Source organism: Alosa pseudoharengus, unplaced genomic scaffold (genome assembly GCF_046254945.1).
Source record: "Alosa pseudoharengus isolate Yale_2024_CS ecotype anadromous, Long Island Sound unplaced genomic scaffold, YU_APseudo_1.1 YU_APseudo_1.1_scf_3, whole genome shotgun sequence".
NCBI lineage: Eukaryota > Metazoa > Chordata > Actinopteri > Clupeiformes > Clupeidae > Alosa > Alosa pseudoharengus.
Genome location: NW_027468718.1, coordinates 2781201 through 2853289, shown reverse-complemented (window position 1 = coordinate 2853289; position 72089 = coordinate 2781201). Strand labels below are relative to the sequence as shown.

The 72089-nt window shown below is 41.6% G+C and overlaps 3 long non-coding RNA genes across 4 annotated transcripts; all 3 read left to right on the top strand.

The window, feature by feature from the left end:
• Positions 1 to 37874: 37874 nt before the first annotated feature.
• Positions 37875 to 39069, top strand: LOC143100036 (uncharacterized). The gene is made up of 5 exons (XR_012981804.1): positions 37875 to 37960; positions 38075 to 38140; positions 38503 to 38582; positions 38701 to 38771; positions 38898 to 39069. It is a non-coding gene; the product is annotated as an uncharacterized LOC143100036 (long non-coding RNA).
• A 2283-nt stretch (positions 39070 to 41352) lies between these two features.
• On the top strand, positions 41353 to 43419 carry LOC143100037 (uncharacterized). Of its 2 annotated transcripts, none has more exons than XR_012981805.1 (5): positions 41353 to 41623; positions 42440 to 42531; positions 42643 to 42727; positions 42887 to 42952; positions 43360 to 43419. It is a non-coding gene; the product is annotated as an uncharacterized LOC143100037 (long non-coding RNA). The 2 variants fall into 2 exon arrangements; XR_012981806.1 differs by lacking the exon at positions 41353 to 41623 and adding an exon at positions 41630 to 41883.
• On the top strand, positions 43410 to 43800 carry LOC143100038 (uncharacterized). The gene is made up of 3 exons (XR_012981807.1): positions 43410 to 43449; positions 43571 to 43641; positions 43768 to 43800. It is a non-coding gene; the product is annotated as an uncharacterized LOC143100038 (long non-coding RNA).
• The last annotated feature ends 28289 nt before the right edge of the window (positions 43801 to 72089 follow it).

Here is a 72089-nt window from a genome sequence, read left to right as displayed (position 1 = left end):
AATCCATGCTGGATCGACCCTCAGCCTCTCCCTCCCCTCTGAGCGAGAGAGAGGCACACACACTAGAGATGCGCTGATGGGCTATTATTTCAACCATAACTGCATAGCAAAACTTATCATCCATCAGCACCAAAGTGTTTTGACCAATTTTCAAAAACGCACCCGCCCACCATCCGCTGGTTGTTTTAATGTAGGCTATATGGGTGATGCAGCGCTGCTGACGTGAGGCTAGAAAGCCCTTGCCTGTTCTAGAAAGACTGATCTAATGCAGCAAATATATTAAAAGGCTAAAGGGTAACACTCCATAATAAGGTGCCATAATAAATAGCAAACTAGTAATTACCTAACCCTTTGTTAATTGTTACTAACATATCTATTTGGTACAAGTTAATAGTTTTTTCATCATTAATTAAATATTAGTTGTTTGCATAAAAACTGTATGTTAATGCTTTAGCAAATCTATTAACTAATATTGCATTAATATGTGTTAATAGTTAACTAAATGTATTTTTGGCACTAATTAACAGTTATATTTTACATCATTTAAATGTTTAATGTTTATTTGCAAACTATATGTTAATAGAAAAGTTAATGACATATTATTATTTAACTAATTGTTATTAAACTGTGCTTCTGCCTATCCCAATATGAACCACTCTCCATAAGACCCTTACAATAGATAGATAGATAGATACTTTATTGATCCCCAAGGGGAAATTCAAGAAAAAAACATGGAGCTACCTTGACATGTTGCCACTGTTGTCAGCGCCGGAACCGCTTGCAATAAAGTTGGCTAAGCTTAATTAATATATTAGTGGTATATAGCTATAAGCGTGGGGTCCCTTATAATAAAGTTGGTTAAGCTTAATTAATATATTAGTAATATATTACTATCAGTATGGGGGACCCTTATAATAAAGTTGGTTAAGCTTTATTAATATATTAGTAGTATATAGCTATCAGTGTGGAGCCCCTTATAATAAAGTTGGTTAAGCTTAATTCATATATTAGTAATATATAACTATAGTCAGATGGTGAAGGGACTGAGACCAAAACTGGCTTATCACATTTATTCTTTTAGGAAAAGTTAAAACAAAACAACAAGTAGTTGAATGGGCTATATTACATGCATCATTCCTATACCATCACTGTCAGCCCTACTAGCAAGGGAGACATGGAATGTTCAGGTGCACAGAACGACAGTTTATTAATATTCTGAGACTCCCTAAACACTCACAGACGTAGACCATACGGAGGTAATGCATAAACATAATGCTAAATTAAATGTACATTCATTTCCTGCTAGACTGAATTGCACTTTCCATGCACACTAAGCTGAACTGCTTAACTACACTGAATGCATGGAAAGTTGCTAGCAGAGTTTACAGCTAGTCACGTTAGACTCAGAGCCTGTCTCAAATCGCGTACTTCTGCACTTACAATACCTAATTTGAGTGCATGAGGGTGTTCACACTGACAATTCCAACGACACGAAGGGCGCTGCAAGTTCCCGGATGGTGCACTCATAATGGTCAAAAAGCTGAGTGTGCAACGCTGGACACTTTTCGCCCTTAACGGACGCCATCTTGGCCAGATAGCGGAAGGGGAGGGAGCGTTTTCAAACTCGTGGAAATCGCGGTTGAGAAAGCTGAAGCAGCAGCAGTGGAAAGCAGACTTTACGGAGGTACAAGCAAGTTATAACATAAACGGTTCATGTTTTGACACAGTGACCATGTCACTGTCGAGTTGAGGACGCCAATAAAGTTATGTTAAAATGTTTGCGATCGTCATTTCCGTGAAGTGCACGGAGTTAGTGTTTGATATGAGACAATACTATTTTGTTTTCTAATTTGCGCACTCCGCCAGTAAGCACACAGTGCACATAGTGTACTACACGAAAGTGTACTCACATAAGTACACCATTTGAGACAGACTCTCAGTGTGTATGAACTCGTGGTCATAATGAAAACATTAATAAACGTTCTCTAAGTCGCTAGAATTGCACCCAAATCTTAAAAATACATGTAAAGTAACATAATACACGTGGTATATCAAAGTTTTCAACTTAAACAACATTTCACAGTTACAAAAGTGGGGAGTGCTTTATACAGTCAACCTACCCAATGCAAAGCATACCGCTTCTGATCGGCTATGGCAACAATACAAGGACAAAACGCAGCAGAACTGCAGTATAGCGTTTCTCCAAAGGGGGCTCCAAAACACCAATATCAATAAAGCTGCTTAATTACATCACATACAAACACTAAACTACATTTCTAACTCTGTTACACCCCTCCCCTGAATTTCACCAAATCCAAGCAGCAACCAAATAGTACTTCCAAAGGCAAAGAGTACACTACTTTCAAAGACTAGACAGAGAGTCACCAATTACAGGACAGCCAACCACAAAGGTATCCAATAAGGATGAAGTGGAAGAAGAGGAGCGCAAACTCTCACACAACCAACCACTGGAAGTAGGGTGCCGTATGCACCCCACAAGACCATAAAGCCATAAACCATAAATTCCATAAATTCTCAACAAAGCTAATCATAAAAGCTAGATAAATAATGATATGTCATTAACTTTTATATTAGCATATAGTTTGTAAATAATAATAAATAAACATTTAACATTTAAATGATGTAAGAAATAACTGTTAATTAGTGGCAAAAATATATTTAGTTAACTATTAACATATATTAATACAATATTAGTTAATAGATTTGTTAAAACATTAACATACAGATTTTATGCAAACAACTAATATTTAATTAATGATGAAAAAACTATTAACTTGTGCCAAATAGATATTTTAGTAACAATTAACAAAGGGTTAGGTAATTACTAGTTTGCTATTTATTATGGCACCTTATTATGGAGTGTTACCGGCTAAAGTTGTACATTGGCTATGTTGTAGCCTATCCCCAGAATATCAGCAGCAAACTCAGTCTCTGTCTCGCAAAACAGTCTCCAAATAAAACGCACATCGGCCTGTTGCCTATTCTGCCAGCTTGTGACAATATATCGTCCAAAATGCTTGATTGCATTGCATTCTCCACATTTTTAGCTAAATTTTCATGTACCACATCAGCATTTTTTTCAGTGAATCTTTTGTAAATTGCTTTACAATAGCTACTTCCTGGGCCAAAGACTGTGGCGCTCCGCTTACTATTGGCTACTCTACCAAATATTCTGCTGGACGTCTGCTCGTTCTGGGCTGCTCAGTGGAACGTTTCTTTGGCGGGACTTACCAAGCCAGACCCTACAGGGGGGTCTTGTCATCAGAAGGGGGAAGTCTATTTTTATACGAACATTTTCTGTGTGTGTGTGTGTGTGCGTGTGTGTGTGACTGAAGAGCTCTTTTCTACATAATTTTAGTATTAAAGCCTGTGACCGGATAGCCTGATCTGCGGGTATAGCCATTGAAACTAAGCAAGCATTTCCCCACTCCTTAACTATTGGTTTTGACCACTCCAGTAGGAGTCGGTCCTATGTGGTTTGCTGTGTGTGGTGTGTTGCGTGCTGAGTGTGGAGAGATGTTAAGCATGTAGTGTGGAATGCTCCTGTTTTCATTCAGTGTCGTACAGTAATTTATTTGCAGTGCAGTGCTGTGGGTTGGGGGGGGTCAAGGTGTTTGCTGAGTGAGGGTGGTCATATTCATTGGGGAGGTATCAGTCCGGGTAGGCCTATATAGTTTTAATGAATTGTACTGTTTAATAAATATTCTCTTTGATCCTGTACATCCTGGTGCCATCCCTGTGTCTGTCTCTCTTTACATTACACCGGACCATAAGTTAGCCCTGTCTCTGAAGTCCTAGGTTATTTAATGTGATGTTCATATGTGATAATAAACGATGTGAATCAATATTGAGTCACTTTAGGCTTCACAAATAATGATCCCTAAATGCTATATTTGGACAGGTTGTATTACGCAATAGGCTATCCAACGAAAATTACTATTAATTAAGTAGACATGGTATGTAAGAAATGTGTGGATAGCTGGGATTTTTGCTGCACCCAGTGTGAATTTGCAGCTTGTTAAACCAAGGCTACATTTGCAGGCAGACAAAATGAAGCCAACGCAAGTTAAACTTACCGATAGAAGCGCACATACCTCGGGTATTGTGGTTCGAGCAGGATAGAGTCTGCTGTTGTTGGATATTTGGCTTTTGCCTCGACTGGCAGCCTGAACATTGAAATCAAATGCATAGCCTAATCATGTCAATGTTGCAAGAAAGCAAACTAAATAAGTCATTGACATTTGTTTTGTTTTAAATCACTTGGGGAGACATTACATGCTCCAGACATTGTGTTGTCATGGACTACAGAACTACAGCCTGTGCGTTTTAAAATAGTTTTCATACACAACACAATGAGTAGGCTAATAATGGGATATAGGTCATTGCTATGCATCTGCTAAAATGTATGGTCATAGTTAGTTACCTTGTCAACCCACATATATGGCAAAAAATGACATAATGGTATAGTCTTAAATAATGACATAATGGTATAGTCTTTTTTTCATTTAGGATGCGCGGGTGAGGGATAAGGCTTTCATGGTGGACCATGCACTTTTTCTTGTGTCAGGAACTCTGCACGTAGGCTTAGTCCGTCCATAGCCCAGCTCCAGCGAAGACGGCTCTGGTCATCCCATACCCTCCCCCCACTTCCTGTAGCCTACCATTATGAAGACCTGCAGGGAGTAAAACGACTTGTTGCCTTTTGGGACATTAAGCTTCTTTCACAAGCAGTGGGGGAGCGTGGGGCACAAAGTAACACTTTTTGGCTTTGGCTAAATATTTCTAAAATCATTTGAGTTTCACTAGTCATATGTTTTAACAAGCAACACTTGTTATTGAACTAATAACAGACGTGTGTCGAAAATTGACTTTATTTTCCATACGGAAACAAAACATATGCAGAGTCTAACCAAGGTCAATCTTGCCAAAAAAAGCCCTCAAACCTGAAAACACATGAGGCAAAAGTGCAAAACATCACAAAACTAACTAAACTAACACGCGCATATTTTTGTATTGCAATCATTGTAGCCTACAGTTGTAACAGCGCGTTCCAACTAACCCCGCTGGGTCATGTTTCTTTTAAGATAAGATAGCTCCTGCTATGTGTGACTACATGTTTCAAAACGGTGTTCATTTTTTAGCCTACAAGACGATTATTAGTCAGTGAGCTGCACCCACAACTCAATCGAAAGACAAGTAGCCTACCACCTATTTACTTTGATGCCTTCAAAAGACATTTTGCTGTAGATCTATGTGAAAACACGTCCATACTGACTGAAAATGTGTGGAACACCGTCTCATAGTAATGTGGTTAACTGACCAAGCATTACGTACGTGCATAGCCTAATCATGTCAATGTTGCAAGAAAGCAAACTAAATAAGTCATTGACATTTGTTTTGTTTTAAATCACTTGGGGAGACATTACATGCTCCAGACATTGTGTTGTCATGGACTACAGAACTACAGCCTGTGCGTTTTAAAATAGTTTTCATACACAACACAATGAGTAGGCTAATAATGGGATATAGGTCATTGCTATGCATCTGCTAAAATGTATGGTCATAGTTAGTTACCTTGTCAACCCACATATATGGCAAAAAATGACATAATGGTATAGTCTTAAATAATGACATAATGGTATAGTCTTTTTTTCATTTAGGATGCGCGGGTGAGGGATAAGGCTTTCATGGTGGACCATGCACTTTTTCTTGTGTCAGGAACTCTGCACGTAGGCTTAGTCCGTCCATAGCCCAGCTCCAGCGAAGACGGCTCTGGTCATCCCATACCCTCCCCCCACTTCCTGTAGCCTACCATTATGAAGACCTGCAGGGAGTAAAACGACTTGTTGCCTTTTGGGACATTAAGCTTCTTTCACAAGCAGTGGGGGAGCGTGGGGCACAAAGTAACACTTTTTGGCTTTGGCTAAATATTTCTAAAATCATTTGAGTTTCACTAGTCATATGTTTTAACAAGCAACACTTGTTATTGAACTAATAACAGACGTGTGTCGAAAATTGACTTTATTTTCCATACGGAAACAAAACATATGCAGAGTCTAACCAAGGTCAATCTTGCCAAAAAAAGCCCTCAAACCTGAAAACACATGAGGCAAAAGTGCAAAACATCACAAAACTAACTAAACTAACACGCGCATATTTTTGTATTGCAATCATTGTAGCCTACAGTTGTAACAGCGCGTTCCAACTAACCCCGCTGGGTCATGTTTCTTTTAAGATAAGATAGCTCCTGCTATGTGTGACTACATGTTTCAAAACGGTGTTCATTTTTTAGCCTACAAGACGATTATTAGTCAGTGAGCTGCACCCACAACTCAATCGAAAGACAAGTAGCCTACCACCTATTTACTTTGATGCCTTCAAAAGACATTTTGCTGTAGATCTATGTGAAAACACGTCCATACTGACTGAAAATGTGTGGAACACCGTCTCATAGTAATGTGGTTAACTGACCAAGCATGCCCCGATCAACTCTCTGCAACTAGGAAAAAAGTCCATGTTACATTTAACCCCGCGTTACTTTGTGCCCCGCGCTGCTCCCCTGCAGCTTTCTGAAGCGGTGTTTCTGAAGCTAATGTAACAACAAATACAACCTTGACGTGAAAAAGCTTAACGTAGCTTATGGAATGGAAAGATGCAAGTTAGGCCTATGTTTTAAAAACAAATGCTCCCGTTACCCCGCAGAAGTTTCAAAGTAGCCTACATCCAGAAAAACTGTTTGCTACTGGGATAAGTTTAGTTAATTTACTGGGCTATCTTTTAGCTGGGTTAAAACCAGACTCATTGCAGAACACTTCATCGAATGTCTGTAGTAGCCTAGGCTACAACTTCGATTCAATAAAAAAGATTTCTAAAGGAAAACCTTTGCATCATTACTCCTGCCTAGATTCAAACTCAGAACTGCCTGAAAGTTGCAGACCTGTTCTGGAAATACGTGCATTAACCCACTCGACCGTCAGACAACGCTATCTGCTTCGAGTAGGCCTATTGGGTAGGACTGTAGCCTACACTGGTTGCTGTGGCACAGTCTTGAGCGAATTCTTGACCGAATTCGTTTTCCTTTGTCATATCAAGGCCGTAGTCATGATGTCAACATTGGGGGGGACCAAATCTGTGGTGGGGTCTGAGGGACCCCCAAACAGAATTTCAATACATTTCCTACCATGCAAAAATCTTATTAAAAATCACAAACAAGTCGTTAGTTAGGTCAGTCAATTAGGTTATTCCAAACTTTTGACGGACCCCCCCCTGTGAAAAGAGAAGGGTGGAGAAGAAGCAACTTCACTGGTCCGTCCCTGGACCCGTGACTCCATTTGTGTTCAAAATGTATACTTTAAAAGAAATTACAAACTAGAGTATTATGATAACCTCTATATTACACAGAATGTGGTTCTTTGACTTATTACTTACACCTGAAGATTTTTTTAAAACTAAGGCTTAGACTCATAGGTTTGAGATTTTGTCTTTTAATTTAGATTTTATTATGCTGGCGGCTAATCACACAGTTTTAACGTAGTTTGAAAGGGACAGGATTCAGGAATAGACTACTAAGACAGGCGCCTCCTCTGTCTGACTCACCTCATGTTACCTGTATGCATTATAGACTGGCTTCTGACAGAAATGACGTTTTGTGCCAACATGTAGAAACACTAGGCCTACTTCAGCCTTTAATTGGTGAATGGAGGTGCAAATTCCTTTCTTTGGTTATTGTCCGCGATTCACATTAACTGTAGGCTGTCACGTATTGTAAACGTCGCCACGTTTGATCACGTTTTGCCTGCATGGATGCGCGATTGAGTGCGCATCTAAATATAATATGCAAGATGCAACAATCATTTCTAAGAGGCCTATACATGGTAATTTCTGGCATTACTACTAGCATATGAATGCACTATTTATGTTGAAAGACGTGAAAGAAATGACACAGGCTTGCACAAATTCATCATTTAAAATAAAACGTTTCACTTTCGCTATCATTGCGAGAATAGGCTACAATATGGAAAATGTTCCCTTTCAGTCTGATCGGCTCCAAACATGTATGGGATTTCCTTAGCCTGTGCTACACCTTTCCAAGAAGTTTTGTGAAAAGTGTACCGGTAGCTTTTGCGATATTGTTGACAGCCCTACCTCACTCACCGCAGTAGGGTGCAGTAAATGGAAGCTTTAGATAGCGCACGCCACTAACGAAAAACGGAAAATCTCCAGGACAAACCACTCAGGGGTGTAGGCTACTCTGGAACCATAGGTCACTAATTTGTGCGTTACTTACGTTTGATTACATTTCAGATACGCGTTGGTTTCCTGTAGGCCTAGTATAGCGCTTTATTCTTTCTTTATTTTTCTATGTCCGAATATTGGGGGGGACATTTTGGTCATATTTGAATATTGGGGGGGGGGGGGGACACGTCCCCCTCAATGTCTATGGTGACTACGGCCCTGTGTCATATGAACGCTGTCATTTTGTTAACATTACTGTTAAGGAGACCTCGTTAGTGTAGAAAAAAAAATCAGAACTATTCACGAGGTTTCTGGGCAGCATATTTATGTTCTGTTAGCAAGCAAACTTTTCATGACTGCCGACAAAGTAGCCTACTGCCAGCTGACGAAGCTCTCATTTTAAAACATTACTGAGAGACAGGCACTGTACAATCAAGAAATCTTGCCACTGAATCCAAAACTATGTTTAACATTACAGTATGTACAAAGCTTATAGGCTACAGTGGACTAGCATGTTGCAGGGGCTGCTAAAAACACAGAGAAACAATGAAAACTCGGCCAATCACAGCCCTTGCTGTCGAACGCTCCGTCCGGTTCGACCGCTGAACGCCACAGCGGACTATGTTGCCCCCAAGCTATCAAGATATCAGAATAAATGCTCAAGCGGCTGGCCAAATTACATAGAAGTTAACAAGTGGGAATTTGACATTCAGTAGTCAGCTAGTAAACATTTTTGGACCTTACTAGTTGACTAGTAAAATATAGAGGTCTTAAACTAGTTAACTAGTGCACATTTCAACATGCTGAGCATTACTAGTTAACTAGTAAGATAAGAAACATATGAACTAGTTAACTAGAGGGAATTTGGCCAGGTCTGCTCCTGATAGAGGTTTCAGCTCTGCTAGCAATGCTGTTTTCCTGAATTTCAATGTGTTCCTGAATTTCCCCTGGGGATCAAAAGTATCTATCTATCTATCTATCTATCTTTTATCACCGGTTTACAGATTTGTCCCAGGTCCGATTTCCGCAACTCAACTGGAAGTCAGGAGATGCGTTTAAAATACAAAACACTGATTTGGCCCAAACCTGTGATACGGATATGAGCCGAAGGACCATTTTTTCACAGCAGACCCAGGTGGTAATGATATTAATTAAGGTGCTGATTCTGCTAAATTGACTGTCCTTTCCCTACTTCATTGTTTTTTTTTATTAGATCAATTTAAGTATACAAACAGTATACAAAGAGTATACAATAATATAGTACAAAAGCATTGTTCTAACTACGCCAGGGGGATGTACATTACACAAAAATAATAATGAAATAAAATAATAATGATATCATAAAAACACATTGTAAAGCACAAAAAGCCTTTTTTATTATTACTGCTAGAAATTGTTGTTATATATTGTTTAACGTCTATACTAAATTCTGTAAAATTGGGTTTTTTATTCTGAAATTTAGACTTAGATTTAGAATGTAGTATTTTGTCAATATTATTAATAAATTAATCAAGTAGAAATGAGAGGCAAGATTTCTGCTTTCATAAAAACTAAACAAGACATTCTCCCATTTCAAACTAAAGTCTGAATGAATGGAATCAATGATAATCCCTTCTTCATTGTCAACTGGCTGCTAAAGAAAAAAAAAGGTATTTTGGAGTGGCACAAATTTAGAAACCATGGGGGTGCAGTATTTATGCCTCTTTTTATGTACATTCTTTTTTTTGTATGTATGTGGGGTATACCCTATTTTTTTCTTTTTGATTGAGGGCGGCAAGATGTAGGTTCACTTTACTCCAAATATAAACTTGTACGGATAGGTTGAGGATGCATGGGGATTGGGGAGGGTGGGGGGTGGGTAGAGGATATTTGTGTATGTATATTGTGCTGTATATTTATATATTTATGTACATGTCTGCACTGTGGCGCTATGTACAATTGTTCAGAAAACTTGTCAAAAATAAAAGTAAAAAAAATAAAGCCGGATGATATCTGATAAACGGGTCCGTACCACACACAATAAGCGGACCCATATTGCATGTGATAAGCAGATCTGGAAAACATCAGTAACACAGACTATCATACGGAACTGGGCCAGTCTTAGCCCTTATTGGCACCAGATCCGTCAAACGGATCCAGGCCAATTTTGGACCGATGTGCGTTTGGATGCCAGATCAGGTCCATTATGCAAAACCCGTGCCGGACGTTGTGGTAGGTGCGGCCCAGTTCCGTCTCAGTGCATGTTTGCTATCTGGGTAGTTAACTAGTGGGCGTTTTGGGGCACACTAGTAAACTAGTGACACCTTTTGCACCTCCCTAGTTAACTAGTCGAATGGAATTTGCCATCACTAGTTCACTAGTGGGTGTTTTGGTGCACACTAGTAAACTAGTGACACTTTTTAGACCATTTGTGTCTTCACTAGTTAACTAGTGAGCAGTTCTGCCTTCACTAGTTTACATGTAAGTGTCACACTGAAGCCGAAGTTCCTTTGGCCAGCATGTTAACTTGTGTGACACATGCAAATGTTGTGGGTGGGATTTTGTGAAATTCTGTGCTGTGATTGGTTGTTTTATTTGGACAGAGGAAGCCAATAGAAAGCCTCAATTTCCAGAGTTCTCCGCCTCCTAATTTGAATTCTGCGCCACTAGCTGACTAGTGTGAATTTAGGCTTGAACTAGTTTACATTTATCACTAGTTAACTAGTGGGCATTTTTGCTGTCACTAGTTAACTAGTGTGCACAAAAATGGCTCACTAGTTAACTAGTTGACAAAAATGGCTTACTTGTTGGCCTGATATCAAGATATCAGAATAAATGCTCAAGCGGCTGGCCAAATTACATAGAAGTTAACAAGTGGGAATTTGACATTCAGTAGTCAGCTAGTGAACATTTTTGGACCTTACTAGTTGACTAGTAAAATATAGAAGTCTTAAACTAGTTAACTAGTGCACATTTCAATGTCCACTAGTTAACTAGTGAACATGCTGAGCATTACTAGTTAACTAGTAAGATATGAAACATATGAACTAGTTAACTAGAGGGAATTTGGGCCTTACTAGTTAACTAGTGGGCATTTTGGCTGTCACTAGTTAACTGGTTCACACAGAAATGGCTCACTAGTTAACTAGTGGACAGATATGTCTTGCATGTACATGACAATTATGCCTGACATCAAGATATCTGAATAAATGCTCAATCGGCTTGCCATATGTAAGTGCATTTGAAGTGGAAAGACGGTGGAATTCGTGTGCATGTCTTTCTTTATATTAGGCCCTCGACACGGGACAATCTGTAAGTTTGGATGATGGAATTTAGTTAAGCTATGTGTTCAGCCTGACTTTGCATATGTATTTCGCGTTTTGTATTGCTATATGATAGTAAAAATCCTTGACTAGCGTCCTAGGCTAGTTTATAGTGTGGTATAAAATTATCACAAATGTCTGTAAACATCATGATGAGACAAAGAGTGTTTAAACGGTAAAACATGTATTTATATAACAATCAAGTAATACCCAGACATCATTCTTAAATAATAACCTTTTATAACTTTTTGAATAACAAGTTTAACTATTTCTAATAACATAACGAAGCCATCCTACCAGAATGTGCACTCTGTATCCCGATGTCTCTGCTTGCTGCCATGTGTCTCATTTTGTTGCACTGTGTCTCATGCTGCATTAGCCTAGGCCTTTTGAAGAAACCAAAGTCGGCCTTGAAGCTGCAAGATAACGCGTACACAGGGCGAGCTCTACTCATAACAACCAGTAGGAGAGTGCAGGGGGGGCGAACAATAATTAACCCATGCACAATGTATGACCTGTGATCACTCTATACTGTACACCCCTGAAATTTCCGTAAACTTGGCAGCAATATTGCTGACTTGCGAAGATAAGAGCGAACAACAATCCTTTCATAACGCCATCTGTGGGTTCGGGGTAGTGTTGTGTCAGCATTTTGGAGGGGTATAAGTAAGAGAGTTCTACCCTTGTTCGGGAGTGCCTTCTCGAGATACACTCACGGTTTATTGCTGTTGGTATTGCTGCTAGCATCAATAAAAACATTTTTGCATCGAATTCTGCCTGCTTGAAAGCTCCTTTTTGCTTTAGCATAAGTTTTATTGGTGATTTTTTCTTGAAGTCGTGAGCTCAAATTTCTTTAGCTCGCTGTGTAGAGCCACATAGCTGAGGGCAGAAGAGTAAAAAGATTCGTCATGACGTCGAGCGCACTGACAAGGACTTCATCTCCAACGATAGCTGAGATGTTCAACACAGCAGATACTCCCCCCCTTTCCCAGATGGAATTCAGGTCAGAGTGCGGATCTCTTTAATCGTCTGCTTCACGCCGATCAAAAGGCTCAAGTGCAAGTCAGGCTGCAGCACAAGCACGAGCTAACGCTGAGGCTGCCCGTACCAGAGCTGAGTTTGCCAAACGGCAAATCGACATTGAGGTCGAGAGAGCACGCATCGAGGCAAGACTAAACGCTCTAAAGCAGGAGTGTGAAGCTGAAGCAGCTCTCGCTGCCGCAAGGGTCCTAGAGGCAGCAGCTGAAGACTCAACTGAACATATCTAATTGCCTATCCCAGGTATTCCAGTTTCAACACCTGGGCACATCAAACGCATTGAAGAATATATCAAAACCCACTTCAATAGTGAACATGATATAAAAAAGGAGAAAAAAGACATTGGGGAATCTAAATGGGAGTTCAAGGATTCACATGACCTGGATCATCATGTGCCACAACCAACCACTCAGTATGCACCCAGGTATGCTACAGAGACTCCCGCCAGATGGCAGCCTGATCAGGCTCCACCCACCTTTAACGTCAGAACAGACAACACCCACATGCGAAGGAAATCAACAGCCAGATTGACAGAAATGTCTGATCTTGCTACCTACCTTGCACGTCGTGATCTGCTGACATCTGGGTTCAAGGTCTTCGACAATAGGCCAGAGACCTACATATCCTGGAAGTCTATGTTTCGCAATGGCATAGAAGGTCTAAACCTCAAAGCCAGCGAAGAGCTCGATCTACTCACAAAGTGGCTTGATGGGGAGTCTCTTCATCACGCCATGAGGATTAGAGCAGTCCACGTGAACAATCCATAGACAGGCCTTCGACGTTTATGGCAACGGTTGGACAAGAATTACGGCTCATCAGAGGTCATTGAAGCATCTCTATTTAAGCGTCTGGAGAATTTCCCCAGAGTCTCCTACAAGGACAACCACCTTTTGCAAGAACTCGCAGATCTTCTCCTCGAGCTGCAAGCAGCAAAGAATGAAGGTTATCTACCGGGCCTCAGTTATCTTGATACGTCGAGAGGCATAAACCCCATAGTAGAGAAGCTTCCCCATAACCTCCAAGAGGCATGGATCAAACAAGGAACAAGGTACAAGAATGAACATAATGGTCTTTATTCACCTTTTTCTTATTTTGTTAAGTTTGTTAACAGCCATGCTGAAATGAAAACAGACCCCAGCTTTACATTGCAAGGCTCTAGCATGCTCCCCCTCAAAGCAGAAAAGACACTAGTAAAGCAAGCAAAATTCAGAACCCCCATCACAGCAAACAAAACACAGGTTGAGACGACACACACCAGCACTGATACTCCCCCTGCTGGTCCAGATAAACAATGTCCCATTCACAAGAAGCCACATTCACTAGCTAAATGTAGGGGCTTCAGAATGAACACATTGGATGAGAGGAGAAATTTGCTGAAAGAGCACTCAATCTGCTACAAATGTTGCATGTCTACAGAACACAGGGCCAAAGACTGTAAAGCCGTGATTCACTGTGTAGAGTGCAACAGCAATGGTCATGTTTCAGCATTGCATGCTGGACCACCCCCATGGTCAATTAACCCTTAGAACCCTAAGCTGTTTTAGGGCATTTTCACTACCTTTATTCATAAGGATATATTCTGGTCATTGTGCCACACACATATATTATATATTGTTTTTTTCAGCAGAGTCTATGCTATCCAGATCTGCCATCATTTCATGTATTAGTACTAGCATTGTTTTTATTTTGATTTTTAAAGAATTAAAATATAAAAAGCGTATTATAAAAAGTCTTATATTTCGACATGTATCTCACCACAGCAAGATCATAGCTCTACATGCATTTCATGTGTGTGCAGGGCAGACTGTCCTGAATCGGGCAATATCATTGCCATGTTGGAGGGATACTCTGGGGCTGAGCAATTTACAGAAATATGTGGTTTGTGATTTACGGAAATTAATGGCATTTTTTATTTAGTGATGAAAAATGAGCGCTTTCTGCTTTCTGCGCTCCATATCTGTGACACGAACTGATCTGACCTGACTTGACCTGAGGTAGCCTGCGTGCCTATGGTGTATGCCCTCATAATGATTCTCAACTTTTTACTACATTGCCATGAACAAAGTAAAGGCAAAAAAGGTGTTTCTTTGTTGAACAAATTGGGATGCAATGTAAGCCTTGAATTGGATGTCATGCAGGAATTTGCTAGGATCTCAAAACCACATGATAGTGATTATAAACATGCTTTGCCACAAGAACAGACAAAAAAGTGGGGTAAGTCCAGCTATATGAAGTTATTATTTTGCTGTCACTTCGTCTGTTTTATAACCCAGAAGGATGTACTTGGTATCAAATGATAGCCATGTGTCCCCTCTTTCATCTGATATGCTTGCCATATCGATGCGATCACGGGTTCGCGAGTAATTCCAACGAGAGTAATGGGTGTGCAGGTGAACGCAGATAAATATATAGACTGTAAATATGATGCAATTCGATTTACTTTCATGATTTTTTTTTATTTTCATACTTGATCGTACAGACAAGTCTCTTCGGAAAGCCCCACTTCTGCTCTGTCATGCAATAAAGGTTTCATCTCGCTGCGATGAACAGTTCCGGAGCAATGTAACAGAGAAGAAAGGGTGTGTTTTTTGACGCACTTTGCATCAATCGGGTTCTAAGGGTTAAAGAGCCTAACACATCCACAGGGGGTCAAGGCGGGGAGCAAGACAACCCAGACTCCACTGTGACCACATCCAGCTGTACAGAGGTATGTGGGAAAGGGCTCCAAGGAAAGTCGTGTTCTAAAATCTGCCTGGTTAACATCTATCACAAAGCGTTTCCTGATAAGAAGAGAAAAATGTACGCAATGTTAGATGACCAAAGTAATGTATCGCTGGCAAGGACAACCCTTTTTGATATCTTTGGTGTACAGAGTGAAGCTCTACCGTACACAATGAAGCATGCTCTGGCATAACAAACACTAGTGGGAGAAGAGCCAATGGATTCATTGTTGAGGGGATAGATGGAAAGGTGTCCATGCCATTGCCAACACTCACCGAATGCAACCAGATTCATGATAATAGGTGGGAGATCCCGACTCCAGAGGCGGCGCACACCACCCTCATCTTCAGGCCATCGCATCCCAGATACCCCCATTGGATCCTTCAGGCCATCGCATCCCAGATACCCCCATTGGATCCTTCAGGCCATCGCATCCCAGATACCCCCATTGGATCCTTCAGCAGAAATCCTTCTCCTCCTAGGCAGGGACATCATTCGGGCTCACAAGGTGCGCAGTCAGCTTAACGGGCCACATGACGCTCCTTACGCTCAATGTCTTGACCTGGGGTGGGTGATCATAGGGGATGTTTGCCTCACAGGAGCTCATAAACCCACTGTGAGCTCTTTCAAAACAAACATACTTCAAAATGGGCGACCCAGTTATCGCTCCCCCTGTGAAAACAGAATCCATGTTAGGGAAAGGTTTACAGACACTAGCCCCGCCTTAGGAAAAATGCAGCCTAAAGACGATTTAGGCAAACTCATCTTTAAGCAAACAGAGCAGGATGATAAGCTGGCACTATCTGCAGAAGATGAATTGTTTCTGAAAATCATGAGCAAAGAATTCTGCAAAGATGAGGCAAACAGTTGGGTAGCACCACTCCCTTTTCGTTTCCCTCGACAACGCCTGCCCAACAACAGAGACCAAGCTCTCCATCGGCTGATGTCACTCTGTCGCACATTAACTAAGAAGCCTGAGATGAAGGACCATTATGTGGAGTTCATGGAGAAGATGTTAATCAAGGAACACGCTGAAATTGCCTCTCCCATCACAGCTGGTCAAGAAGGCTGGTATCTCCCAAGCTTCGGGATTTACCACCCTCAGAAGCCGGGCAAGATCAGGATAGTCTTTGATTCGAGTGCCCAGTGCAACAACATCTCTCTCAATGAGGTGCTGCTCAAGGGCCCAGATCTCAACAACACTCTGGTTGGTGTGCTCATTCGTTTCAGACTTGAGCCATATGCTGTAATGGCAGACGTGGAGCAAATGTTCCACAACTTCATCGTTAACTCATTGAATGCCAAGCTGTTTTCGGAGGCTTTGTCCTAGAGTGCCAGCAATCTAGACCATTGTTGATGATTTTTGTACAGCCACAGCATATTCTGTATTATAGCTATGAACACATACAATGGCTCTTTAAAAGGTGAGCTTTAAGCTTTCAGTGGGTGCAAACCATGTATTTCTACACGCCTCTGTTCCTGAGAAATCCCAAGCTAAACAGTGGCTAGCTTTCATCAAAATCGCTGTTTTTTTCTAGAAATGGAGATATAACATCTTTCATGAAATATTAAGTGTTGCCTGTAAACTTTCCGGGAAGTGATCAGCGAGACCTGGCGAGACTGCCACCTAGTGATAGACCCATGAAAATGGCCTGGTTTTGAGATGACGTGCATGCGTCACTGATTCGACCCAAAGCGGCAACCGAGTTATGATAAAATGTCCAGATTGTGCGTTTTCATGAGTTTCACGATCGTCATATATTTAATTTCCATTCATCACAGAGTTCCCAAAATCACATATAAGGTGTGTTAGAGTGTCTAGTTTCGTAATTTAAAAAAAAAGCTAAAAACGTAATGTTACGTTTTTGGCACTCAACGCATGGGAAGGAAAAACGTAATATTTTGTTTTTGGCACTCAATGAGTTAAAGAAGAGCATCGTGATTACCTTCGGTTCCTGTGGTTCCAGAACCACAACATGGATGGAGAAATTGCAGAGTTTCGAATGAGGGTCCATGTGTTCGGAAATTTCCATCACCATCAGTTGCTATCTATGGGCTAAAAAGGACTGCCATTGAAGCTGAGGAAGAGTATGGTAGAGACACAAGGCTATTCATCAAACCCCACTTTTATGTGGATGATGGATTGAAATCCTTTTCTTCTGAGACTGAGGCCATTAATGTGCTGCGCAGAACGCAGAAAATGCTCTGTAAGCATTGAAGGTCGCTTTATTTTGAGAGAGATCTCCTCTGATGTGTGCGACTGGGATGTTGAACTGCCAAAAGACAAACAGGCCCAGTGGGAAAGATGGAAAGACTCTCTGAAGCACTTACAGCAGTTGAACATCCCAAGAATGTACACTTCAATCATCAGCAGCACAAAGGAAAGAGATAAACATTTTCTGTGACGCATCCACAAAAGCTGTAGGGGCTGTTGCCTATCTGAAGATTACAAATGCCGATGGCTATAGTGAAGTGGGCTTCTTTCTCGGTAAAGCAAGGCTTGCTCCAAAACCAGACATCACCATTCCGAGACTAGAGCTCTGCGCGGCAGTGCTAGCTGTTGAAGTAGCAGAGTTAGTCCAAGAAGAACTGGACATCGACGTGGACGATGTGAACTTTTTCACAGACTCAAAGGTGGTGCTGGGTTACATCTTCAATGAGAAGAGACGTTTTTACGTCTATGTTCATAACCGTGTGGAACGTATCAGGCGATCTACGAGGGCAAATCAGTGGCATTATGTGCCCACTCATTTAAATCCAGCTGACCATGCCACAAGAGCGCTGCCCCTGAACAGCTGTGTTTCTCCACATGGCTAAGTGGACCTAACCTGACACTAGCCAGATGAATTTCGCTCCGCCTAGCTCCACTCATCCATCTGGAACCGATCCATTGAAGTGTTGCTTCAGAAGGCTGGGCCTAATCAAAAAATGCTTGCATATGATTGAATAAGCCACTTGTCCGTCATCTATTGACGTGCTACTTCAACCACTCACATCGAAGCCAACCCATGACGCTGATAACAGTCTCACAGTCGCTTCTACGCTATGTCACATCTATGAAACTCCCGCCCTGCGTCCTGATTGGCTGAACCATAAAGTCGGTTGCAGAAATCACTCTCAATGGAAGAGGTCCCAGATGGATGTGAGTGAAGCTAGGCGGAGCTAAGCGGAACGACATTCATCTGGCTAGGGTCAGGTTAAAGTGGACCTCCTTTCCTCACTGACTCAAAGCAAAGTGAAATACAAGAGAAGCCTTTCAACCTGGTTGACCCTGTGACTGGTCCAGAACTGCGGCCAGAGGTCGTGACCTGTGCTACCACTCTGTCAAAAAGTGATCTTGGAAGTGCTAGGTTTGAAAGATTCTCCATTGACAAGAAGGGTTGCCACAACAGCGAAATTGATACTTACCTCAAAAACCACGGTTGCCAGTGGCAGTTCAATCCTCCTCATGCTTCACACATGGGCGGATCCTGGGAGCGCATGATAGGGGTTTCCCGACGGATCTTGGACACAATGCTACTGCAACATGGATATGCAAATCTCACTCATGAAGTGTTGGTAACATTCATGGCTGAGATAACTGCAATAGTAAATGCACGGCCTATCACAACAGTTTCCACAGATCCAGAGCATCCTGTGATTCTTACCTCTGCCATGCTGCTCACACAGAAGTGGTACCACCGGGACGGTCTGAAGGACGCGACCTCTTGAGGGCACAGTGGCGACGTGTGTCTTCAGGCAGGGCTGTACGTTAACTTTTTTTGCAAGTAGCACTGGTGCTACAGAGGTTAAAAGTTTTGTAGCACCAGCCACAAATTATGTAGCATCGATATAAAACCTCTAAAATCTCTAAAAACAATCAGTTCATCACAGTTCATCAATTGTGGTTGGGATCTAGGCCTACTGCAACTGGATTGATAAAAGGTCATGTAGTTGTAAACATCTCACCTGGCTACATTGTGTTTGAGATGAACAAAAGCTATCAGCATGATATGTTATTTGGTTGTTGTGTTTTTGTAAAAACAAAAAAACAATCCATGACAGTTCCATGCAGTTAGACTTTTCAATGGGTATCAGGAAGACAGGTCATGCCATTGATTTTTTGTTAATTTTTCTTATTCATGCATTGGAAGTCAGTTCATTTATTTTTGAATAAGTAGAAGATATGCTGAAGATTTTATTCCACTAAGATTTAATTCACGTTTAGTTCATAGTTCATATAAAAGTTTTTAGATTAGTGTAACCCTACATTCAACCTTATTGTCATTGCACGAGTGAAATACAGTAATTACATCTAACCAGTGGTGCAAATGAGTAGGCTAACTGACATGTCAAATGCATCCCTAGACTGTTCCATACACATAGGCTACAATAGGTAGCCTACTAAAGATAGCTGAAGGTCTGTGGCAGTCGTAGCCTAATTAAAGTGTCGTGAAGGTTTTTTCGGAACCGATCTTGTATAGGTTATTAAGCACTACTAAGCGAGACTGTTGCGCATGAAGTGGGCTCATATTTGACAGATAGAAGCGAACGTCCCTGTGGACTTTTTTCTTCTAAGTTTTAGATCTGAATGGTGTTGTTTGGATAAGTTGTTCGTTTTAAACTGAACTAAAAATACAAAGCAACAAGGCGATTGCCACAAACTTCTACCTCTGCTTGCCTAATCTAATCACCTCAGACCGGCCCGGTCGGAAGATTCTTTCGCTTTAGGCTAAACATAGCTATCACTTGTTTGATTCGCGAGGATAATTTGCAAGGTGTTGTTTGATTTGGAGTTGGATTGTTTGGATACTAGGCCTACAAACAAGTAGACATTGTTTTTAATCGCGCAGACTGCAACTAAGTTGAAATCAAAGTAGCCTACATCGATTCCCCTCTCACAGAAGTAGTCTATACATATGCACTGCAAACAAACAAACAAGCGTTTCACCGGGAGCGTAACGAAGAGCTCCGTCCGCGACGCGCAAAAACAGAAGACGGGTCTATTTTTTTTTAACGTAGCCTACGCGCCGCTATCACATCTGATATAGCCAGTCGCACTGATCACAGTAGAAGGTAATTGCTGTAGCCTCCTTGTCAGTCTCACACGCATGCATTGTATTGCCATAAGCAAAACTGTATACTGTAGCACCAGTGCTACGTTGGTAAATCATCCATCGCACAAACTAATTTTTTTGTAGCATGTGCGACATATATGTCACACTGTACAGCCCAGTCCAGCACATTTTTTCCACAAAAATAAGTCACGCTTCTACAAAAATAAGTCACGCTTGTCAAATTGTGTTCCTTTCCTACTGTGTTCCTTTTTTGTGTGTTTGTAATTGAGTGTGTGCAGAGTGTGTGGTTGTTTTTGTGTTTATGTGTTTTGTGTGTGTTTGTGTGTGTGTGTGTTTGTGTGTGTGTGCGTGTGTGTGTGCGTGTGTTTGTGTATGTAGGTGTGTTTGTATGTGTGTGAGGGTGTGTGTGTGTGTGTGTGTGTTTATGTGTGCGTGTTTGTGTGTGTCGTGTGTGTGTGCATGTATGTGTGTGTGTGTTTACGTGTCTTTGTGTGTGTGTGTTTTTATGTGTGTGTGTGTGCATGTCTGTGTGTCTTTTTGCATGTGTACATAAATAAAGCAAATCAGGGAACCACCTACTCTTTGCTATAAGTGCCATGGGATCTTTAACAACCATGATGAGTCAGGACCTCAATTTAACATTCATGCAAAGGAAAACATCTCCTGCAGTACAGTGTCCCTGTCACTGCATTGGGATTGATATTTGTTTGGTGGCTTTTGGCCACAGGGAAGAGTGCCACCTACTGGCCAACAACCTTCAGTAATTCAGCAAAGTCAGGGTATCTGCTGGTCTAGCTGCTGGCTAAAAACAAAAGGTGAAAGGCATATGATTCTAACCGTCTCACTGAATTGCATTATGCACACTCAATTCTCACTGGTATCTGCTAGACAACAAGTACCAAAACATAGATTTCCATGTAAAATACATTTTATACAACCCCACCCCACCTTGCCTAGTCATAATTCTGAGAAATTCTTGAGTGCATGTGTGCGTGTACGTGTTTATGTTTGTTTGTGTGCGTGTGCGCATGTGCTTGTGGGTTTGCCTGTGTGTGTGCCTGTGCATGTGCATGCATGCGTACATATGTCTACTGTGTGTGTACAGTGGGCATCGCTTTCAAATGGCCACTTCAATCGCGCATTACGAGGCGTGAAGCTGCGTGAAGCTTTAGTACCACTTTCAGCCACTGTGCGTCGCTCTGCCACTGTACATCGCTCTGCCTGCCGTCCCTTCTGAAAAAGCTCGATTTACCTCGATTTAGGCTACTTGGGTATGGCTTAAGGCTTGACTACATGGTGGTAACGGAAATCGAAATTTGCTCTCTACATTATTGTCAGTGTTGGGTTAACGCAACTACGCAAATCAAAACAGTGGTGTGATAATTGAGCCAGTAATAACTGTTCAGAATTTATCTGTAGCCTTGGGTAGGCTTCTGCAACGTTTTTAACAGGCTACGCTATAGAGGCTTAGACAACTATGACCCACGTTTTGGTTTCGTAAATTAATTTGCCCTACTTCTTGACTGCAATGTAGTCAATTGACTGATTGACATGTCATTTTTATGTACAATAAACAAATACATCTGCTTTATGCCGCAGAATTACATTCATATTTGGAACTTACATAGTCCAATGCATCGTTACCCAAATGTTTTCCCAAAACCATAGTAGCAACGAACGTTCGCAACCACTATCGTAAAGTTGTTAAGTTACAACTACACCTCTCGACCTGTGGTAGAATGCTAGTAGAAGCATAGTTCCAGGGATCTTCATGTTAACGTTTCGATGTTCGTTAGTCAAAAACATCGACACATCGAAACGTTAGTCAAAGTTTAATAATGTTCTGCACCTTTTACTAAAGAATAAAGAAAATTAAGAAGACATCTGAGCTGCACCGGCGTCTCTCCTTCTCTCTAAAATATCTGTCCTGGCCTGGTTGCACCGGATTGTCGCCAAACGACAGAAGCGCGGAGAACCCTCCTTTGTCTACCAAAAAGTGTTACTTTGTGCCCCACGCTTCCCCACTGCTTGTGAAAGAAGGGGGTGGGGGAGGGGGGCTTAACGTGAAAAAGCTTAATGTCCCAAAACGGCAACAAGTCATAATGGTAGGCTACAGGAAGTGGGGGGAGGGTATGGGATGACCAGAGCCGTCTTCGCTGTGCTATTCAGAAAGCATCTTCTATTGTCTTTCCAGGCGCACACAGCTCGTTACCATATAGCCTATCGAGTGCCTTAACAGATAGGCTCTGCTCTTGGGTTTGGCCTCACAGCAAATTCAACCCTCTTGTTGCTTGCAGTTTGTTAAATAAAGCAATGCAGATTACATTATTTATTTCTGATTAATTGCGTCTTTTGATGTCTTTTGCAACATCTGCTTGTTAGGCTGGGCTACTGCCAATGTCCTCTACAGGTAAATGTTCAACAATTGCTGGTGTAGGCCTACAGGCTATAATCAATTAGGGACTGTTCGTTATTTATTTAAGGGGCTACCGGAGGAGTTTTGGGAGCGTTAGTCAAAAAAGACGTGACCCTCCCTCGCCAGCAATACATTTTTCTATGACTCTCCAAAGTGATTGAGAAAAAACGCATGACCCTCCCCAGTCCCAAAAATGTATTGATGCCTTCTGTAGGCTACTGGGTCAATTTGGGAGCTTGCATACGACACCTTCCTTGAAATGAAAAGGCTGTCGTTTGCACAATTTCACAAATAATCACCGGGACCGAAACAAACCTGTCAACTTTTCCCGGGTTTATCGCGTATTTTAACTTTTTCCTCGCTGTCTTAGGAGGAGCTGCAGGGCCGTCGCAAGGGGGTGCGAGGCCCTGTGCGAACTTGACAGATGCATGAACTTACGTGCATGAAATCATGCGATAGCTTACTTTACACATAGCAAAGGCTACCGTCGGTGCATTTTAGTAGCCTAGTCTAATAAGCTACACCAGCTTGTCTTTAACCCTCTAACCGCCCATGTCGCAATATTGCGACAAGCGTCATTACTGAATAAAACAGACGATAGACGCGAGTACAGTGTAAAATCTCATTTGTACTCTTCACCACTAGTTGGCAGACACCCAGAGCTTCGATTCAAGCTCAACCTTTTTTTTCAAAGTTTTCAGGAAGCATGTGAAAACACGCGAGAAACACACGAAGAAGACGTGCATTTCCTCCATAACGCGGAAGCGATGCGGGCCATAGTTTTGCACAAATTGAAGCAGAAATACACCAAATGTTGAAAAAAAAATTCACGTGTGATGAAGTCTCGGGTCTTTTATTCATCTATTCTGATTCTAAAGGATAAAATCTGCATTTTGGAGGATATGATCGATCGTCTATTGGCAGTGATAGTCACGGAGCGTCTGTGAATGGAGGTGCGTCATTTGCGTCTTTCCGACAGTGTTCACTAAGCATACAATGCTTATTTCGACCCTCTGCCCAACGTAGCTGTAGATGCCAGTGGTAATAGTGATGATAGTGTCCGTAATGGACGTGGTATTACACGCGATTACACACGAGAAACACATAAGAAGACGTGCATTTCCTCCATAACACGGAAGCAATGCAGACCATAGTTTTGCACAAATTGAAGCAGAAATACACCAAATGTTGAAGAAAAAGTTAACATGTGATGAAGTCTTGGGTCTGTTATTTACCTAGTCTGATTCTGAAGGAGAATATCTGCCTTTTGGAGAATATGAGCGATCGTCTAGTCACGCTGCGTCTGTGAATGGAGGTGCCAGTGGTAAAGGTGATGATAGTGTCCGTAATGGACGTAGTAAAGACAGCAGGGGTAGTAAAAATAGGGCTCTGAAGAACTACAAAGTCACCCGCGATAGGAACTGATTTGACCAGGCTACTTTATTGTATAGTAGAATAAGGTTTGTGGTAATAGTAATAGTTTACTATTGTTGGTTTACATGTGACTGTATTCCTGTTCATTTGTTATGTCGGTGAAATGACAAAAAAAGAAAGTAAAACTGCTCAAATATGTTCAACATCTAGTATTTACTGAAATGTGCATAATTCACGGTGGTTACCATCCAGTGACGTCATAATATGCAAATTAGATGAGTAAATTCACCCCCTTCATAAACTTCTGTTCATACTAAATGATTTTCACATTTACAGTAGGACTTTATCTCTGACCACTTGCAAGCCATGGCCTTTTGAAATTTTGATGTACAAATCCAATTTATTCTTTTTAAACCCTGGCGGCTAAAGGGTTAAGAGGGGAAATTGAATAGCATTACATTGGCATAACATTAGCTGAGTCACATATTTGGCCATATGGTGTTAAGGCGAATACTTTAACAGGGGAAATTAATTGGGCATGAATCATTGTGCTGAACGGTATTTGTCAATGAGCAGAAACACACTGTTCAAACTGTTGATAAGATGTGCACTATGGAAACTGGTCTGTAGTCTAACATTGGACAAATAAATGACACTGACTCGCCATATCCTTACTCTGAAAAAACATTGTCTTGCTTTGCCGCAAACTCAGCAATTAAATCTTAGGCCATTTTGCAGGTAGCATAACGTCTTTTTCAATTCATAGAAGGGAGAGCCCAGTCTCTCCTGTGACATTGAGGTGCGCAAATAGTTTTTAATAGCCTGTTCAACTTCGAAAAGCTTCACCCGATGCCAGTCACTGATCGCAATTTCAAATTTCGGGAAGCTTCGTTCAATCTTTTTAAGTTTTAAAGGGGTGGTTCAGGATTTTGGACATAAGACCTCATTTGAGTGGGTAAGACTGTTTTTAGTGGCAGGCTAGCACATACCATTGACTTGCGCTAGCCTAGCACCTGCGAACTCTGCAGTTAGAAGGACTGGATGAAACATGTTGAAAACGGTCTCCACTGATAAATATCACACTTGCTTACTTGGAAATGAGGTCCTATGTCCAAAATCCTGAACCACCCCTTTAAGTGCAGTAGGCCCCCTATCTGCCCCCTTTGGAATTATATCTCGAGCCTATTATAAGGTCCAGTGCGTTATGTCCTGGGATTCGGACGTGCTCAAAAAGAAAAGAAAAAACACTTTTTTTATAGATGGTTATGAGGAGCAGACTCAACCCTCTTGTTGCTTTGATATCTTTTTCGTTGTCGTTTGAACGTCGGCAAGCAGGCATGTTGCAGTTGCAATTTAAATGAAATTTCTACAGTAGGCCTACAACATGCAACATGCTTGTTAGGCTGGGCTACTGTCTTGTACAGGTAAATGTTCAACAATTGCTGGTGTGCAGGCTATATATATATATATAAACTCACGCTACTGTATTATCATATATGTTTAGTAATGGCTCACTGCGTCATGGAAGCAGTTAAGTCAAGTCGCATCAAAAATAGTAGTGGCAGAACTCCCAAGTGACACCTTGTGGTTGTTTGTGTCAACTGCAGTTTGTGCCATTTCTGCTGAGAAAATGGCGTGAATAATGAAGGAACCCGTCCAAACTTAACTGGGACCCACTGTAGGCCTATCGTGAAGATTTGTATTGCCATTTAAGGCACGAGCGCATCTGTGAGGCCAAGCCTCACTAAGTAGCCCGTTTGTTTACAACTAACATTACATTTAATTAAACTGCTTATAGGCTATGCCGAAATAGTTTCAACATTTTGAATATCAGTGTCGGGTGAATTAGGAAATGCCTTATGGCTGAAAGCTGCTTGGGATCCCCCGTCAAGCAATAACAATACAAAAAGTAAAAAAGAGATGACATGATGCGCGTCACTGACATAATGCGCAAATATTCGAACGTCATTTTTGAGCAATTTTGACAGCCCTAGTCCACTGTAGGCTACGCCAATCGTCTATTAACACCTTCCACCTAACCCCGGTGAGTGGGGGTCGCTATAATGCGTGTGAAATAGCACCATTGAGTAGCCTATGCGAAATAGCCTTAAAATCGTTCCGGTGTTGTGTGCCTTCTGGTTTCTCCACCTACTGGTTTCCTTGCGCGTGCATGCGCTGCAGCAGTTGTCAGACATTCACAAACAAGTTGTTTTAGGCGGTTTGAAGTCGCTTTTCATACGCCATTAGCGCTCGGCTACATTACAGCCACTCGGACAAAAGACATGTAAAAAAAATATGTTTTGAAAACTAGCATTAAACTGGATTCGATCCCGCAAAAGCAACACACGCGTGACTCTCTCCATCCTGATTCCCTACTCTTTGAGCCAACTAATATGTTACGCGAATCAATTAACTATTGTAGGTTACCATTAATTTATAACGTAGGCAACACCCAGGTAACATGTTGTCCAGGCTATCTGAAACAAGGGGTTGCCTCTCATCTACAACAACTGGTTACCTTGTGCTGCTACAGTCGTCAGTGCACTGTGCACAGTATGCTACTCTTTGTGGTTGATCAACTAAAAGTAAAAGATGTATTTGGTGATGACGTTATTGTAGGACTAGTAGACCTAAATTCTGAGAAATTAAATGGTACGAGAAACGATCTACATAGCGCACCAGACCGCGATATCTTCAAGGGTTGAATGAAGGGAGTTTGCAAAAATTAGTGTATTTTTCAAGTCAATAAACATTCTTAATTTTCGAATGTCTTTGTCAGGGAACATCTGACTTATAAAAAACATAGGCCTGGTAGTCGCTCAGACAAGGAGTTATAAGATAAAGGCAATACCATTTGTGTCACCTAATGCAGTTCAGTGAATTAGCAAGATACCATCAGAAGGCAACAATCATAAAGCGTGCTCTCTCCCCTGCACATAAAGCTGTCTGCGTGTTGTAGGCTAGATTTGTGTGAGTTCTTTCTATCTGCTTTACTTTTGTGAGTTGCGACCACCTAGGCTATGTTATAGACGTTCTATGAGGTACCAGTGTTTAGCTGTTTCACAAAACAATAAGCTTTGTCAGACTACTTTTAAAATGATATTCAGGGCTATATACATTTTAAACATTCGGGGCTGAAGACCCGACAAAGCCTTGCGTTAATTCTTCAGGTGGGAAGTGTCAGGAATTTTCATACGAGAGACGCTCTCATTGGTGGTTAGTATATGAAGTAGGGAATTGACAGCCACATATCCAATCTAGGGCTGTCAAAATAACTGATTAATTTCGATTAATTAATTTGAGAAAAAATAACTGATTAAAAAAATTAGTGCAGATTAATCGATTCCGTATGACCTTTGACCCCGAGCCGTTCTAGTCAGTAAAAATTAGACTGTAAAATGAAGGAGAGAGAAGAAAACGTGCTGCCTGGATCATTGATTGGAACATTTACTTTTAAAAACGGCCTGATGGTGTTGATAAAAATAAAGTGTTGAGAAAATAAAGTCCTCTGCAATGTCTGCAGCAAGGAATTTGCATATCACCGGAGTTCATCAACTCTATAGTCGCACATCAATGCAAAGAAATAAGTGTTGACATTGAGGGGAGTGTTAATTTATTTTCATTGTGTCCCCTAGGTTATATCTGTGGCCTGAAATGCCTTGTATGTGAAAAAAACCTTCTTCCCGAAGCACTTTTGAATTTATTTCCTCAGCATATTAGGTCATATCATAGATTATTATGGCAATTATTTGAACTGTGAAAATAATAATAAAATAGTTTTTGAACTTTAATGTCACTAATGCTGATTATTCAATGATTCATTTGAATTTAAATATTTAAAATACTTTCACAGCAAAAATTATATATGCGATTAATTTAGATTAATTAATCACAGAGTATGTAATTAATTAGATTAATTTTTTTAATCGATTGACAGCCCTAATCCAATCACATTATGAGAGATGCTGAATTTAACATAAACTGCGATGTTTGATTTTAAATTAATGTAAATTTAGCCGGGACTGTAAGCTGGCACACGTGGGTGCTTGATGTTTTCAGTGGGTGCCTGAGAGACGGAGCACCCACGGTATCGGCGCCTATGACAAGCGTATCTCGCGGTTGCATCCATTACAAACAAACATGCAATGTGAACGTCTGGGATTGGGTAGAGCACTAAATGCTCTACTGAATAAGCACAAAGTCAAGCCTTTAAATGAAAAACACTCTTTAATAATCAAAGAAATAAACGCTAATGAAGTAAACTTGTGACCATCAAAGATAGTTTATCGCCTGTAACTCCGTGATAACAGGACGTAACAGGAAGGCATTTGGCTGAGCAACGGAGGTTAATATGCTCTAAATTTTGTCCAAATGATGTCTGTCTATCATTGTTGCACTCGGAGAAAACCAGAATGTTTAATTTGTCCTGCGTTTCTTCTACGGCTGCAAACGGGATTCACTCGCCGTTAACCAAATATTTCTTTATTAGGGCAGGGCAGGCATATTTCTGGCTGTTAAATTATTTCTAAAGCAGTCTGCTAAAGTCTGTAGTGAAGTCTGTGTAGGGTTTTCCAGCTCCATTTCTTTTTTCGAGACACCCTGCTCACTTGAGACCTCTGCCGGTTGTTGCAGCGTCACTGGAAAAATACAAATTAAAGTCACGTGATGCCGCGTGATCCCGCGCGCGGACCGCGAGGGAAGCTGGCCAAGTCGAAGCACTGCCCACTGTATTAGGCCTACTGTTAAACACCTGGAAAATACTAAGCTGCTGTTTTCTTTTCATGACGAGCATTACGCATGAATAATTTATGACTGAATGGAACGTTGCGTTTTTAAGCGCCAGAACTGCTTATGTCGTAATAAAGTTTACACCAATCATCATCTTCTAATGTATCCTTATGTTGAGATGTCCATTCTCTTTGCCCTAAACATAGGCTATCATTTGTGCAGGAAGCATGTTTCAATTAAGACAGTACACAAGCTATTTTTATTGTTGTAATATTGAATGATTTCATGAATAAAGTGTTGAAAAATTGTACGCACAGTGCGTACAGGATTACGGCTGGCGGCGCCACTGGTGGCCGATGCCCTCTTCAGAGGCCCAATGCAACACTGCTGATGAGACGGCGAATGAAGATATAGCCGCACACATAGACTCAGTTCTGCGTCATGTTCCAGCTTCACCTCAGAAGATGCAGAAGATCAGAAACCACACTGCCACTGACCCCCAGCTCCAGATAGTGAGACAGTCAGGCTGGTCAGGCTATGAAAGTAAAATTCCTGTTACAGGAAGGGACTTCTATCAGGTGCGAGGTGAATTGTCTGATGCGGATGGTTTAGTGGTCAGGGGAAGCTGTATCGTGATTCCTTTGTCCATGAGGAAAAAGATAGATACCAAAATCTAGTGAAATGCAGAGAAAGGACATCATAACAAAGGTAACTTAGTGTAAGTTCTGCAGGGAGAATAGAAACACACACAGAAAAGAGCCATTAAAGCCAACTGAGTTGCCATCCAGGCCATGGCAAAGACTAGGAGTAGAACTTTGTAAGCATAAGAAGCAGTCATACTTGATAGTAGCAGACTATTACTCCAGGTACTTAGAGATCCTACACCTACCTGTGACAACCAGCAGCCAGGTCATAGAGTTGAAAGACACATTTGCACGTTATGGTATTCCAGAAGTGCTTGTGAGCGACAATGGACCTCAGTTTGCTTCAGAAGAGTTTAGACTGTTCATTGTGGACTATGACTTTACCCATACAACTTCAAGTCCTCATTTTGCTCAGAGTAACGGAATGGCAGAGAGGGCTGTACAGGTGGCGAAGACCCTCTATTGGCCTTAATGATCTACAGTATAGGGCCACGCCCGCATCCTCTTCAGGAGTCAGCCCTGCTCAACTCTTGATGGAAAAGAAAGATCCGGGCACTCTACCCACCTTATGTGAGAACTCTGATCCCAGCTGGCTGGATGCAGAGCGGGTCAGACAAGCAGATGCAGCTGGCAAGCAGAAGCAGGCATTTCACTACAACCGCAGGAATGGAGTGAGAGTTCTTCCTGTGCTGAACAAGTGGGAGCGTGTTCTCATGAAACTGGATCATGAGAAGCAGTGTATGACTCAGGTGCTGTTCTCAAGAGCAGGTCCACTCGAGGTGCTGTTCTCAAGAGCAGGTCCACTCCTAGATCTTATGTGGTGGACACTCCTCAAAGGGGACAATACAGGCGGAGTCGTCGTCCTCTGCTGAAGACACCCATAGTACCAGCAGACACTCCTACATCAGCAGAAGGTGCTACCATGGAAAAAGCCAAAGAGCCAGGAATGGAACCAGGCTGTGAAAGACGCACACCCAAGAGACAGCTGATATACCCCCAGTTACACACCGGTCTCCACACTCACCAGTTACACACCCGTCTCCACACTCACCAGTTACACACCCGTCTCCACACTCACCCTCACCAGTTACACACCCGTCTCCACACCTCCACACCAGAGACAACCACTGTCAACCGTTTAGGGAGTGAGCAAACCTGGTAAATAACTATTTGCCACTAGTTTATGGTTTCCCTTTATAACATTATTGGAGTTGGATTGGTCAAGAGATTATTCACATTAAAACAACCTGGTCAGTCCGCTGGGTGAGACATGAATACGCAGATTAGGGGATGCAGGTCCAAGCCTATTGTTTCCCTGTTTACAAGTGGGGACCCCGACACCATCTCACCATATTGCAGCAAGCACACTGGCGAGCTCCATCTTTCCTGCCATGCCACACTATAAGGATTAAACTGATAGAACTTCAACCTTATCACTGGATAAAGTCAGGCTCAAGGTGATTCTTTTTGTCTTCATTTTGGACACACTGTAAAATGTTATAACAGTGGGTATTTTGAATTGGTCAAAATGTTGCCAATAGAACAACATTCTAACAACTCTTTCACAACTGGGGTTGCAAATTAGCCAACTGGCTAGAAACCTTTTATGTAACACATCTACAGACATTGTTATGGCATTGACTGTGATAGCTATGTATGTAATAATGTGCGCTGCATTGTCCCTGACAAATAAACTAATAAATAAAAAAACTCTAAACAAGAAATCTCCGCAATTGGACTACAGTACAGTCCACTAAATGTGTGTGTGCATGTGTTTTAGTGTGTGTGTGTGCGCGTGCGTATTTGTGTGTGTGTGTGTGTGTGTATATAGAGCAGCTTCATTTCAGATCCATTCTGGTGGTGTATACTGTAGAGACAAAACTATACAAATCTTGCCGCTGTCCAAATAGTTATGGACATACAATAACTGCCTGTGATGTAATGATGCAGGATGTGGCTGGGTTAATAGTTTAGACAATAGGTTTAGGTAGGTCAGATGCAAACACACACGCAATCTTTCTTTTATTTTTAGTCGTTGACATTTTTGCTGATATAGGTAGTATGATAGTTGAGAAACAGCAGATCAGGATTTGGACACTTTATTCATGCAGTACCTTCCAACTTATACTCAACTGTGCATCGGCTGTAGGCATCGGCAATTATCCATGTGTGTGATATCGTGCAGATCTCTCAACTTGTTAGCATGTACAGCATTGGTCTCAACTGTAAAAACTCTTTAGTCAAGCTAACTTAAAAATGTAAGGCAATGCCAATGGATTTTGAGTAAACTCAACTTAGAATAGCAAGTTCCCCTTATGAGAATTAATCATGGTTTTACTATGTTTTTGGGGTTTTATGAAAACAAAGTGCATCTCACGTTTTAGAAGCAGCAGTCTGATCGCTACCTTCAGCTTCAGCTTTGAATCATGGCTGTTTGACATGCACTGTCCAGCATTGACCAGTAGATGGCGATGGGTGATGGCAGTGTTTCTCTGTGTAGTAAGGGTGTCACGATTTCGATCGAAATTACATCTCAATCATAGTTCGAATTACAGGGGGTACTATACCCCCCAATGAAGACCCAGTACCCCCCAAAGAGACAGAAATATCAGTTTTGGGGGGGTCAGATAATTTTTCTGATATTGTGAAATATATCATTACAGTTGGCTACAATACAAGTCAACTCCTATTTTTACTGTAGGAACATTTTAATGTAAAGCGATTTCAGACACCCCTATTATGGACCGTACCATTTTTAACCATCGTGGCGCGTGAGGCAACGGAGACAGACAATGACTTCAACTTCTTAAGCAAGTGTCAACGTTGAATGACAAAACACAGTTCTCTTTTGGATATATAATAACAATGAGATATTCTGTAGGCTTACCCTACTGATTATCAGTTTGTCGCATGTTTAGACATTGTGTTGCACTTGGGATATGGTAGTGGACCATGATGATCATAGAAGAAGTGAAGGAGCAGTACCCCCCAATTATGGTGGGGTAATTCGCACTCTGATCTCAATCTCGAACTTCGAACTTAAAAGTAGAATCGACGATGCAGCCACACCCCCAATGTCACGTCCAGCATGTATGCCAAGATGCACAAACACACACGCACATGCTGAACTGCAGCAACACTTTAACTGCAGAAAATATACACATCAACATACCCAAATCAAAGCCCCACTTGCTACTTTGAAATCACCGGTGTGGAAGTATCCATTCATTCACGTCAATTAAAACTAACTTATCCTACTCAACTTAGCAAGTGAAAAGGTGATCTAGTTACAGTCCAAAGTTACTTTAAGGCTTAAAATGCACATTGATAAGTACATATTCCATGAACACTAACCTTGTGTCTCTTCGGAGTGTGCTGAAACAATCAAATTATAATTCTGTGTTGTTTCATTTCACTATGTTCACGTCTCTGTTTTAGCCTAATCAGAGAATGTCTAATAAGGGGAGAACCGCCACTCTCGGGAAACGTCCGGTTTCTGAACTGGTTGCAGTTCCTTTTCTGGTTCCACATGAGGGCGCTCACGAATAAGTGCAGAATTAATGGAGGTCTATGGAGCTGTACCCCTCAAATCCACTTTTCTCAGGATATAATTTTTTTGCCAGAAATTTGAATGTTGCATGCAAAAGAGGGGACAGAGAAAATACACACCGCTGAGTATTATATTTTTTGAGTCACTTATTTGTTCTAAAAAGCCTTTCAAATGTGTCAATGACGTCATTCATTAGCAGAAAGCTAGTGTGTTGTGGGCAACAACGACCCAACCTGTAAGAAATCGAAAGGACGTGACTACTCGTTCATTCAACTTTTGACCTACACAGTATAATCCATATTGAGCTTGCAGAAACTACAATCAAATCTTCGATTTCTCAACTACAACCAGGTGAAAGAGACAAATTTAGCCGTCTAGCTTCATAGACCCCCATTGTTTTTTCACTTATTCGTGATCGCCCCTAGCGGAACTGCAACAGATTGCAGGTACAATGGAGTTAATAGGGAGTGATCCGGCTCTCCGTAAACGGGCTCTGGCTCCTGTTAGTAGCCTAGGTTATGGTCATAACCAAATTGACTGCACACACATTTTAATATCTAACCCAGGTGGTGAGAATGGGGAACTTTTCCGTAATCGTAAAGGCTTTTTCTCCATTAATGTCCAAGTTGTGTGTGATGACCAGGCACAGATTACAAACATTGTTGCAAGATGGCCAGGATCTACACACGACAGTCGGATTTTTGACAACAGCCATCTCTGTGCAGTACTGGAGGGAGGGGAGATAGGTGGATATCTAGTGGGTGACAGCGGCTATGCATGCTGCTCATACCTAATGACTCCACTTTTGAACCCTCAAACTCATGCTGAGAGGAACTCAGTGTTGCCAACTCCTCAGTGAGAAAGGTAGCTAAAGGCTGTCCTAAAAGTCGCCAGAAGTCGCTAAATGACGTAATGACGAATTTAACCCTCCTCCTTTACCCGGGCTTGGGACCGGCAGACGTGAATTAAAAGACACGCTTGCAGAGTTACTTTTTTTTATGGTTTTGTGTTTTTTGTAATGATTTTTTGTATTTTTCTTTTTTATTGGTTTTTAACCCACTTTTATGAACATTTCTAAATGTATTGATTTACAACTAGGCCTCCAATGAACTATTCAGAACTCCTCTGCTCCCAACACACACACACTAAACAAAGAGTAGGTCATCCCCATTTTCACCCTCTATGGCAGGTTCAGCAGCTGAGGGACCTGACTTGAAAGAGTAAGCAGCTGATGTGCCAAAAAGCTGTAAAACATTATCAGGTAGCTGGTGTTCATAGCAAGCCTCACCAGACAGCTTCAGGCCATAACGGATGTACAAGATGGAGTTAAGGGTCTGCAAGGACATCCGATTACGAAGTTTGGTTTTTACCACACTCATCTGACTGAATTGTCTTTCGACCTCAGCATTTGAATGTGGCAAAGACAACACAGACACAGCAGCCATGGCCAGTTCTTTAAATGGGTTGACACCAGCTGCATCCCTAAATGCCCATATCTCGCTCCAGAAGCCCAGGGTGTTTTTGACCGCATTCCATTTATTAAGATGAATGGTAAGCCATTGCTGGACAATCCTGTCTATCTCCACAGATGAGAAGCCAAACACCATAGCTATCTTTTCCATTTCTGCGGGGCTCTTATTGTGCTGTAGAGTTTTCTCTACATTCAAGACTGACATGTACTGCAGTGCTTCAATGTTGTCCGGTAATCTTGCCCTCAGCTCATTAGTGAGGGAGACAGCAAAGGCCACACACCGCTTTCGAATATTGTTGTCATCCTCAAGGTGGAGCTCAGCTGCCTTACTCTCAAAAAGGTAACCAAGGTATGGTTTTGGATTGATGTACTCAAAGGGCCAATTGATGGATACATCAATATTTGCCAGTGGGTTCAGCACCCTGCTGCTCACAGACTTGATCAAGCTGTCAAGTAGCTTAAGCAGATCTACCTGGTCACCCTCAAAAGCTTTGATGGCCAGCTGGACCTCACCTAGGATTGACTGTAAAAAAGTCAGGTAAAGAATGTTTTGGGGGTCACTATACATGTTGTGCAAGACCTCAGCCATGTAACAGTGTTCACTTGACTTTGTCACTGCAAAATGCAGCTTGAGCTCCTCCCACTGGTCCAAAATACGACGAACAGCAGGTTCAATGGACAACCAACGTGTGGCACAGACCTTTGTGATCTGGAGGGGTTTCTCTCCACAGTTCATTGTCTCATATATGGCCTTGTAGGCCTCCTTGCGCTTGGGGGAAACCGAGAACCAGTTATAAGTCTCCCGCACTAAGTACTCCACACTACGAGGGAGGGTGTCATTTGATGCATGAGTCACTGCTAGCTGTAAGGAGTGGCACACGCAGCGGACAAGTATCAGGTCTTTGAGGCCATGTTCTTCCTGCAGCACCTTATGGACACCATTGTGGACACTGGTCATAACCGAGGCATTGTCCGTCCCTATTCCTATTCATTTGTTCTTTTTGAGTCCGCACAAATTTTGTCGAGGAATGCCACAACAGCACGGGCAATTGACCTCGCATCTCCTCTCCAGTTGTGTGGGAAAAGGAGCCACTACTATACCTTCATCCTGTTAGTGTGAGTAAAAAGTAAAAACATAACAACATAACCACCTCTGAAATTTCAGAAATAAGGTTTATCCACCTCTTAATAGTTTATCCATGTCTCAAAAGAGTTTATTCACCAACTGCAACTTTTAACATTTAAAAAATCACACTGTATTATCCACATTCACAATATGTACACTCATCAACACTTTTAGAAACCATTTACCACTGGTATTGTTATGAACATTGGACAATAACTTCCACCATCATCAAATGGTTCTGAATGCCTTTTTTAAAAACCCACTACTGTATGGCACAGTCCACTTCACCGTGATCACAGAATTCATAGTTTACCCACCTCTTATTTTATTCATAGTTTACCCACCTCTTATTCTACTACTACATCCCTGAACATATAACGTAAGCGGCATAACATTTCCCACGGCCCAAAGTCCCACAATGCACATAATATTTTCCACGGCCCAAAGTTCTAACAGAATTCTAGAGCCGTGGGAACATGCCGTGGGAAACAGACCTGTGACACCCTCTTTGGACGTTGTTATGTCTATGTGTTCTATAACAGCAACACACGTCTATAATTGCGGTTAATGCGTAGCCTTCGTTCAATTGCGAATGAGACGCGTTTTGCAGTTATTTTTCAGCCTATCACTAGAACCGGAGCTGCGCAATCGCTATCTGATTTATTTGCTTTTATTTTGCAAGTTTGCAAATGGTCAGATATCACGTTAGTTAAGGCGTTCATAATTTAATACAGAACGGAGAATGACAGATGACGGACAGGATAAGCAGACCGGTCTGTGATGCTCGCTTGCAGTAGCCTACGGCCTGCAGTGTTTCGAGCAGCCTGAATCCAGCCCACTGTCTCGCAGCAGCACACTGCACTGAGCAGAGCTATCAGCTGAGAGAGGGAGGAGGGGCCCCACACAGCAGTAGACTCCTAGGCGGATCCGCCTTCAAGTCGCCAAACCCGCGTGACTGTCGCATTCGTTTTGGTGCCGCACAGAGGATCAGCTCCGCCTCCAGGCGGCTCCGTAAATTCTACTGTCAAACAGCGGGTCCTGAGTGGACCCATGTCGGATCCGCGGGCGCGGACGCGCCTGTACTGTAACGGTTGAATATGACTGTACATCAAGAGCCGAGAAGAGTCATACTAGTGGATATTTTCTTTGCTGGGACACGGTTGCGCTGAACCCTCTCGAGTAAGTGATATTTATTAATATATTGCGACATTCACAATAGCTAAACATTGGCCTTTGTGGTTTTATACTTATCATGTTTATTGATTGTAATGACGTTGTTTGATATTAGTGCAGACGTTTGTAATTTTGAGCAACAGGCTAAGTTAACGTTATTGTTAGCTGTGATGCTCATATGAGTCTGTAGCCTATTTGATTTAAAATGGGTTAGCAATTTCGGCAGAATATGTTATGGTAGTGTGATTTAAAAAACACACATTGTTATGTAACGTTAGTCTGGTCTTGTCTGTTAATGTGTTGCTGTTGTCCATAGTCCATAGTGCTACTATGCTAGCGGCATACAGCTGCTATCGATAGCTAGCATGCTGCTAAGCGCAATTGCATAAGTTATTGCTAATGTCTATTATACATATATATGTTTGAGATCACGTTTGCGATGCAATCCTTGATTAAGCTGATACATTGGCACTGGTATTTCAGTCAATGAAGTCAGTGAAGCACTCGTCTGCTATGAAAGCTACCTACAACTTTAGCATGTTGACTCACTGATAATGGTTTAGCCCTAGCTTCTAGCTAGCTGTGCATTAACGTTTGCATTTTGCCAAGTTTGGTCTCATACGTAACTTTAGTGTCCTTCTGCCATCTTTGTAATGAAAGCCTCGGCATTTTAATCACTGTTTAAGTCGGTTCAGACAACTAATGGGTATTGGCGTCTGTTTGTGATTTATTATGCTAACGTAACTTAACTGTATGGAACTTGGTCCCCATCTTCTATTTTGTTTGTTCTGCAGCATCAACTTTTATCTAACGTTATGATTGCCTCTGTTGGGTTCGCTTGATGAAGATACTTTCTGGGTTGTTAAAATGTAATGTGAACACATTCCCGTAGCATTCCAAAATAGACCAGAGATGCTTGTACTATATGTATATTTGGAAATTTTGGGATTGCAATAACCATAATGATATGGTTATTTAACAGCCATCGTTTCGGGGACTCTGATGAGAGTGAAGAGCCAGTAAATGGTGACTTTGCATCTCTACCTTCCAACTCGCCTGGTATATCAGTTGAAGCCTCAAGCCCAAGCCAATTGCACTGGCAAAGTAAGTAATAATCTCTTAACATTGAAATAACTAAATCATTATATTAATATTAGAGATATGGTTAACATTCTTAGTGCTAAAGACATTCCCCTCTCCTTGTATCTATTCCTCCAGCTCCACCATCTTGCCGAGTGCCAGGCAGCCGAGTCACTACCCCTCAACCTGGAGAAAACTGTTAAGGTAAAGACTGATCTCTGAAATAAAATTGAATACAGTGGCCCCATCTATATTAACACAGCAGTAGTCACTCTATTTCAAATCAACAGATTGCATCTGCATTACCATCTCAGATTTTCTGCATACTTCATACATTACTTTCAAAATCTCAGCCAAATATTTTGTCAGTTAAAACATCTGCATTCATGCAATATTGCCTGAAAAGTTAATTCATTATTATCAGATTGTATTGAAACACATTGATTTCAATGTTAATCCATCCATGGAGTTGATATAGATAGTGCATACCAAAATGTTGAAACATACAAATTCATGTCCAGTATGACCAGAGATTTGTTTTTGTTTGCCATTGTTTGGCCCTGTAGCTCTCAGCCTACCATGGTTAACAGATCACCTCAACTCCCTGCACCTGCACCCGCATTTAACATACGGAGAGTTACTCAAGGTAGGGACTGATCTCTGAAATATTAGTGAATAGAAAGGCCCCATGTCTATTATCAATGATGACTACCATTTAATACATTTTTTCCCCCTCGCACACCGCCCACCTCACTATGGGCCAGGAATGGCAGTCCCTCCTCAACTCCCTCCACCCCCACACCAGCCCTCAACGTGCAGCGAACAGAGGAGCTTTGTAAGTCATGTTTCTTTTTAAATTTAATCTCCTTAATACCTATCTCATATATTGTATTGTGTAAGCATACTTGGCTTTGGATGCTACATACCATAAACATAAACATATCTGTCTGTTTGATTACAGGTGCTGTGAGGAAAAACATGGTGACACGGTCAGCCACGGACGTTGAGGTCACCAAGCACGCAATTAGGTGTTTCAACTGGCGGTGGATCGGGCAACGAGGAGACATGTTCCGCCTCCATCCACACAAATGGATTAATAGGAGAAATAAGCATTAAACAATCTTTTTATTTAACTTCTTGTCATTCACCAGTTATTCATTTTCTGATATTTTAGATGTGCATAGCGCAGCATTTCATTGAAGTTGTAGCCTATTAGATAAAATATTTCATGTCTGCACTGACCTAGGCTGATAAAGCACTAAATTAGGTTTTGACCTCAAAATTAATGTAGAGTAGCCTAGGCAACGTAGGCTACTTAACAAAAACAGAATAGCTTATAACCTGTAACTTTCCATAAATGTCCATTTTATATTTCCATTGAGTAGTGATCACGTTTGTACAGTAAATTGATGTCTTGACTTAAACCTTTTCTGTTAGGTTTATTGACAGTATTGTTAAGTTAAAAATACGAGGCGATGCTAATCGTAGGCCTATCTTGCTGTAGTAGCCTAGGCTAGGCCTAGTGATAGTTTTACTTTTATCCTATAGTTTATCCTATTTAATCCTACAGCAAGAACAGAAGGAATTTTGAAAATGAGATAAACGGGTCCGAAACGGACCCGGGCCAGATGAGCCTTTATGAGTCTGTTGCGGGTCCGCGGCGGATGTATGTATCAATTTACGGGTCCCAAACGGACCCGCCGCGGAGGTAAGGTTTTAATCGCGGATGCGGGGCGGATGCAGCGCGGAGCCACGGCGGGTCCGCGATCCGCCTTCGTAGCGGATCCGTTCCTGAGAGCATCTGGACTCCGATACGGGTCCGTTTCGCGGGTCCGTTCCGGATGCCGTCATACATCCGCGGCGGATCCGCCGCGGGGTCCTTTTGCTGTGTGGGGCGGGCCAATCACACACAGCACAGAACTCACTGCTCACTCAGAAGAGTAAAATGGGACAGTACATGCAATCACGACAGAGTCTCCAAAAGGCTCCAAGAACGCCAGAAAAAGTCGCTAGATTTGTCGCTAGTCGCTTTTAAAAAATAAAGTCGCTGGGGGGACCTGAAATCTCGCTAAATATGGCGACAAAGTCGCTACCCACTAGGGGTGTAACGGTACACAGAAGTCACGGTTCGGTTCATACCTCGGTTCGGACATCACGGTTCGGTACGAGTTCGGTACAATGGAGGGAAAAGCAAAACAAAAATGCAGAAAGCATTTTTTTTTGTACATGTCTCAGGCTGTAACACCTAGTGTCATACAGTCTCTTCCCTGAGCCATCTGCAACAGCCTGAAGTGTGTAAGATGTAGGCTAAACAGTACAATAAGTACCCAGACTCCATCTGTAACTTGTAAACAAAATAAGACAATCGGCTATAAAACTGAAAATAGGCCTACAGCATCTCTTATTTCTGAAAGTGCAAATTACATAGAAAAATGATTTTTAAAAATCCACTTAAGCAAGACCTTCAACATCTGTGTTTAGTTGTATATGGAAGGGTCTACAATTTGCCTCAATATTTTTTTTATTGTGTGTAAAGTAATAATCTAGCCTACTAACTGTGAAAATATCACACTATTTTGCCTTTTTTTAAAAAACGAAATGGCTCCTTTCATTTCATAAACAGACTACAACTAGAAGTCACGTGACTTTGCCCTTTGACGTTAACTCACCGTAGCATGGTTTGTTTATTAGCCTGGTTAGCGTTGTCACTTTATTTTACTGTCTATGCACTTAACACTACCAGAACCTCATGTGAGAAGTTACAAGTTACCCCAACATAAAGGTAATTACCACGCGATTTACATAGCTTTCTGTCATTATGAAATCATTTAATGTAAGCCATAGGTTTTGGCCCTATTTGTATCCAAAGGCTGCTGAAGCGCAGGGGAAGTTTTTTCCCCTCGTTTCAGTGATTGGTAGCCTACATCATCTGGGTGATGGCTTCGAATATGTGTAGCATTTTTTCCACTCACATACCCAACAACTGCTGAACAACGCCGACACACAGTTTCATCTTATCCACCACTCTTTCGCCTGTACTAACGTTACTGTAACTGAAGTTCTCAAACTTGCGATCTTAAAGAGACCAGCGGATCCTCTAACTCTTGTGGGTCTAACCTTAGTGCTGCTAATGACTGACGGACTCGACCGACGACCTGACAAAAAAAACATAGGCGCCAATCAGAGCTTCAGAGCTAAGGCGAGGCTACAGATTAGCGTTAGGTGTCGCTAAAGAACTCCCGTAACTCTCGCTACTTAACAGTAATTGCGCATGACATTAATTAATCCGCACACGAGTTTTATGTATTTTTATACCGTGTATTCTCCGTGTAAATGCATGCACCGAACCGTGACGCCCGTACCGTTTCGGTTCAATACGAATACATGAACCGTTACACCCCTACTACCCACACAGCAGTAGACTCCTAGGCGGATCCGCCTTCAAGTCGCCAAACCCGCGTGACTGTCGCATTCGTTTTGGTGCCGCACAGAGGATCAGCTCCGCCTCCAGGCGGCTCCGTAAATTCTACTGTCAAACAGCGGGTCCTGAGTGGACCCATGTCGGATCCGCGGGCGCGGACGCGCCTGTACTGTAACGGTTGAACATGACTGTACACCAAGAGCCGAGAAGAGTCATACTAGTGGATATTTTCTTTGCTGGGACACGGTTGCGCTGAACCCTCTTGAGTAAGTGATATTTATTAATATATTGCGACATTCACAATAGCTAAACATTGGCCTTTGTGGTTTTATACTTAAAACTTACTTATCATGTTTATTGATTATAATGACGTTGTTTGATATTAGGACTAACGTTAACGTTAGTGCAGACGTTTGTAATTTTGAGCAACAGGCTAAGTTAACGTTATTGTTAGCTGTGATGCTCATATGAGTCTGTAGCCTATTTGATTTAAAATGGGTTAGCAATTTCGGCAGAATATGTTATGGTAGTGTGATTTAAAAAACACACATTGTTAATTAACGTTAGTCTGGTCTTGTCTGTTTTAATGTGTTGCTGTTGTCCATAGTCCATAGTGCTACTATGCTAGCGGCATACAGCTGCTAGCTAGCATGCTGCTAGGCGCAATTGCATAAGTTATTGCTAATGTCTATTATACATATATATGTTTGAGATCACGTTTGCGATGCAATCCTTGATTAAGCTGATACATTGGCACTGGTATTTCAGTCAATGAAGTCAGTGAAGCACTCGTCTGCTATGAAAGCTACCTGCTACAACTTTAGCATGTTGACTCACTGATAATGGTTTAGCCCTAGCTTCTAGCTAGCTGTGCATTAACGTTTGCATTTTGCCAAGTTTGGTCTCATACGTAACTTTAGTGTCCTTCTGCCATCTTTGTAATGAAAGCCTCGGCATTTTAATCACTGTTTAAGTCGGTTCAGACAACTAATGGGTATTGACGTCTGTTTGTGATTTATTATGCTAACGTAATTTAACTGTATGGAACTTGGTCCCCATCTTCTATTTTGTTTGTTCTGCAGCGTCAACTTTTATCGGCTGGATTCTACCATCTAACGTTACGATTGCCTCTGTTGGGTTCGCTTGATGAAGATACTTTCTGGGTTGTTAAAATGTAATGAACACATTCCCGTAGCATTCCAAAATAGACCAGAGATGCTTGTACTATATGTATATTTGGAAATTTTGGGATTGCAATAACCATAATGATATGGTTATTTAACAGCCATCGTTTCGGGGACTCTGATGAGAGTGAAGAAGAGCCAGTAAATGGTGACTTTGCATCTCTGAGGTACCTTCCAACTCGCCTGGTATATCAGTTGAAGCCTCAAACCTAAGCTAATTGCACTGGGAAAGTAAGTAATAATCTCTTAACATTGAAATAACTAAATCATAATATTAATATTAGAGATATGGTTAACATTCTTAGTGCTAAAGACATTCCCCTCTCCTTGTATGTATTCCTCCAGCTCCACCATCTTGCCGAGTGCCAGGCAGCAGAGTCACTACCCCTCAACCTGGAGAAAACTGTTAAGGTAAAGACTGATCTCTGAAATAAAATTGAATACAGTGGCCCCATCTATATTAACACAGCAGTAGTCACTCTATTTCAAATCAACAGATTGCATCTGCATTACCATCTCAGATTTTCTGCATACTTCATACATTACATAAATCTCAGCCAAATATGTTGTCAGTTAAAACATCTGCATTCATGCAATATTGCCTGAAAAGTTCATTCATTATTATCAGATTGTATTGAAACACATTGATTTCAATGTAAATCCATTCATGGAGTTGATATAGATAGTGCATACCAAAATGTTGAAACATACAAATTCATGTCCAGTATGACCAGAGATTTGTTTTTGTTTGCCATTGTTTGGCCCTGTAGCTCTCAGCCTACCATGGTTAACAGATCACAACCATTTCTCTCCCTTAGCACCTCACCATGGGGCAGGACCGCAACACTCTTCACCACCTCAACTCCCTTCACCTGCACCCGCATTTAACATACGGAGAGTTACTCAAGGTAGGGACTGATCTCTGAAATATTAGTGAATAGAAAGGCCCCATGTGTATTATCAATGATGACTACCATTTAATACATTTTTTCCCCCTCTCGCACACCTGCCCACCTCACTATGGGCCAGGAATGGCAGTCCCTCCTCAACTCCCTCCACCCCCACACCAGCCCTCAACGTGCAGCGAACAGAGGAGCTTTGTAAGTCATGTTTCTTTTTAAATTTAATCTCCTTAATACCTATCTCATATATTGTATTGTGTAAGCATACTTGGCTTTGGATGCTACATACCATAAACATAAACATATCTGTCTGTTTGATTACAGGTGCTGTGAGGAAAAACATGGTGACACGGTCAGCCACGGTCAGCCACGGACGCTGAGGTCACCAAGCACGCAATTAGGTGTTTCAACTGGCGGTGGATCGGGCAACGAGGAGACGTGTTCCGCCTCCATCCACACAAATGGAGTAATAGGAGAAATAAGCATTAAACAATCTTTTTATTGAACTTCTTGTCATTCACCAATTATTCATTTTCTGATATTTTAGATGTGCATAGCACAGCATTTCATTGAAGTTGTAGCCTATTAGATAAAGTATTTCATGTCTGCACTGACCTAGGCTGATAAAGCACTAAATTAGGTTTTGACCTCAAAATTCATGTAGAGTAGCCTAGGCAACGTAGGCTACTTAACAAAAACAGAATAGCTTATAACCTGTAACTTTCCATAAATGTCCATTTTATATTTCCATTGAGTAGTGATCACGTTTGTACAGTAAATTGATGTCTTGACTTAAACCTTTTCTGTTAGGTTTATTGACAGTATTGTTAAGTTAAAAATACGAGGTGATGCTAATCGTAGGCCTATCTTGCTGTAGTAGCCTAGGCTAGGCCTAGTGATAGTTTTACTTTTATCCTATAGTTTATCCTATTTAATCCTACAGCAAGAACAGAAGGAATTTTGAAAATGAGATAAACGGGTCCGAAACGGACCCGGGCCAGATGAGCCTTTATGAGTCCGTTGCGGGTCCGCGGCGGATTTGCGGGTCCCAAACGGACCCGCCGCGGAGGTAAGGTTTTAATCGCGGATGCGGGGCGGAATCAGCGCGGAGCCACGGCGGGTCCGCGATCCGCCTTCGTAGCGGATCCGTTCCTGAGAGCATCTGGACTCCGATACGGGTCCGTTTTGCGGGTCCGTTCCGGAGGCCGTCATACATCCGCGGCGGATCCGCCGCGGAGTCCTTTTGCTGTGTGGGTAAGTTGGCAACACTGGAGGTTTCCGTGTTTAAAATTCGGGCTGCGCACTAAACTGGACACTACTCTGACAATAATAGTTGCTGTGGCTGTGCTATACTAGCCTGGGTTTTCCCATGCTGCCTTACGCGCACAATTTTATTCACGCTGCTAGGCAGCTTGGATTCTATGGACTTCGTTTTCACCTCAACGGAGGAACCAATCACTGAACGGAGGGAGGGCAGCAAGACTGAGCTACAAGACAATGAGCTACGTACAAACGCATTTGATAGACATTCGTAGCGCCTAATAAACGGCTCTGGGCATTCGTAAACCACGTTTCAAATACGAGAAAATGAATGTCTAGTTCCCAGACCCCATCTCAATGAGATTAGGTCTGACGTTAGCCAGGCTAGTGCTATACAATCTTGGAAAAAGATGATGAGCTGCCAGAGGAGAATGAGGACCGCCGTGAGGATGAGGAGGTTGAAGATGTGCAAGCAGGCCTACAAAATGCTGCAAAAGTCAATGGAAGTGCTGTGAGGAGAACACTGATTGAAACCCACTTTGTAGCCTAATCAAGGTAAATCAGCTATTCCAGAGCCTTCCTTATATTGTTTACAGTTTAAGTTATGATCCAACTAATATAGGCTAAATATTTTGTCATCCATACAGGGAGGAACTGATGGGACTTCCATCTTGCAATGTAATATTTATTAAACAATATATTAATGAAACAACAATAAACAAACCTTTAACAAATATTTGATATGCCTACATCATTCCATGTAGTAGAGCATCAAGGGTGTCCTGAGTTGGCTGGCTCATCTCTAATTGTTGTTTCTGCAGAGTTAAAACTTTGCATTTTCAATGTCCAGAAGACACTGCTCCTTCTTAAGTTCAATCACTTCATGGTGGGCAGAGATCATCTTGGTGTGCTTCTCAGGAGGTGTAACAGAGGGTATTGTTGCTCCGTTATCCTTCACTGACTGCAGGACAACAACCATACTGACGTTAGTCCTCTACTCTACATGGGTGGATCAAGTGGATTCTAGGGGTGGGCGATATCGTCTGCGATAATATCGTGATTGTTGTTTTAACGATGTGCAAATTGACATTATCTAAATTACTTATGGGGAAAAAACACTCGAAATCACGCACTGAAGACTCATATATTCCCAGGAGCTAGGCTATGCGGGAGAAGTGCAGCAGAGCAAGTGTCACGTGATCACTAGTGGGTCAGAACGTTGTCCCACACACGCCTAATGTTTATTTTGTGCAGCAAGAGTAGCCTACTTGGGATTTTATGCAGCTACTTCTGTTCAAGTAGCATTGATAAGACAGTCACGTTTTGTCCTACACGGTATTATATGGAGAGAAAACATTAGCCTTTGAGTATTTTAATAGTCAGTTGTAACCAAATAACTATTCTCAAGTAACTCTTTTGTAAATGGACTGAAGTTCGCTCTAAATATCTACGTTTACCGATTATGCTAACCGTTAGCATCTCTATGGGATTTCTCATATACATTAGCCATAAGCTAACGCATTAGTTTCTATTCTGTAACTTGGAATGCTAACCTACGTGATTGCTCTAAAACAAAACATATAAGGAAATAACTGAGATGTAGGCTACTCTGTTGGTCTGCTCTTAGTTTTACAGTGAATCCTACGTAAAGGTTTGAAAGGAACTTCAGCTTCAGACTTTCTCTTGGGAAACTGTTAGGCCTATTCATCTTCTCTAATGTAGCCATGTCATTGCCACACACACAAGTGGGGGCAGAATTGGAAATGTGTCATCTAGAGGAGGGGTTTTCAAACTTTTTGTGAGTGTGGACCACTATTTGTAATGAAGAATTTTCGCGGACCACCTCATAATACCCTTAATAAAATGTCTATACACAGCCCTACCTGAATTAATCTGCACCTCTTAATAGGCCTACTAGCACTAAAACTAGGCCTATAACTGGGCATCACATCAGTAGGCTATCGTAAAAGCACCAATATGTCTAAAAAAAAAAAGTTTTTTAATACTTCAAATACTTTAATACAAAATAGCATTTGATAAATTAACCTTACATTTTCAGTAGCCATAATATGAAGTGTGTAGATTTAAACAAAATCTGGGTTGGTTCTTAGCGTGAGCTTTTACTGCCCAAGAAATTGGAACCGTGCTCAAACCGTGTTTGAATTCTTGTCATGAAATAAAATATTCCACTGGAGCTCCAAGCGGTTTTGACTCTTCGAGTCACTGTACATAGCTAATTTAAATACACTTATGGGGTGGGTGTTTGCGTTTCTTTAGGAATCCGCTGTCTTGGTTTGTATAGAAATTAATATTAATTGACGCATAGGCTACTCGTAAAAGGGCGGATACAACAGGCTTGTTAAAAGAAAGTTTACTGCACACAACGGCTGCCACGTATTTAATTTATTTATTTACTCAAGCGCCCGATGGCATAATCAAGTTCATTTCAACAACGTATTTTCTTAACAATATATTATTAAATGTATAACGTTACAGTAATAAGAACATCTGTCTGTCTGAGAGCAAGAGAGAGATAGAGAAGGGGGAGAGAGCGACAGAGAAAGAGAATAAGTTTTCTTTTCACCCTCCTTTTTTTGTACCTTTATGAGGAATCTGGCTCGACTCACTGTCAATCTCCTCATTATTAGTAGAACTAGAGTTAACATCTGCCTCTTTTCTATTCAGAGAACCTGTTGCCATCCACCGATCCATGTTGTGGTTCTAACCAGTTCTTCTAACCGTTAGCGCTTAGCGGCACTGCACTTGAACGTCACAGCCTAGTGCCACTAGCCTTTTAGTCACACAATAATCACACAATAACTTTACTATTTAATTTACATTTAAATTTGATATGAATATACGTATTCTTAGAATATATGTTAGCATTTACTGGTAAAATAAAGGTTTAAAAAATATATTATTTAATATTTTATTTTGCTTTTCCACGGACCACCTGCAGTACCCTCACGGACCACTAGTGGTCCGCGGACCACAGTTTGGGAATGACTGATCTAGAGTGACAATGCATTGGTTGATTTGGTTAAAAAGTCACAGGTTAGGTTATTGGTTATTATTGTAATGATGCTATTCATAATTAATGAGCTGTAAAGTAACTCAGACTTTAACAAAAACATTTTCTTTTAAGGATATCGACTAATTATCGTTATCGTCAAAATCACAAAAAATATCGAGATATTATTTTTTGTCCATATCGCCCACCCCTAGTGGATTCACATGAAGATCTACCTAACTAGTAACTACAATGCTCAAATCAGAGCCTAGCTCATGTCTGTAGAGACATATGCTGCGACAGTAAGCATATCAGCTATGGCCAAGGAAATATGAATGGGCTAGCATGTTCGTATATGGCCTAGCATAATGTTAACGTTAAGTTTAGACATTATAGCCAAACAACAAATTAACAACAACACATACTTTCTTGCTGATAAACTTAACCTGTGGTAACAAATGAACTATTGTCGTATTGAAAGACCGGTGTTTCGTTTTCAGACAATTAATAAGAACAAAATATTTTATGTGTGGTGTAACGTTACGTTACATATAACGTTAGCAACTTACCTAAGTCTGTTGTTTTGTCCAGTGCGCCGTCATCATCGTAAGGGTTGGGGAGGGGAGCTGCTGCGGGATCATTTCAGTTATTTTAGTTGACAGCAGGTCAGTCGTCACTTTTCGTGATCCTCCGCCCGTCTGAAACCTCTCCCGTCTGTCGCATCAGTTTTAGCCTTCATCTTTAGGTTCTTCCAGCAACCTTTCAGTTGTGTCCTGTCCCTTGCCTCCTTAACGCCAGCTGATCCATTAAACTTTTCGGCTAACTCCACCAGGCCTGCTCCTTCTCTGTGGTCGCGCTGTCCGTATTTTTGTTTTCTATCACTGCCCCAAACTCTTCCATGTGTTCAACAAGCAATTTTTTTTCAAAAGTGGAAAAATTTGATTCTCTCTGTCGTCACATAGTGTAGGCTATATCGTGTGGTAGGCTATGGCTACAGTTAACATTACAGTAACCAAAGATTATAGAGCGTTGCTAGTAATAGTAACTTTATTGATACAATGAACACCCGCGAGACGTTGTTTAAAAAGTAGCTAATAGGCTATTAAAAAATCTATGGTTTACAGATAGGCTATCATTTGGTGTCATTTAACATTGTGATTTGTTTACATCTTGTCAGAATCCATCATGGTGGACAATGAATATAAATTAATCTTATGTTAATCTTTGTTTAAACTGGTTTTATTAATCCAGAGTCTCTGGTTAAATAAAACCCTATTTAAACCTAGATTTACTAAACCTAGTTTAGGCCTAAACTAGGATTAATTTAAACCACGTTGGTGCAACCCGCCCTAAATCATTAGGGGAGATTAGTGGCGAACTAGTGAGCTTCTTTTTAAACAGAACCGCGTGTTTCCAGTGTTTACAGTGGCAACCGGGTGATAAGCGGGATAATGGCCTTCGAGGTGTGTCCACTTATACGGAATTAATGGACTCAGGCGGAGGCAACTCCGCTGCGCGTCGGGGAGTTTTTTGCCCCTCGCCCTCGTCCATTAATTCCGTATAACAGGAGACCTCGGCGGCCGTTATCCCTTACTTATCACCCAGAGTGAAGAAATACTCTTTTCTGATTGGCTGGCGGGTGGCCTTTAATTCTGAATAACAGGACACCGTTCCATATCAATGCTTATGAATGGTAACTATAACAACCATAGTAGGACGACGGTTGCAGCGCTCTAGAATCTTTGGTTGCAGGCTTCCCAACAATGGAATCAACTGTAAACAAGCTAACTGTCCCTGCTAAAGTTGCCTCTGCCCGAGTCCATTAATTCCGTATAACTGGACACACCTCGAAGGCCGTTATCCCGCTTATCACCCGGTTGCCACTGTAAACACTGGAAACACGCGGTTCTGTTTAAAAAGAAGCTCACTAGTTCAGCTTGGCGACAAACCACCTCATATTAGCATTTATACAGTTATACATATATACCTGACATTAATTAACTAGCTAGCTAGCAAACGTTGTACAGCTAGTTAGCGCTACGAGCTAACTCAAAGGGATATTCCACCATTTGGGGAATTACACTCATTTTCCACCTCCCCTTGAGTTAAACATTTGATTTTTACCTTCCTCTAGTTCATCCAGCCGTTTTCTAAGTCTGGTGATACCACTTTCAGCTCCAGCCTAGCATAGATCATTGAATCGGATTAGACCATTAGCATCTCGCCTGCTAGCATCACGTTTAAAAGTGACTAAGATTTCCTGTAATTTTCCTATTTAAAACTTGTCTCCTCTCAAGTTAGAAAGTGTAATATGACCAACGGAATATGAACGAGGCAATTTTCTTGGCTGATTTGACATTACATTACATTTGGCTGACGCATTTTTAGCCAAAGCGAACATGGAACTATACTCTCATTCAGGCGTAATAATCCAGTCACTAACCAATTCCTTTGCTGCAGCTCAACCTTGTTGCTGGAAGTTAGCCTACGGGGACTATTTCCCCCCCATAGTGAACCATTAGCTCTGCCCCTGTCCACACTATGAAACGGGAGCGTACCTATGTTCCCCGGGTCCTATGTTCCCCGCTATTTGTATGGGACCGGGGAACATAGGACCCTTTTTGTGGAAAAGGGTCCTATGTTCCCCGCCTTGTATCTGACCACGGAAATTGCATGAGATATGCTTGCGAGTGCACATTTCGTGCACAAACGGTAGCAAAGTGTATTTTTCTATCAATGTGGCTTGCCGTAGCACACCAGGTAGACCACACATACGCGCACGGTGCAATATTGACACAAGCCAGAAGGGCGATTTTCCTAACTTCCACGTTGAGTATAGCGGAGTAAAAGAATAGATGAAGAACATTTTTTATAACATAGGCCTACAATGGTTTTACTTGTGCTTCTTTACTGAATATAACGAGTTCAAAGTTAACATTTTAGGCAACTTTGCATTGTCCGCTTCAGCACTAAATTGAGGACAGCAACGTACACGAGCTGCACCTCTCACAGAAGAAACGCGCTACAACTACATGCCTTTTTAAGTTGATATTTAATTGGTTTGTTTTGTTCATTTTTCCGTTCGCTGGCACGCTGCAGGGGGGACTGCGCGTTGCTCCGAAGCCCCTTTGGTCTGACTCGTCAATAATCCAAAAATGTCCCTTTGGGTCTACAGCCCAGTATAGTTTGATATCTCTTTGTTCCATTAAAATTAATCCCATTCTTCCGACAGCTCAACCAAAGGCTATAGATCACCTCCCTTACCTCTTGTACAGTAAGAATCAACAATGACATGCCAAGTGCAAAGACAATGACTAGATTTAACAGTGTTTCTCAAACTTTTTTTCTGGGGACCCACTTTTTAAAAATGACAGACTATCGCGACCTAACTCGTGACTGTGGTAGTTAACAAACTAGATCAGTGGTTCACATATTTCTGTTTTCCAGCAACATATTAGGAAGCATTGGCCATTATACAGCATTGTACAATATATTCAATGAAATGCCAACATGCTGCATTAAATGGATCCATAATCCAGTCATACTGAGCCCTGCTGGTTGGGAAATATTTTTGAAATAAACTTTGCAGGGATGTGATGTAGGCCTACTGTTTAATACATGGGATCACAAGAGTGCCTCCCAATCAGACGTTTCAGCGATTTCGCTCAGAAATCTCAAAGGCATAATACTGTCGCGATCGAGGCGCCTGTCCTACTCAAGTTTTTTTGGTGAATGCAGTAATCTTATTTGCTAGGTGAGGTGCTTGTCTTTGCCTTGTAACTGGACATTTAACTCAAATGTATCGCTAAGATATATCAAATATATCGCTAAGATAGGCCAGCTTCGTCAAGAAATGTTCATTAGTGAACGTGCTTGCAGATTTAAACATGCGCTCTTCCTCCAAGAAGAGGCGACTCGGAGCTCAAACACGCGCGACAGCACTTTACCAACCCGCGCCTTGCCGTGCTGCTGCAGTCTACTTGGAAGCAGCGGGGAACATAGGACCCTTTTTTCAAAAAAGGGTCCTATGTTCCCCGGTAGCGGGGAACATAGGACCCGGGGAACATAGGGATGACCCCTATGAAACAGTTAGCAGGCTGGCAAGTGATAGCATACACTGTAAAACAGTTAGCAGGCTGGTTAGTTTAGCAACGGTAACTGGGGGGTTATTAGCTGGTTAGTTTAGCAGTGGTAACTGGGGGGTTATTAGCTGGTTAGTTTAGCAACGGTAACTGGGGGGTTATTAGCTGGTTAGTTTAGCAGTGGTAACTGGGGGGTTATTAGCTGCAGGGTGCGATTTGTAGGGGATTTCCCCCCCTCTAGTCTTGATATCCTCCCCTCTGCTTAATTATTTTCATCACCATTTTCAACATTTATCCCCCTCTGCAATAATCATATTGATTAATGCTACTTCATATAAGTAAAGCGCTGCAACATAGATATATACACTAGATGTCGCCTTCTGCTTCTCAGCATGCGTCAACACCGCCGCCATCATGGTACAGGGATCTAAAGCGCTAAACTAGTTCTCCTGTATTGTCAGCGTTACCTATTTAGCGACGTTTGGCCATCCCCAGCGATAGAAAACCTTTTTAGCGATTAGCGACAAATTTGGGAACTTCTCACAATGATGGCAGATCGGCTTCTTTGTTGTTGAAACGTAAGAAAATCACCTTTCTCATGGCTTTGTCATTTATGAATTCAGCTATCTCGTTTGCCCATGGCACGTGACCCATGATTATAAAAGTAACGACTGGCGTAGCCTATGTAGTAGCAGAGGTAAATGTTCTACAGATCTACAGCAACTTCTGGTGAGATTACAACTTACATGAGTAAACGAGACGAGGGGTATGTGGCCTCAACCAGAGCCTGTCTACGAAGAGCCTGTTTACTTTCATTGTATCGAACCTGGTTGCAGTTTACTCATTGTTCCTCTAGGGGCCGCCGCTAGCTAGTGCAGAATGAATGGGAGTCTATGGGGCTAGACGGGTAAAATGTATCTTTATTATCGTCTTAAGCTTAGTTTTCTCTAGACTCAACCATAAATACATGCCTGTCAGTTGGAACAACCCAAAAAACTAGATAATTGCTTGAGATTTTGACGATTTATGGTGATTTTATTTTCGCTAGATCTTTGCCCAGATTGACGCTAATGCATTATAGAGGAGTGGATCACTGAGGCAAGATGGCGTCTCGATTGACGCATTCGTTCCAATGAACAGCAGTAGTCAAGGCGACATCTAGTGTATATATCTATGGCGCTGCAACATGAGAACAGTCTAGTAGGCTACCCAGGTAGCATTCTGACGTTGGCCCAAGGTCAGTGGTTGTGTTGGCCCAACGTTGGCTGCTGACGGTGGCCCAACGTAATTTTGTCCGGTGGCCCAATGTTGGCCCAACCATTTAATTAGACCATCAGCAGACCTTTGGCCAACCCTAACCCAACCATATGCCAACTTAAAAAGCCTACCCAGCCAACCCAAAATACACCTTACCAACGCTATGCCAACCCGAAACCTACCTTTCTAACGTTGGGCCAACCTTTTGCCAACCCCAACTCAACCATATGCCAACTTAAATAGCATACATACCCCAAAAATTACACCTTACCAACACTATGTCAACGTTCTAACCTTAAGATGACTGCTTATTTCAGCAGAACACTCATCTTGATATTTTGGCCACTTTATGGTTAGTACAGATATTACTTACTTGATCACAATGATTTTACCAATCAGCCCTGAACTTGTAATCTTAATAGTGATATAATACCAACACGAGATTAAGGGTTAAAATAAATACATTTAATAATACATATTGATTTAATAATAAACATTTATGTGGTGAGATCCTCAAGCGTTGATGGGTCATCAATCAGTTCTGCTCCTATAAAATAACAGAAATTACTTTTAGTTACTTTTTGAAATTATTTTGTTTTGCTTGCTCAAACAAGACTTCACTGCATTAGGAAGATTATACAGATAATTTGTCTAACAAGAGATTACGAAATGTGTAATATTAATAATGTTGACTCCCAAGTGTAATCAAGCAATCATCTTATTAACTGGTGCCAATGTACAATTTATGGAGGCCTATTTTATAACATTCTCTTAATTATGTACAAATTATGTTAATGCCTTCAGGTCACTTATTTCCAAGTGCTTGAAGTTATTCATTTCGAGCATTAGATAAAAAGATGAGACAAAAAGGTAAAACAACTTAGGACTATGCACCAATGACTAAAAAACTTACAATGTCAGATATTTCAGACACCTCGGATTCACTGCTGATGTCTGATGGAAGATGTGATGGGGGATGCGTCTGCCTCTCTAAATTGAGGAAAGGAATTCAAGTTAACTACTTACTATTTCACAACTGTGATGATAAAAGTCAGCAATACAGACATACAGGCAATTACAAATATTTTTTGAATGGTTGTTGAAATCTGTACCCTTTTCTGATCTCCTTTTTCTTCCTCCATTTCGGTCACCGCTGTATTTCAGCCATGTTTTTATCTTTTCTTCTGCCTCCATTAAGGTGGTCCCTTGTTTTTTGGCAGCATCTGCGTGGGGAATTTGGGGGAATTGAATGGAGAGTGAAGGATAATATTTTACTCTTAAAATCAGTTTAAAAACCACTGATTTAGAACATGACGTGAAGTTTTGTTGTGTAGGGTACATAATATACTGGATGTGTACAGCAGGCTACCAATCAGAATGTGTGTAGAATAAACATTGAATGAAATTGTAAAAGAGCTGTAGGCCTACCTATGATGACCTTTGCCAGGTTCAACACAGAGAAAGGACTTTTCTGCCCCCTGCCCATCCAGTTAAACTTTTTCGCTAAATCATTGCTGATTGTTTCACGCATGATCCTGTATATTATATCTTTTGTTGTTGTCCCACCCAAACTCATGAGATGTTTTACCTATAAAATAAAATGGTTGTGCATACATGATTAAGCTTGTCAAAAGGTGGAACATAACTACAAGCACTACACAGTGCTATGGGCTACCATACAGTCCCATAACAGAAAAAAAGTGGCATAGCAAGAAAGCTCACAATTGGTGCCTCCAAAGCTTCACTACTAGGACCCTAAGGCATTAGTGATTCTGTAGTAGAGTTGAGTTCAAGAAGTATTTAGGATAACTAAGACAGTTGAGTTTATTGAAAGAATTGAAATGAGAGTAAAGGAGGAAGATCAAACTATCGGTATCCAAGAAACGGATGAATCACTCACATACAATCCTTTTAACAACACTAGTTAAAACTATTTATTCTATTTATGTATGTATTCCTATTTATTCATGTATTTATTGGCTTATTTATGATATTTATTGATTATGAGAACTACTAATAACTAGAGTAGGTTTACATACACAACATAAACAGAACTTACCAGAGAGCGCCGTGTTTCCTTGTCAGAAAGCCGGTGCTCAATTTTTTTTATATCATTAATATTTTGTAGAGGAAACTCAAAATCTGGAGAACTGCTGACTTCAGTGACACTCTCTCTTCTCAAAATTGCGTGAAGCAGAAGAGCATTTTGTCTGACTTGGCCTTTTATCTCCTCTAGCATCTGAAAGAGTCGGAGTTCTCTTTCTGAAACAGACAAAGTATATAACTTTATATAACATGTGTCTACTGTTTTGCATACTCAATTTGAATTATTACATTCTGTTTTTATTTGGCATTTTACATGATGTCCCAAGTTCTTTTTTTATTATCTTAATTGTGGTTGTAAATCAAAGCACATTAGATATAAAGGCTAATTGTTAAGAAGTTGTTGAAGAGTTTCTAATCCCTTTAGACTAAAAAGGTCATTACTAAAAGCTCCAAGTAAACTATTATAAAATATTTGGAATAGTTCTATGTACCATCTTGTCTTAGATCTGGGACTGTCTCTGGTGTTGATGGTGGAAATGGAAATGGTGGTATGGCTGGCAAGGTCTGGCTTTTACGACGGAGTATTAGGGCCACACATGAAGAAAAAAAATTATTTTTGCCATGGCGAGATTAAACTCGACATGTTGACTTTAAAGTCGACATGTCGACATTAAACTCGACATTTCGAGAATAAAGTTGAAATGTAATGCCGACTTTAATCTCGACGTGTCGACTTTAAAGTCGACATGCTGACATTAAACTCGCAATAGGCCCTACTGTTTAAACATAGCCTACACAGTTTAAGCTATGTAGCCTACACTAATACACAATATGTTACATGAAAAATGGGCTTCAAATAGGTGTTATTTCAGATAGATTGCTAGATTGCAGATATTCAGATAGATTGCGTCTTGTCTGTTAACTACTCATTGCCGTCATCGTGAAGTGCTGCCTCGCGGTTATGGAAATACCATGCACTATGCCATTTAGGCTAAATAGCTAGAAAAATATATGTATCCAATGATATAATGTTTCTATACACAATGTTATTTCACTCTGTTTTACGTGGGTAAGGCCACTGCACATCCAAATAACTGCCCTTCATGACCCACAGGCCGTCACTCTCCATAGGATAACATGGTAAAACTCATTTTTCTAAAACTGCTTTTCCATGTCTCACCTGCAATACGTAGCCTATAGAAGGCTAGAAACACAGGTATAGCCTAAGCATATATACTATTTTGATCCCGGGAAAGAATATGTGTGCATGCACTTTATTTATGCACTAGGCTATGTGTGCATATGTGTGCATGTACAGTAGGCTACTAGCCTACATGGGGTGGTCGGGAGGACAGCTTCATTCGTCCCTCCATAGACATTCAGCAATAGGCTGTTTTGCATCCATTACAAACAAGCAACGTGAAATTCTAGGATTGGGGAGAGCGCCTAGTATGCAGTTGAACCTTTAAATGAAAAACAACACTTTAATAATGGGCCTACAATAAATAAATAAACCGCTAATGACGTTAAAGGCTACTTTTGACCATCGCATTTATCGCCTGTAACTCCGTGATAGGACCTACTGTAACAGCAAAGTAGCCTATTTGGCTGAGCAACGTAGGTTAATATGTTCTATGTTTTGTCCACATGATATAGTCCTATGTCTAATCATTGTTGCACTCGAACACTCTGAATCATTGCTGCACTAGTTGCATTGTTTCATTCGTCCTCCCTTTCAATCGTCTCGAGCGGTCGTTCTCAAAATGTTGAGTTTAATGTCGACACGTCGAGATTAAAGTCGACATGATATTTCAACTTTATTCTCGAAATGTTGAGTTTAATGTCGACATGGCGACATTAAAGTCGATACGTCGAGATTAAAGTCGATCTTACATTTCATTTTTTCTCTCGAAAAGTCGAGTTTAATGTCGACATGGCGACTTTAAAATCGACATGTCGAGTTTAATCTCGTCATGGCAAAAACATTTTTTCCTTCATCTGTGGCCCTAATACTCCGTCGTAGGCTTTTGGCTCCATTATTGCAGATTTTTTTTTTTTGTCTTTCCATTGTCTCTGCATATGGAACAGTGAGAAACAGAATCAGTACACAATATTCCAAAGTCTTGACCACTGTATGTTTTCTTTACATGTCATGTTTTCATCTGTGCTGTTTACCTGTGTGGAGCCTACTTGTTGAGGCCTGAACTGGAGGTCTTCCTGAGGCTGCAAATGGAGGGGCTGATGTAGACCTGAATCCAACATATTTTGATGATGGTCTATTGGACACATTAAGTGTAATCAATTTTTTAAAGGTGCAGTGAACACTAGTTGCAAATAAGCCTAACACAGTCAGGCTATAAAAGGAGAACAGAGAACAGAGGAAACAAACACTCTTTTCCACACACTGTCCTCGTCTGTCGACTCCAAACCATTGCCTTTGCAGAACTTCACAAGCTTCCTTCGGGCTTTTTCATAGGAATCTAAATATAGAAACAAACAACATTGTTAAGCCTATTATCTGAACATTTGAAAATAACTGCTTATAGGTATAACTCACAAGGAGCATGTTTAATTTTGAGCAATAGATTTGAATAGTTATTTTTATTTTATTTATTTATTTTTTTTTATTCACAATTTAGCACATACAACACACACACATCGAAACACGACAACACACAAAACAGCAGGGACAACACATCTAGACACATCCACAGGACAGAAAAGAAAAGGAAAAGAAAAGAAAAAAAAAAGACAATCAGAACAATAATAATAATAATCCTACGTTATCACAGTCTGTGGGTTATCCATTATTCAATCTAAGTTAGTCATTTTATAGTATGTATATAGTTCAATATTAAGGACCAAGTGGATAAGTAATCTTGCAGTCTTGAATGTCGTTTGCTTGTGATTTCTTCGATTGGCAATAAGTCTATTATTTGTTCCAGCCATTGACCTAAAGTGGGTCCTGACTGGGAAATCCATGTACTAAGTATACATTTTTTAGCAAAATAGGAAAGCATTATAAACACACATTTTCTTGTATAGGGAAACTTATTTTCCACATCGTAATTCAACAAATATAACATAGGGCACAGCTCAAAAGTACAGTTACACATATCCTGAATTGCTTTATGAATCTTCTCCCAAAAGGAGTGAACAGCTTTACAATGCCAAAATAAATGCATAAATGTTCCAAATTCAGTTTCACATTTTCTACACATAGGAGAATTAGTACCATCAAACTTATTAAGCTTCACTGGAGTTATATAGTATTTATACAGGAATTTATAATTACTTTCTTTAACTTTAATGTTTGTAGTCAAAGGTGAGGTAAATTGGGTGCACAGAATTAACCATTCTTTTTCACTGAAAGTCATTTTAAACTCTATTTCCCAGTTTGTTCTCAGAGACAAAAAAGAGTTCTGTGAACTTTCAGATAGAGTTCTGTACAGGTGGGATATCTTCCCCTTAACCGAAGTAGCAGTAATAATAAATTGTTCCAGCCCAGTGGGATAGAATCTAAGTTGTCCCTTTTTATGTAAAGATACAATGATGTGACGAACTTGCAAATATTTAAAAAAGTCTGTTCTGGGTATTTGATATTCTGCACAAATATCAGTAAAGGATTTAATGGACTCAGAGTCCTCCTCAAACATGTCTGAAAAAGTTTTCAGACCATGAAATGTCCAGTTTCGAAAATCAGTTTGAGAGAGAGCTAGAAAGTCGGGGTTAAATAGTTATTTAAGCAATATAGCACGAGTGAGAGTGGGGTTGGTCAATCCCACGATCACGAGATGTGATTTATTATTAGCTGTGCAAAGTCTTGAGTTGAAATGTCCAGGGATATTCCAACTCATGGAACGTCTCTCGGCCAATCAGAAACAAATAAATAGTTCCATAGAACCCAATTGTTGTATAATTCTCTATATTTCTTCACATTGTGGAACTTCCTCAATAACTTACCATACTCAGCCACCCATTCAGTTATATATTCTTCCCATTCTTCATCAGGGGTTTCATTTTTTTCAACCGCTTTTCTACATTTAGTAGTATTATATGGGGGCCAAAAGGAAAAAAAATTATCGATGCTCAGCCAGTCACTTGGTATAACCTCTGTCTCATTTTTTTCTGTGAAAACAACAATTGAATACATCTACAGTATAAAACAAACAAACAAACATAGCTAGTGTTACAAACTATATACAATAATTGAAGCTCAATTAAGCAGTATGCAGTAAAGGATATGCCCCAAACCCATCCTTATATTGTAAAAGAATGACTTTTGTAACAGTCTGAAGAGGGACAATAGTCAATTACTGCCCGGGTTGTTTTACAAAGGATATATTAAGACTTGATGAATCAATGGGGTCGGTAAAAAAAGATGATTTGTTTTGGAATTTAAGACAGACTAAATGTGATGCTTTCTTGTCTTTTAAAATATTTTTAACTATATGAATGTCTCCATTGAACAGAATGTAGTTGTCTCCCTCTGATAAACTAATCAAAGTTCCACCATTAATATATTGCTTATATTGTGTAAATTGCGTCACATTGTATGGAAGAGGCCCATTCTTATGTTCCTGGTAAAAACCATCTTGAAAACCCTTTTTTTCTCTCTGACACTTGCTTTTTCTGACAATCTCCTGATGATCTGTTGAAGGGGCTGGGTAGGGGTCCTAATCATTTTTTTTAATTGTGTAGAGGAAGTTCTCAAATGGTAAAGCTGAGAAATTATGCAGCGCACCAAACTGCCTTGCATCATTGGCAAGATGTGTCAGCCCGTGTATGTTATACACAACGTAATTACCATAAACAGATTGAAAATGCTCAACAAATGTGATCAGTAACTTTTCAGCAAAATCACAGTACTGGAGGCACAGTGAGGGGCAGCATAAAATTCTAATGGCTACATGCAGAAGCATAAAATTGTGGTATAGAACATTCGGCAGATGGTCTTTCAGTGCCACTGGACCAGTGTACAGGAGAAAAGTTCTGAACTCTGTCGCTTTCCACCTATCTACCTCAACAAGTGATCGCCCTTTCCGTGCAAACTCTCTGGGGAGTGTCATTGCAAAGGACACAAGAGCTGCAGAAATGAGGCCTATCTGATGAGCACCTAAACGCAGTGTTGTGCCTGAACGCGTTCATTGAACGAAAGTTCATGAACTCGTTCATATTTTGAGCGAACGTGAACTGAACGTACTGTATTACTGCCTGATGAACGTTACATGAACTCGTTCATTCTGGTGTCTGTGAACGGCACGCTCTTTCAGTTTAACTTCGTTCAATAGGGTGCCAGATTTCTACACAGCCTTCCACGCGAAAACCCGGCTAAAACACACCGTAAAAAGACCTTAATATGGCAGCATGCAGGTCACCATTTCTCAAACTATGGGCCGCGGTCCGCAACGTGGACAATGCTGGTCTGCAGAGTGAAATTATTCCCGGGGCATCGTCTGATAATTTGCTACGCAATTGGTCAAGGAACCGCGGACAGAAAAAGAAAACAAACGTTTCTGCAATTAGTAGGAAATACTTGTTAATTTGGTGTCATCAAACATAGAGGCATAGAATTAAGTCGTGGTATGAGAGTTTATTCAATGCATGCGTGTGCACGTTGGTAGCAAGCTAGACATATGTACGCTTGCATGCACAGGCACATACGCAGGCACAAACACAAGCACGCACACACACACACACACACACACACACACACACACATAACATAAACATAACAAAAAAAAAACATAACAAACAATCAAGAATTTCTCAGAATTATAAACAGGCAAGAAGGAGGTGGGGTTGTATAAAATGAATTTTACATGTGAAATCTATGAACTAATCATGTTTTGGTACTTGTTGTCTAGCAGATACCAGTGAGAATTGAGTGTGGATAATGCAATTTAGTGAGACAGTTAGAATCATATAGGCCTTTCAGCGTGATTTCTTTTTGTGGAAAAAATGTGCTGGACTGGGCGGCGGTCATATTTTGTACCGCTCTGCGGTACATCTAGTTTTATCTATAAGCTAAGGTTGCTACTGTAGCACAGGTGTCTAAAAAGATTTAAAAAAAAGTTTTGTGTACTATTAGAAATAGCCATTCTTTTTTGTATTATTCTTTAACACTGACGTGGCCCTCCAATCAGATGACGTTGGCAGAAGTGGCCCCCTAGCTCATTTGAGTTTGAGACCCCTGCTTTACATAGTATAACAATTGTATTTGTGTTGACGTTGTTCATTAAGCATGACCATAGACCAACATTACATATGAAAACTTGAACTTGAATAGGCTTTACCAGCCTTACCCCAAATTTTAAGATTTTGATATGGTCTATTGTTAAATTGCATTTAGATACAACACAACAGACAAACTGAATCTTCTGGTCGTTGTGTTCCTTAAACGTCTGTATATAAATTCATGTAATCACAACAAATACTAAGAACATGCTAAGGTTGATGCTTAGAGTCCACATCAAGACCTGAGCATTTGTTAGCAAAGCTTATACTGTATCACAAGTCATACGTGTTTCTGATATGTTGCTGATTGGATTATAAACAGCCACAGCAATGAAGAGGAATGGCTGAAGGACGAAGTAAATTGTATTTTTATTATTATTCTTATTTAATTATTTATATAATTGTGTTAAATGTTCCAAATGTAAAGCACTTTGAGCTGCATTCTGTGTATGAAAGGTGCTATACAAATAAAACTAATCATTATTATTATTATTATTATATGTTATTGTACGTTGGGCATACGCTGTATGGGTCAGCCAAAAATAGGCAACTGTATCAACATTGGCCCAACGTTGGGCACACGTTTTATAGGTCAGCCAAACACAGCCAACTCCACCAACGTTGGGCATACGTTGCATAGGTCAGCCAAACACAGCCAACTCCACCAACGTTGGGTATACGTTGCATAGGTCAGCCAAACACAGCCAACTCCACCAACGTTGGGCATACGTTGCATAGGTCAGCCCAACCTAGCCAACCAAATTTAACGTTGGGCCAACGTCAGAATGCTACCTGGGTAGCCTACATAATAATCTGACATCAGAAACGCACCGTCACCGTCAGCACTCATGCTGCTGACACAGTGGCTGCGTGATAACTTAATTTGGCCTTGATCGTGCAGGACATTTCAGAATGTCGACTGTGTAATCCATCATAAATGGCTAGTTTCAATGGAAAAGTTAGCTGGACAAATGAAAGAAAACGAGAAGGATTCAGTGAAGCATTTCGTCATATTTTAGAACCAAAATTAGAAAACTGATGCAACTGAGATGGAGGACAACTCCACCTAGAGTAGAATGTAGGCCTATTGTCCGAAGGAACTTACATGAATGAATTACATTAAATAGCTGAATGTCACAAAAAGTGTTACAGAAATTGCTGGGCATCGCTTATTCAATGGCTCTCTACCGAAACACCTGTAGTTTGTGGAGGACGGACGAGAAAGCACTCGTTTGATAAATCAGCCAGTAGGCTAGGCCTAGTAGACAAATAACTTTCAGAAATAATCTGTACTGCAAAAACAAATTTTGGTGGGTATTTAAACTATCTAGCGGGTGTTTTAACAGCTGCAAGAAATAGAAGCTTCATGGTCTTTATGTTCTGGTTCGTAAATTATTTTCATAAAACTTTAAGTTGCCCTATAACTTTACTCTCCAAACTCTTCACTGCACTGTAGCCAATTAACTGACAGTATGATAGTAGGCTATTTATTTTCTGTAGGCTACAATAAACACTTTTATTTTTTCAACTTTTGCCATATTACGCACTTGGCTACTGAACGCAAATCAGCATGAGAGAGAATGCACGTAGCCTACAGTACACAGCGTGTAGCTCAATGTGTGCTATTTGGTTACCAACTAACACTGTTAGCCAATTCACTAACTCAAGTTCAGTGGCATCATATACAACGTCTTTTTACATAACAAATACAGAAAGGATGGAGGCAGCAAAAGTAGAGGAGTCATTTCAGATGGGGCAAGAACAAGGTGAATTTGTATGCTTGTCAAAACGTAGTCCTACCCACATTAGAGCTGATCATCATACCAAGCACACTCGCTGTTTAAAGTCATACACCACGGTAAACTAAAACTAAGATAAAGGTAAATGTTACAAAGGTGGCAAAATGAATATAGGCTATTATTAGCCATGACATTACTAGGCTATGAATCGTTCGTTCATTTAAAAAAAAAAAAAAATGGGGGGGGGGGGGGGGGGTTACAAGTTTAGCAGTGGTAACTGGGGGTTATTAGCTGGTTAGTTTAGCAGTGGTAACTGGGGGGTTATTAGCTGGGTAGTTAGTTTAGCAGTGGTAACTGGGGGTTATTAGCTGGGTAGTTAGTTTAGCAGTGGTAACTGGGGGGTTATTAGCTGGTTAGTTTAGCAGTGGTAACTGGGGGTTATTAGCTGGGTAGTTAGTTTAGCAGTGGTAACTGGGGGGTTATTAGCTGGTTAGTTTAGCAGTGGTAACTGGGAGGTTATTAGCTGGGTAGTTAGTTTAGCAGTGGTAACTGGGAGGTTATTAGCTGGGTAGTTAGTTTAGCAGTGGTAACTGGGGGGTTATTTGCTGGTTAGTTTAGCAGTGGTAACTGGGAGGTTATTAGCTGGGTAGTTAGTTTAGCAGTGGTAACTGGGGGGTTATTAGCTGGGTAGTTAGTTTAGCAGTGGTAACTGGGAGGTTATTAGCTGGGTAGTTAGTTTAGCAGTGGTAACTGGGAGGTTATTAGCTGGGTAGTTAGTTTAGCAGTGGTAACTGGGGGGTTATTAGCTGGTTAGTTTAGCAGTGGTAACTGGGGGGTTATTAGCTGGGTAGTTAGTTTAGCAGTGGTAACTGGGAGGTTATTAGCTGGGTAGTTAGTTTAGCAGGGGTAACTGGGAGGTTATTAGCTGGGTAGTTAGTTTAGCAGTGGTAACTGGGAGGTTATTAGCTGGGTAGTTAGTTTAGCAGGGGTAACTGGGAGGTTATTAGCTGGGTAGTTAGTTTAGCAGTGGTAATTGGGGGGTTATTGGTGTTTGTGTGGCAACTCTGCTGACAGTCAGCTCACTGCAACAACCTCCCCATGTAAAACAGCAGGTCATTTTTCATTTGCCTTTGAAATGGTCAGGACAAACAAAGACACACAGACACACACACAAGAAACCATATCCTTTCCAAGGAGGAGGTTCATTTATTCTCCAAGACATGCAAGCTATCTCTCTCTCTCTCTCTCTCTCTCTCTCTCTCTCTCTCTCTCTCTCTCTCTCTCCTGGACACACACACACATTCTCACATACACACTGAGCTTTTGTCCCACTGGTTTTATAATGAAAAGTCCCAGCCAGTGGCTTTGGCAAAAGTTACCATGCCAACATGGGGAGGGCACACAGGTGCCATGGTTACGAGAGAGTGGGAGGGAGAGAGACGGGACAGAGAGAGAGAGGGAGGCAGAGAGAGGGAGGCAGAGAGAGGAGGAGTGTAAAGGGCAGAGAGAGAAAGTACACTAGCCTGCACTGGTGCACAGAGCTCACTCTCAGCTGATCATAAGAGCACGGAACTCACTCTCAGCTGATCATAGAAGCACGGAACTCACTCATAGGAGCGCGGAACACACGCTCAGCTGACCATAGGAGCAGAGAAGGCAGCAGGTGAGTAGTAGAATGCCAACAAAAAAAACGAACGGCTCAGGAAAATAATGATCAGCACATTACTGTTAAGCCTCAAGAGGTCCTAGGTTCCAGCGAAGGTAGTTAGGTAGGTAGATAGATAGATAGATATTGATCCTTTCAGCAATTCATCTTCAGCTCATCATACAGATAGACAGACAACAGATAAGGAATACACTCTCAGCTGACTGGACTATAGGTAAAACAGATTATTCATCTGACTAAGACTGGTAAAACAGATTATTCATCTGACTAAGACTGGTAAAAGAGATTATTCATCTGACAATGACTGGTAAAACAGATTATTCTCACCAATCTGGTGTATGTGGTCTGTACAAATGAACTTTGTGTGTATGTACATAGCTTGCACCAAATAATGTTCCACCTTTAGATAGCTGTGCATGTATGTGCAGTGTGCATAAGTCCATGTGTGTGTGTGTATGTTTGTCTTTCTGTCTGTGTATCAATTTATATTTGTAAACATAAACTTTGCATTTGTATGTGTCTACACATGCAGGTGCAAACAAACATTCCAGCTACATTACATATACATAAACACACACACAAATGACAAACATTAACTTAAACACACACACCCTTGCCTCTGAAATGTTACGGTATGTAAATGAAAAAGGCCACTTGTTTTAACACACACACTCAACAATAAAAGGGTAACGGGAAACACATGTGTACAATATAGTATGTGTGTGTTGTGTCTGTTTGTGGTGTGTTCATGTTTATGATGATGATTTGTGTTTGTGCCTGATTTGCTCTGAGTATGTGAAAGTACAGAGTAAGGAGGAGGAGTGAGTGAGAGAGGAGGAGAGAGAGAGAGAGAGGAGGAGGAGAGAGAGCAAGGAGGAGGAGAGAGAGAGGAGAAAGAGAGAGAGAGGAGTGAGAGAGAGCAAGGAGGAGGAGTGGGGGGAGAGAGAGAGGAGTGACAGAGAGAGAGGTTGGGGAGAGAGAGAGGTGGAGGAGAGAGAGGAGGAGGAGTGAGTGAGAGAGTAGGAGGAGGAGAAAGAGAGAGAGGAGGAGGAGAGAGGAGGAGGAGAGAGAGAGCAAGGAGGAGGAGTGGGGGGAGAGAGAGAGGAGTGACAGAGAGAGAGGTTGGGGAGAGAGAGAGGTGGAGGAGAGAGAGGAGGAGGAGGAGAGAGGAGGAGGAGAACACAAGAAAGAGGAGAGGAGGAAAGAGTGGGTGTGTGTGTATGTGTGTGTGTATATGTGTGTGTGTATGCATGTGTGTGTATGTGTGTGTGTATGCATGTGTGTGTATGTGTGTGTGTATGCATGTGTGTGTATGTGTGTGTGTATGCATGTGTGTGTATGTGTGTGTGTATGCATGTGTGTGTATGTGTGTGTTTATGCATGTGTGTGTATGTGTGTGTGTATGCATGTGTGTGTATGTGTGTGTGTATGCATGTGTGTGTATGTGTGTGTGTATGCATGTGTGTGTATGTGTGTGTTTATGCATGTGTGTGTATGTGTGTGTGTATGCGAGTGTGTATGTGTGTGTGTATGCATGTGTGTGTATGTGTGTGTGTATGCATGTGTGTGTATGTGTGTGTGTATGCATGTGTGTGTATGTGTGTGTGTATGCATGTGTGTGTATGTGTGTGTGTATGCATGTGTGTGTATGTGTGTGTTTATGCATGTGTGTGTATGTGTGTGTGTATGCATGTGTGTGTATGTGTGTGTGTATGCATGTGTGTGTATGTGTGTGTGTATGCATGTGTGTGTATGTGTGTGTGTATGCATGTGTGTGTATGTGTGTGTGTATGCATGTGTGTGTATGTGTGTGTGTATGCATGTGTGTGTATGTGTGTGTGTATGCATGTGTGTGTGTATGCATGTGTGTGTGTATGCATGTGTGTGTATGCATGTGTGTGTATGCATGTGTGTGTTTATGTGTGTGTGTATGCATGTGTGTGTATGTGTGTGTGTATGCATGTGTGTGTGTATGCATGTGTGTGTGTATGCATGTGTGTGTATGCATGTGTGTGTATGCATGTGTGTGTTTATGTGTGTGTGTATGCATGTGTGTGTATGTGTGTGTGTATGCATGTGTGTGTATGTGTGTGTGTATGCATGTGTGTGTATGTGTGTGTTTATGCATGTGTGTGTATGTGTGTGTGTATGCATGTGTGTGTATGTGTGTGTGTATGCATGTGTGTGTATGTGTGTGTGTATGCATGTGTGTGTATGTGTGTGTTTATGCATGTGTGTGTATGTGTGTGTGTATGCATGTGTGTGTATGTGTGTGTGTATGCATGTGTGTGTATGTGTGTGTGTATGCATGTGTGTGTATGTGTGTGTTTATGCATGTGTGTGTATGTGTGTGTGTATGCATGAGTGTGTATGTGTGTGTGTATGCATGTGTGTGTATGTGTGTGTGTATGCATGTGTGTGTATGTGTGTGTGTATGCATGTGTGTGTATGTGTGTGTGTATGCATGTGTGTGTATGTGTGTGTGTATGCATGTGTGTGTATGTGTGTGTGTATGCATGTGTGTGTATGTGTGTGTGTATGCATGTGTGTGTATGTGTGTGTGTATGCATGTGTGTGTGTATGCATGTGTGTGTGTATGCATGTGTGTGTATGCATGTGTGTGTATGCATGTGTGTGTTTATGTGTGTGTGTATGCATGTGTGTGTATGTGTGTGTGTATGCATGTGTGTGTGTATGCATGTGTGTGTATGCATGTGTGTGTATGCATGTGTGTGTTTATGTGTGTGTGTATGCATGTGTGTGTATGTGTGTGTGTATGCATGTGTGTGTATGTGTGTGTTTATGCATGTGTGTGTATGTGTGTGTGTATGCATGAGTGTGTATGTGTGTGTGTATGCATGTGTGTGTATGTGTGTGTGTATGCATGTGTGTGTATGTGTGTGTGTATGCATGTGTGTGTATGTGTGTGTGTATGCATGTGTGTGTATGTGTGTGTGTATGCATGTGTGTGTATGTGTGTGTGTATGCATGTGTGTGTATGTGTGTGTGTATGCATGTGTGTGTGTATGCATGTGTGTGTGTATGCATGTGTGTGTATGCATGTGTGTGTATGCATGTGTGTGTTTATGTGTGTGTGTATGCATGTGTGTGTATGTGTGTGTGTATGCATGTGTGTGTATGTGTGTGTTTATGCATGTGTGTGTATGTGTGTGTGTATGCATGAGTGTGTATGTGTGTGTGTATGCATGTGTGTGTTTATGTGTGTGGGTGGGCGTGTGTGCATGAGTGTGAGTTGGTGTGTGTGTTTGTGAATGTGTGTGGGTGGGCGTGTGTGCATGAGTGTGAGTTGGTGTGTGTGTGTTTATGTGTGTGGGTGGGCGTGTGTGCATGAGTGTGAGTTGGTGTGTGTGTTTGTGAATGTGTGTGGGTGGGCGTGTGTGCATGAGTGTGAGTTGGTGTGTGTGTTTGTGTGTGTGTGGGTGGGCGTGTGTGCATGAGTGTGAGTTGGTGTGTGTGTTTGTGAATGTGTGTGGGTGGGCGTGTGTGCATGAGTGTGAGTTGGTGTGTGTGTTTGTGAATGTGTGTGGGTGGGCGTGTGTGCATGAGTGTGAGTTGGTGTGTGTGTTTGTGAATGTGTGTGGGTGGGCGTGTGTGCATGAGTGTGAGTTGTGTGTGTGTTTGTGAATGTGTGTGGGTGGGCGTGTGTGCATGAGTGTGAGTTGGTGTGTGTGTTTGTGAATGTGTGTGGGTGGGCGTGTGTGCATGAGTGTGAGTTGTGTGTGTGTTTGTGAATGTGTGTGGGTGGGCGTGTGTGCATGAGTGTGAGTTGGTGTGTGTGTTTGTGAATGTGTGTGGGTGGGCGTGTGTGCATGAGTGTGAGTTGGTGTGTGTGTTTGTGTGTGTGTGGGTGGGCGTGTGTGCATGAGTGTGAGTTGGTGTGTGTGTTTGTGAATGTGTGTGTGTGGGTGGGCGTGTGTGCATGAGTGTGAGTTGGTGTGTGTGTTTGTGTGTGTGTGGGTGACAGGACGGAAAAAAACGGAAAGAAAATGACAGAAATTCTTGTGATGCCAGCGGAGTGATGTTCAGAGTTGACTGCGCTGCACCCCCCAACCCACCCAAAGATGGCATCATTTCATATAGTACCCTGTACCCCAACCCACCCCTAAAAAGATGGCATCATTTCATATAGTACCCTGTACCCCAACCCACCCCTAAAAAGATGGCATCATGTCATATAGTACCGTTCAGAATTATTGGCACTTTCAGCAAAGTTGACTAAAAACAGCTATTAAAAATAATCTTTGGTGATCTCACAATGAAAACAATGAGGAAGTAAATGTATTCTGACCCACCCACTCCAACCCACCCCCAGCTCAGTCGTTATGAGTGTGCGTGTTTGTGAGTGTGTTTGTGTGTGCCGGTGTGTATATGTGTTTGTGTGTGCCGGTGTATGTGTCTGTGTGTACCGGTATGTATATGTATATGTGTTTTGACTGTATATATACAGTCTATATGTGTGTGTGTGTGTGCCAGTATGAATAGCCTGATATTGCCGTGTTAATTGGGGAAAATAAGGGCCCAGACACATTTGCCACATTCTGTTCCCAGTCTGTCCCTGTGTGTGTGTGTGTGTGTGTGAGAGAGAGAGAGAGAGATTCTTGAGGGTGGATGTGCTGTTTGTGGCTACATGTGGAAGATGATGTCAGAGGATTACTCTCTGTGTGTTTCCTTTACTCTCTCTCTCTCTCTCTCTGTGTGTGTGTGTGTGTGTGAATCAGCAGGTGTGTGTGAAACATCCACAGTAGTTTCAATTCCTGCTCTGTTCCGAGAAGAACTACTGCAGCATAAGACTCATGTCATTAGCGCCCGAGTCAGATTATATAACGTCAGTGTGTGTTAGAGACATATGTGTGTGTGTGTGTGTGTGTGTGTGTGTGTGTGTGTGTGTGTGTGAGAGAGAGAGAGGGAGAGTGGTTTTAGCAGACGCTAAACACTCTGTCCCTGGCAGTGCCAATCACAACAGAAGAAAAGAAAGTTTCCTCTCCTCCCCTCCTCTCCTCCCTCCCTTCCTCTCCTAGTCTGCACTGACGAGAAGAGAAGAGAGGAACGTTTAAAAGATAAAAGAAATGAGTAGAGAAAAGTGGAGGAGAGGAGAAGAGAGGAGCGATTAAAAGTGCAGAAAAGGGGAGATGAGGAAAGGAGGGGACAGAGGCACTTTTATTTTTCCTGTTGGTTTTTACTGGCCCTGGAACAGGCACTTTTACAGCCAGCCATGTGCCCTCAGGACCCCTCCCTCACTCTCTCCATCTCTCTCTCACTTTAAACCTCACCCTCTCTCTCTCACTCTCTCTTTACCTCCCTCACTCTCTCCATCTCTCACTTTAAACCTCACTCTCTCTCTCTCTCTCTTTACCTCCCTCACTCTCCATCTCTCTCTCACTTTAAACCTCACTCTCTCTCTCTTTACCTCCCTCACTCTCTCTCTTTCTTTACCTCCTTCACTCCCTCTCTCTCTTCCTAACCTCTCCCGCTCTCCTTCTGTTTGTCTAGTTCACTCTTTCCTCCTCCTCTTGCCCCCCCCTTCTCCCTCTTTCACTCTCTCTCCCTCTTTCACTCTCTCCCTCTCTCTCTCACCAGACAGAAAAGTCTCTCCCTTTTTGGGTGTAGAGTTGACTTTCTAACTTTGTTCAGATGATTGTTTTTATTTCTACGTTTGCACGTGTCCCCAATAATCTGATGCTTTCTCTTTCTCAGTCAGAAACACTGATCTGATTGTGGTTATGTGTGTGTGTGCGTGTGTGTTTGTGTGTGTGAAACACTAACATGTGTGTGTGTGTGTGTGTGTGTTCTTGCGCTCATACAGACACAGTGGCAAAAGCCAGGGCAACCCCACCCAGAATGTGAACTGCACCACATCGCCACGGAGATGGCTTTGCCATGGTTATGGTCTCGGTTGCTATGGGCCGTCGCCACAACGCTGGTGGGTGGGCAGATGGTGTGGGCGGAGCCTGGCGTGAACATCACGCTCCTCTTCCACAGCGTATCCCATAGCAACAGCCTGCGCAGCTGCCGCTGTGGGCAGCCGGTGGCCGACTGCGATGAGGCGCTCGCCAACCTGAAGTGCAGCTGCCAAACGCTGACCCCTGCTGGACCACGCCAGAATTACGCCTCCCAGGGGACACTGAGCGTGTGGGTGAGTGGAGTCTGAGCAGAGCACAGAGCAGAGGGCCATCTGGGAGACTGGTGGACGGTCAGCAGACGTGGAAAAGTCCGGCTTCAGAACGTAAAAGTCGTATCCATGACATGCGTCCACGATGTTCTCAAGCCAACAATGGGCGTCGCCATGACACCTCAGTGTTCAGAAATACGCTTTTCTACTTCTGGACGCATTGTGTGCAAGCTGCGCTGTGTTGATTTTAAGGTGGCGGTAGACAGTGCTTGACATATCCTTAGCCTCGTAAAAGTAAACTTACATTTTTCTGTCATACATTATCTAGAACAGTGGTTCTCAAACTATTCACAATGAGTACCACCCACAAAAACAATTGTCTCTCCAAGTACCACCATTATGACCGGCATTAAAATACAGGTGCGTATAGGCCAATTCAACTACATATTTTACATTGTACATACTGTTTTGCGTTGTCAAGTCTTTATGAAAAGACACCTTGGAGATGTGGTACTTGGAGTACCACTAGTGAGAGTTTGCGTACCACCAGTGGTACCTGTAACAGTTTGAGAACCACTCATCTAGAATATCCATAATGAGTGCAGAATTGTCAGCATTTGAAATATGAGTATTTCACACAGGTGATTTAACTAATTACCTCTCATTAGCTGGCTGAGGCTACGTTTGCACGTGGCCAACTATTTCCATAAACACACATTTCACCCTCTCTCTTTTCAAAAATAACATTGTGCACACCTGTCAGTTTTCAGAAAAGTTTTCGTTTACAGTACAGTACACTACACTACACTATATACACTAACCCGTGTGTATATGCACTTTTGGCACAGGTGCAAGTTCTGGCGAACATGCAACGAAAGTTTTGCACGTTCGCCAGAACTCTGCTCAAAATCTCTGCTTTTCCCGCAGTATTTAGAAAGAATCGTTTTCAGAGGCGAATTCTCCGTTTGCTTGTAAACGAAGGGCACAAACAAAGGGAAATGCCTCAGTTTTTCAAAATAACCATGCACGTGTAAACGAGGTCTCAGAACAGCATAGATATTAGAAAGCTAGATGCCGCATTGGGCTCCAGAACGTACGTAAATAGCGACGCCATCTTGGTGGGGGCAGCAATCACTGGAGGTCAATGGAGGAGCATGTGACTCTGACTGGACATCAGACAGGTGACTCTAAGTGTTGCCCATAGACAGTAAAAGTGCTG